Source organism: Brassica napus, chromosome C1 (assembly GCF_020379485.1).
Source record: "Brassica napus cultivar Da-Ae chromosome C1, Da-Ae, whole genome shotgun sequence".
In the NCBI taxonomy this organism is placed as follows: domain Eukaryota; kingdom Viridiplantae; phylum Streptophyta; class Magnoliopsida; order Brassicales; family Brassicaceae; genus Brassica; species Brassica napus.
In genome coordinates this window covers 36,917,078-36,988,842 of record NC_063444.1, presented here as the reverse complement: position 1 = coordinate 36,988,842, position 71,765 = coordinate 36,917,078, and the positions used below count along the sequence as shown (strand labels likewise).

At 35.8% G+C, this 71,765-nt stretch overlaps 6 protein-coding genes and 2 long non-coding RNA genes across 14 annotated transcripts in view; 3 read left to right on the top strand and 5 right to left on the bottom strand.

Annotated features, from left to right (window-relative positions):
- Nucleotides 1-414, bottom strand: part of LOC125580196 — an 18,748-nt gene extending 18,334 nt beyond the window's left edge. The window contains exon 1 of the long non-coding RNA XR_007317938.1: nt 332-414. This is a non-coding gene — a long non-coding RNA (uncharacterized LOC125580196). The remainder of the gene's footprint in view (nt 1-331) is intronic.
- Nucleotides 1-813, top strand: part of LOC125580195 (DNA repair protein XRCC4) — a 1,218-nt gene extending 405 nt beyond the window's left edge. Inside the window, exons 2-5 of one of the 2 annotated variants that reach the window (XM_048744377.1) lie at nt 1-79; nt 160-288; nt 381-503; nt 626-813. The exon at nt 1-79 is cut by the window's left edge and continues 64 nt beyond it. In XM_048744377.1, the coding sequence (XP_048600334.1) occupies nt 1-79; nt 160-288; nt 381-503; nt 626-712 (418 nt within the window). In that variant the 3' untranslated portion in view covers nt 713-813. Of the gene's footprint in view, nt 80-159; nt 289-380 lie in introns of both variants that reach the window. The other variant, XM_048744376.1, reaches the window with a different exon arrangement.
- LOC125580192 lies at nt 620-6,805 on the top strand. Its single transcript, XM_048744366.1, has 2 exons — nt 620-4,342; nt 4,431-6,805. The coding sequence occupies exon 2, from the start codon at nt 4,811-4,813 to the stop codon at nt 6,650-6,652; it is 1,842 nt and encodes a 613-aa protein (XP_048600323.1). The 5' UTR covers nt 620-4,342; nt 4,431-4,810; the 3' UTR covers nt 6,653-6,805.
- A 7,089-nt stretch (nt 6,806-13,894) lies between these two features.
- On the bottom strand, nt 13,895-17,556 carry LOC125580194. 4 transcript variants are annotated; one of them, XM_048744373.1, is made up of 9 exons: nt 17,539-17,556; nt 16,808-16,942; nt 16,642-16,710; nt 15,962-16,548; nt 15,450-15,878; nt 15,061-15,314; nt 14,892-14,973; nt 14,386-14,770; nt 13,895-14,289 (listed from the first exon to the last, which is right to left on the bottom strand). In XM_048744373.1, exons 5-9 carry the CDS (start codon nt 15,630-15,632, stop codon nt 14,024-14,026), a joined length of 1,170 nt encoding a protein of 389 aa, XP_048600330.1. In that variant the 5' UTR covers nt 15,633-15,878; nt 15,962-16,548; nt 16,642-16,710; nt 16,808-16,942; nt 17,539-17,556; the 3' UTR covers nt 13,895-14,023. The 4 variants fall into 4 exon arrangements, with proteins under 4 accessions (XP_048600330.1, XP_048600329.1, XP_048600328.1 ...); XM_048744372.1 differs by lacking the exon at nt 17,539-17,556 and adding an exon at nt 17,322-17,533 and having other exon boundaries at nt 16,808-17,230; XM_048744371.1 differs by lacking the exon at nt 17,539-17,556 and adding an exon at nt 17,315-17,446 and having other exon boundaries at nt 16,808-17,230.
- On the bottom strand, nt 17,545-23,254 carry LOC125580193. Of its 3 annotated transcripts, XM_048744367.1 has the most exons (5): nt 19,931-23,254; nt 19,773-19,840; nt 18,554-19,417; nt 18,064-18,465; nt 17,545-17,963 (listed from the first exon to the last, which is right to left on the bottom strand). In XM_048744367.1, the coding sequence occupies exons 3-5, from the start codon at nt 19,403-19,405 to the stop codon at nt 17,850-17,852; spliced, it is 1,368 nt and encodes a 455-aa protein (XP_048600324.1). In that variant the 5' UTR covers nt 19,406-19,417; nt 19,773-19,840; nt 19,931-23,254; the 3' UTR covers nt 17,545-17,849. The 3 variants fall into 3 exon arrangements, with proteins under 3 accessions (XP_048600324.1, XP_048600326.1, XP_048600325.1); XM_048744369.1 differs by lacking the exon at nt 19,931-23,254 and having other exon boundaries at nt 19,773-19,858; XM_048744368.1 differs by lacking the exon at nt 19,931-23,254 and having other exon boundaries at nt 18,554-19,869.
- Nucleotides 23,255-37,091: 13,837 nt separating this feature from the next.
- LOC111212529 (putative F-box protein At3g23260) lies at nt 37,092-41,090 on the bottom strand. The gene has a single exon (XM_048744365.1). It carries the CDS (start codon nt 39,831-39,833, stop codon nt 38,712-38,714), a length of 1,122 nt encoding a protein of 373 aa, XP_048600322.1. The 5' UTR covers nt 39,834-41,090; the 3' UTR covers nt 37,092-38,711.
- Nucleotides 41,091-42,938: 1,848 nt separating this feature from the next.
- LOC111212530 lies at nt 42,939-44,636 on the bottom strand. Its single transcript, XM_022714088.2, has 4 exons — nt 44,489-44,636; nt 43,580-43,623; nt 43,412-43,489; nt 42,939-43,330 (listed from the first exon to the last, which is right to left on the bottom strand). Exons 1-4 carry the CDS (start codon nt 44,580-44,582, stop codon nt 43,064-43,066), a joined length of 483 nt encoding a protein of 160 aa, XP_022569809.2. The 5' UTR covers nt 44,583-44,636; the 3' UTR covers nt 42,939-43,063.
- An 8,134-nt stretch (nt 44,637-52,770) lies between these two features.
- On the top strand, nt 52,771-53,976 carry LOC106378710. Its single transcript, XR_007317937.1, has 3 exons — nt 52,771-53,257; nt 53,354-53,535; nt 53,703-53,976. It is a non-coding gene; the product is annotated as an uncharacterized LOC106378710 (long non-coding RNA).
- The last annotated feature ends 17,789 nt before the right edge of the window (nt 53,977-71,765 follow it).

Genomic DNA, 71,765 nt, shown 5'->3' with positions numbered 1-71,765 from the left:
GCTCGCCGAGCAGTACTTAGGGTTTCAGCAGCCTAACTCGATCTACACCTTCTCCGACGCTCTTGAAGGATCTAAACGGGTTAGTTCGATATGCTCTCTAGTGATGCAATGTTGTGGATATGATAATGATTTTGCTGAAGGAATGGTCTCTGGTTACAGCTGTCTTGGACGTTTGAGAAGGAAGGGACTAAACTGGAGTGGAGGTGGAAATGTAAACCATCACATGAGAACAAGAAGATCACTGTTGGGATCTTGGATTTTCTTATGGAGGCTAACATAAGGCTAAGTGTACGTTCTTGACTTTCTTGGGAATGAATATTATGAATTGGACCTTAATTCCTTTGATATATGTTTATTCTGATTGATAAAATACTCCACAGGAAGAAGTTGTGAACAAGACAAGGTCCTTTGAGAAGATGAAAAGTGAAGCTGAGAAATGCCTAACCCAAGGTGAAAGACTGTGCAGTGAAAAAATGGAGTTTGAGGATGCAACTTACGCAAAGGCATGTCTACTATCCTGGATCACCTTTTCTAATTGCTTCTTCTTTTGGGATAGACTAGTCTTTTGTGGAAAGGATGTTGTCGTGTTTTAGCACTGAACTTAAGTCTTTTTTTGTCGAGGTAGTTCATTTCTGTGTTAAATGCAAAGAAGGCAAAACTCAGAGCACTAAGGGATAAAGAAGTTTCAGGGAAAGAAGTTGCAGAAATCTAGAAAAATCATGTTTTAGTGTTTTGCATCAAATCCCAATTATAGCCATCAGTCCATGTGATGTATCTTTGATTGAGTATATTTATATATGGTTATTCGAAAGATTTGAATGTTACTATACAGCATATGACATACAATATAAACTAGGTGAGGATATAAACATTTACAAAATAATAAAATCATTATAATTGATTACCTTTTTATTTCTAATTATTGATAAGTTTAAATTATTTTTTAGTTTGTATATTAGAAAGACAAATATAACAATGTTTTTCATTATAATTGATTAACTTTTTATTTCTAATTATTGATAAGTTTAAATTATTTTTTAGTTTGTATATTAGAAAGACAAATATAACAATGTTTTAAACTACGTTACTACATTATCTTAATTAACTATATATATGATTTTGTGTATAATAATTTGGATCGATTAAGTTATTTTTGGTATGTTGAGTTGTATATTTTTTTCAGTTGAATTTTAATGATACTAAATCAGATTATTTACAATTTAATTTAGTTTCTAAGATTTGTAAATATGTATTTTTAAATTGATATATTTTGTTTTGACTTAAATTTATGAAAAAAAGTTTAAGTGTTGATCAGAAGTTTAAGAGAATCAAAATTGATATCTTTTAAAAGCACGTGGATCATTAGAGTTTTACAACGTAATAATAACCTAATTAATTTTATCAAATACTACATTCATAGGAAAACAATTTTCTAATGGAAATGGATTTGAGATAATTATTTGTTTATTTTTATAGATATTGAAACATTCACATAGTATTAACCTTGAGAATCTGTAATTATGAAAAGAAAAATTATACGAAATTGTAAGAGAATTTGTTTAACATAAGAGATTGAATAATTATCCAAAAAGTAAATATTATTTTAGAAAATTTATAATTAAGAAAAAATAATTGTCTTTAGTGTATTAAAAGTAAATACTGATTTGGTAACTAAATTGATATTTTCTTATGAAAAATATTTATTATGTTTAAAATGAAAAATATTTAACTAACATTATTAACAATCGTAGAAAAACGTTATTAAACAAAAACTATCAAGAAAGTTTTATGAAAGTGAGATTTATAAAGGAAACTAATTTTTTAAAAATCACATGTTTTAAATATCAAAATTCTCTATATTTTTGTTTTAAGATATTATTCCTGATACTAATTAAATTCCTTCACGATATTGATATGATTTTATAGAAAGAAATATTACGAAAAACGAAAATATAAATAGATATATTAGTAATGGAAATTAGTAAATAGTTTATGAAATTGGGATTTATATAAAAGGAAATTTCTTATTGTCAAATTACATGTTTTAAATATAACAAACTGCTATGTATTTTTACTTTTAAGATATTTCCTTTTTGATACTAAACTTCTTTATGATATTGATATGATTATATATATGTACATACATATATATTAAAAACAAAAATAAAAATAGTTTATAAATATTTTTTTAAAAATATAGATATTTTTCTTTTTTTACATAAGAAAAAAATTGTTAATAAAAACTAAAATATAAATTTTGATAATGATAACTACAAAATAATATTAATTCATTAAGGTTAACAATGTAATAAACCATTGTGAGAATTAAAGTGAGCACGACACATAGGAAACTAACTATTTAAATAATGACAATATATAATACTATATCTTTACAATAATAACTATAATCTTAAATAATAACAATAATAACTATAATAAGGAAAGTTCACAAAATAATCTTGATTTTAAAGTAAAGAAATAATCTTTCCTTTTAAAAAATCATTTTAAACAACATAATATATATTTTAAAAGTATTAAGATTTTATTTAAATCAATATATTCTAAAATTATTACAAAACAATTTAAATAACATAAAATAAGATATCTTTAATGAATAAAATTTAATTTAGTCTTTCTTTTTATGTTCCCTTTTATATTTTTCAAATAACATAAATGATAAAGAAAATAATTATAAAACTTAAAACAAATTTTTTTTTATACATAATGTGATTTCATAAAAAGGAAAGCAAATCATCTTGATATTAAAGTAAAGATTTAATCTTCCTTTTTAGAATGTATATGTTATATTTTTATGCAATTTTGTATATATCATCACTTTATTTTTGAAAATTAACATATACCAAATTACTAAGTTCTATAAAATTAACATAGTCATGGGGCTATTTACAACTAGCTGATTCATAAATATATATATATATATATATACACATCTAAGATGAAAACCAAACTAATGTAATGAATACAATAAATATGATTTGGTTGAATTATATTAGAAATATTTATACTTTAATTTGATGGAATATATGTAACACAATATACCCTCAAATGAGTAACTAGACAAATCCAATTTTTTATACAAAGTCAAACAATGTATAAAAACTAAAATATAAATTTTGATAATGACAATTACAAAATAATATTAATTCATTAAGGTTAACAATGTAATAAACCATCGTGAGAATTAACGTGAACGCGACACATAGGAAATTGACTTCTTAAATAATGTTATAGAGATTCTATAAATTAATATTTAATAAATTTATACACAATAAATTAATAATTATTTCGGCCACGAGTTAGACCGGTTTAAAATATGACATAAATCGATAAGATAACAATATAATTAACTATTTTTTATATAAAAAATATATTTGTAAAAAAATGTAAAAAAAATTATAAATTAAAAAGTACCTTAGTACCAAGATTCTTAATTAATTTATAGAGTTTTTACTTTATGTTTCTTTTATTTTACGATTTTTTTTATTTGTAGAAGATTTGCAAATGAGAAAATGACACAAAGAACACCAAACAAAGTTTTCCTCCCCAAACTAGCACTCAGGATCAGAAATCACAAAAATAGGTTTCACTAAAGGGGTAATTTACCCTTATGCCCTCTTCTTTCAGTAATTAAAAAGAAAAATTTAAAATCAATTGTCGCCGTCCTCGTTTCATCGCTTCTTCTTCTCCTCATCGCTGTCTTTCGTCGTCGTCGTCTCTCCGTTGTCGTCATCGTCGTCGTCATCGTCGTCGTCTCTCCGTCGTCGTCATCGTCGTCGTCTCTCCGTCGTCGTCTTCGCCTCTCCGTTGATCCGTCGTCGTCTCTCCGTTTATTTATCGTCGTCGTCGTTGTTTCTCAATTGATCTGTCGTTTCTACGTCTATTCATCTCATTCTCTCTCTCGTGTGTCTGATTTGATTAAGGTTTGAATCATTTCATTTTGTTATACATTATTTAGTTTTTGTTATATATTATTCATTTGTTGATGAATTGAAGTTGATTTTGTAGAACAATGGAAGTTTTGTGCATCTGTGGACAATGGATCTCAAAAGAATATCTCGAGTGGGAGTTTCTTGTTGATTTGAAGAGGAATGCATCAATCATTTCCATAGAAGAAGATCTACTGTATGAAGATTTGATGAAGATTGTCTCTGAAGATTTTAGTGTTAAAGAGGAAGAAATCAGTTTGAGTTATGGTATTTCATTGGATATGAAATGTATTATTGAAAGTTTCCCCCCACTCTCGATAGGTAATACTCGTCAGCTCAGAACTTTCATTTCCAAGACTAGAGCATTTGATGGAACCTGTCGTTTGTGTGTTAAGGTTTGTATGATTTTTTTCTTCCTTAGACTTTTCAGGATATGCTTCCTAATCAAGTATTATGCCTTACAGAACTACTCGACTTTTGCAGGTTAGTACTGATCCAGCTAGCTGTAACACTCAAGCTTCTGATACATTTGCTTCTCCTGTTCCATTGAATGCCAATCCAATGATTCTTTCTACTGTGCAGAGAGAAAAACAGGTACATTGTCCCTAATTCCCTTTTTCTGTTTGTGTTTGCATGATATGCTTCATAATCAAGTATTATGCCTTACAGAACTACTCGACTTTTGCAGGTTAGTACTGATCCAGCTAGCTGTAACACTCAAGCTTCTGATACATTTGCTTCTCCTGTTCCATTGAATGCCAATCCAATGATTCTTTCTACTGTGCAGAGAGAAAAACAGGTACATTGTCCCTAATTCCCTTTTTCTGTTTGTGTTTGCATGATATGCTTCATAATCAAGTATTATGCCTTACAGAACTACTCGACTTTTGCAGAGTCTTCTATATGAAGGTGTTTCTGCAGTTCCTCTGAATGCTCTTCCGGATTTTAGCCCTGTCCATATTGGACTTTCACCAACCACGAGAGGAGCTGGCGATATTAAGGTGAATAGCTATTTTAAGACAAAGAGAGAGTTTATGTTGAGGATGAAGAAATGGGCTTTAGAGTGGAAGTTTGAGTACAAGACTGTCTCTTCTAACAAGTCAAGAGTGCTTTTGAGTTGTGTTGATGAAAATTGCACGTGGAGGATGCGTGCTATCAAGCTACCTCTTTCAGATTTTTTCGTTGTTAAAAAGTATGTTCATGAGCATACATGTGATACAACACACAGGAAAGCCAACCACAGACAAGCATCTGCAAAGTTGTTGGGTTCTTTGATTTGCAGCAATTATGGAGAAAAAAAGGAAGGTCTCAAACCGAAACAGATCATTGAACAGGTCAGGATGCTGCATGGTGTTCACATCAATTACAAACAAACTTGGAGAGTGAGAGAAGAAGCTCAGATTTTGGTTAGAGGGACTCCTGAAGACAGCTATTACAATTTGTCTAGGTGGTTGTATAAAATCACAGAAACAAACCCTGGTTCCTTGACTTATCAACATGTGGATGCTGCAGGAAAGTTCAAGTATGCATTTGTGGCTTTTGGTCCTTCGATAAGGGGATTCTCATTGATGAGGAGAGTTATTGCAGTAGATGGTACATTTCTGAAGGGAAAATTCAATGGGACTTTATTGGCAGCTTGTGCTCAAGATGGGAATTATCATCTATATCCTCTCGCCTTTGCAGTGGTTGACGCAGAAAATGGCGCCTCTTGGAAATGGTTCTTTAGAGGTTTGAGCCAGAAGATCCCGGACGCTTCGGATCTTGTTTTTGTATCAGACAGGGCTAACTCCATTTCTTCAGCGTTGGAGGATGTATATCCCTTATCTCACCATGGAATTTGCAGGATCCATCTGCTCCGCAACATCACTCCTACATATGCGAAGACTGGGTTGCTACCTCTGGTGGAAAGCGCTGCTGATGCCTATACGTGTCACGAGTTCTGGTTAATCTTCAATGACATAAAGGATAAATGTCCTGAATTGGCTAAGTATCTGGAAGATTCTGATTTTAGGAAGTGGGCACGAAGCTATGCGCCTGCGAACAGGTATAATATCATGACTACCAACATTGCAGAGTCTCTCAATTCTATGTTGAGGATGCCTCGTGAGTTGCCCATTATCTCTCTCCTTGAAACTATCAGATTGACGATGACCACTTGGTTTTTTGAGCGACGCGAAGCGGCTGTGAAACATAAGCACCTGGTTACTCCAAAAGTTGTGCAGAAATTGGTATCTAGGTTAGGGGCCGCAATGTTGTTGAATGTGTATCAAGTTGATCGAAGCGAGTTTGAGGTGAAGAATGAAACAATGAAGTTTGTTGTTGACTTGGAGAAGCGGCATTGCACATGTAATGTTTTCGACATTGACAAGATCCCCTGCATCCATGCCATCGCTGCTGCTAAGCATATCAAGAGAGATGAAAACCTTTTTGTTGATGCTTCTCACTTGACAGAAACGTGGGCTAAAGCTTATGCTGAAAGCATACATCCTGGTGGAGAGTTGTCAACGTCCACCTATCCAGAGAATATTGATGAACTGTCTTGCCCACCTCCAGCTACCAAAAAGAAAAGTGGACGCCCTCCTACAAAGAGAAAGAGATCCGTTGGCGAGTTTGGGGTTCCTGGATCTAAATCTCAGTCCCACAAGTGCAGCAGATGTGGCACAGGAGGGCACAACAAGAGCACATGCGAGAGGCCTATAGGATGAAGTTCTACATTTTTATTGATTATTATTTGGATGTTGGCTATTTGATGGTTACATGATATGCACCAGACCATATACATTTTTTCTTTTGGAACCCTATCCCGAATAAGTATGATTTCTTCCAAATTTTGTAATATACAACATTATCTTTTGATCTCATTTCAATTCTTAGTTTAAACTTCTTTGCTAGAAAAAAACACAGTAATATTCAACTATTCTGGAATCCCATCCAGAAATACCGAGTTCCTTTCCAAGGTTTATAATACAACATTTTCTGTTAAGAATATTTATGTGGAAAAGTGTAACAGATGATTCTCCTCGGTCTAGCGGCTAAAACACTTATCTGTCGAAATTGTAATGCTTGACTCGACCCGGGTTCGATGCCCATACTAATCAGAGTTTTTAAAAAAAATTTAAGTTGAATAAAAATAAAAGAAATATATTACTTTACTTACAACATGTAATGACTGAAATCAACTTGGCCTAGTGGCTACTACCCCTTAATTCCCTCTTTCTTCCTAGTCATCTCCGGGTTCGAATCCTAGTAGATGTGTATATAAATATTTTTTTCCTCCAAAATTTGCAAATCACATTATCAAATTTTCCAAATATGTAGATATTAATCCTTAGTTTTGATCTCATTTCATTTTTTTCTAGTTTAAGAAAGAAGCACACTAATATTCATGTATATTATTCATGCATACTCTGGAAGCCCATCCTGAACTATCAAAGATCTTTCCAATGTATTATACTATAAATTATATGGCTAAATTCAATTATGTGGAAGCAACTAACAGATGATTCTCCTCAGCCTAGCAGCTAAACCACCAAACCTATGATATCGAAACATTTGTTTGACCCGGGTTCGACTCTCCTACGAGTAATGGTTGATTTTTTTTTTTTGTTCAAGCATATATCTCAGGAATCGAAGAGTCTCTTCCAAACGACATCGAGTTGCTTGAAGATATTATCAAAGCTGATGGAAAATTTGATTTTTGTAATATACAACCTAGGTTTTAATGCATTACTCTCCAAAACTCCAAATCACAATTTGAAATTTCCTTATTTTTTGTACTATACAATCTTATCTTTTGATCTCATTTCAATTTTAGTTCAAATTTCTTTGCTAGAAAGAAACACAGTAATATTCAACTATTCTGGAATCCCATCCTGAAACTCAGAGTTTCTTTCCAAAGTTTATAATATAACGTTTGCGGTTAAATTCATCTATGTGGACACTTATAACAGATGATTCACCTCAGCCTAGCGGCTACACCACCTATCTTTCCAAATCTGAAACACTTGTCCCGACCTAGTTTCGATACCCCTTGGAATCAGATTTTTTTTTAAAAATTATAGTTGAATACAGATAAAAGAAATATATTCTGTTACTTACTTCACCTAACGATTGAAACACACTTAAATATGTTTATGTGGAAAAATATACCAGATGATTCTCCTCGGCCTAGCGGCTAGACCACCTATCTTTCAAAACTTATACACTTGTCTCGACCTGGGTTCGATTCCCCTTGGAATCAGATTTTTAATTTTAACGGTTCCTTTCTAAAACAGACATCATTTATCTCAGTAACCGTTCAATAATCGAAAGGTTGCTTTCTAAACCATTTTATAGTAATCGAAGGGTTACTTTTCGTTCTATATATACAAGGGAAGATATCAGATCTCTCTTTTACTGTATTTCATTTCTTCTGTGTTTATTCTTTTCTCATTCATCAAGTTTCAATGGAAGGGTCAAATAAGATGATGAAGCGTCCCATAAAGGAGGTTTACGGATCTGATGCTTCCGATGGTTTCAACAAAGGAAAGGCGGAAACTATGGAACGTTACAGGGCTCTTCTTCGTTTGTCCAACGAACACAGGCTATCTGAAATTGAATGGCATCAGGCAGCCAGCAAAGCAAATTCCATTGCTTCCCAAATCGAGTTGCTTGAAGAGATTATTAAGGTTAAAGGAAAATTTGACTTCACTGCTGAGTTGGAAAAACTCAAAGAAGAACTCATGGAAGCGGATGGAATGCTTGCTGATGTGAAGGTCAAAGTTCCTGATTGGTGTAAGCTTGAGGAAAAGTGGCTGTTGGATGAGTAATCTCATGTTATGATCTTCTCTTTTTTTATGTTTTAAAGCTTATGTTTTAAGAAACAAAATTATGATTTGTTTTAAGAAACCACATTATGATTTATTTTAAGAAACCACATTATGAGTAATCTCATGTTATCATCTTCTTTTGTGTTGTGTTTCAGTCAAAACAAAACAAAAACACTGATTAAAATGTAGAGGATTAGTGGTCTTATATCTGGCTAATCTCGGTTTCATATTCGTTTCTGGAAAGCCATCCTGAATTTGACATAAAATGCAGCAAGAGACAAACTTTTATTTTCTAAATTAGCTAAAATTCTTTTTTCAGGACGCATACTTTCACAATCCTATCCATAATCAATGTAACAATATAAATAAAACTGATTTTTCTACACTGAATGATAAAATTAATAAATCACAAAGAGTTTTTACCTGCTAGTTCTTGGATTTGATTAAGAGCACATCTGATATTTGCTTTTGGAAGACCACAATGGAAGAGTGTGATTGTGTTATCAATCAATTGTATCTCCACCCCAATATAGTGATAGCTCAACTTATCTTCAATGACACCATATATAACATCAACATCTTCCAGCCATACCTTCTTTGGATGTATTAAACCTTTCACAAGTTCGCCTACACAGCCCTCCAATAACGTTTGTTTTTTCTTATGTGGCTTCCTGACAGATTCATAAGCATACCCAACCACTTCTAAGAATCTGACTGGTACAAAGCATGCTGCTGGAAGATTGTTGTTGCGGAACCAAGCACCTTGCTCAACCCTCTTACAATTTAGCATTTCAAATGCAACATTTATGTGCTGCCAATGTAACAATATAGTTAGAAACTTCATATAGAACTGCTATAACATGGACATCTAACATAGCTCAACTCAACCTCTTCCTAAACATATGACACAATCAAATATCCACAAAGCATTATTACCACTCAATAAGAATCGAAACAGAGTTTGTAAATACAAAACTCAATCATATCCTTTTCCTAATCACATTGCATCATCCAGAACCACATTAATTATTAACATTAAATAAATAGAAGACAGAACAGAGTGTTGATTACCTCTTTGTTGAGATTCTTTTCTGCATCGTCCATTTTTTGAAAGAACTCTTTTTCAATTTCTCTTCCATTGATATAAAACGGTCTGTAGTTGATAAAATTAACTAGTATCAATCGAAACTTTTACAAAATAAATTAGGAATATTTATGCAAGGACAAAAAGTTGCTTACACACGATATATGCCCCGTAGATCCATCCAGTGTGCAAGCCTTGAAAACCGAGGAAATTCAGGTGTCACAAATGGATCAATTGGAAGGATTACCTCAGGTGTTACAGGCATAGGTGGGTTTCTAGGTCGTATTGGCCTCTTCTCTTCTCGCTGTAGAAAAGGAAGCAAATCTACTGGCTGAGCATTTGCTTTCTTCTTCTTCTTACAAGCGACAGCCTTCGCCTTCCCCTTTTTGAATGACAAAAATTCAGATACATTTATATCTTAATTCCTAGTATGATGTATAAATATTTCATACCCTTTTATCACCATCTCCTTCACTTGGATTCACACTCTGCGTCTGCTCTTCTTCTATCTGAAAAACAATACCGAGATATTAAACAAATGACATTATTTTTCAATTCAAGTTATCCAAGGCATTTGTTTTACCATTTCTGTCATCTTTCAAACACCATCTACCCATTTTCTTGGTTTTCGCATCTCAGGATGGTTGAAGTGAATTTGTTCAGTAGAATTGTTCAAAGAGACAAAACACGTGCCATCAAACAAAATGACTTTAACTTTTCCAGCGCACCAGGCACCATTGTCGAACACCTCTACGTCATCCATTAGCTCATAACTTTTCTTCGCTCCAGGTCTCTCAGGTGGTGGTTGAGGACGTATTCTGTCAATTGATACACGTGTCTCAACACTCCTTTTCCTCTTCTTTTCGTCCAGAGACGGTGCAGAGTACTCAACTTTCACCATCTCAACCCCATCAACCAAATATGTTGCCAACACATTTCCTGGATACCATTTATGACAAGTATTGTCATCTTGTGATGAAATCTCCACATTTGCTCCGATCTCAAAGGTATTTTGAACTCTGCTTTCTACATCCTGTGATGGTTTAGATTCAAGGATATCCAGTCATTTTGATAGTTGCTTTATATTTATTAAAGGTTTTAAAATAAAAGTAATACCTTATTTTGCTCGTGAGTCTCCTGAATGTTTGGTGAAATGTTCTCATTCATAAGCTCGTGAGTCTCCTGAATTCAGGAATGGTTTCATGAACACGTACAAGGGCTTCCAAAAATTACTTGAAAAGTCCATTTTTTTAAAGAATGTACCTGTTGCGTCTGAATTGGAGTAAGGACTGGAGTCTCAATATTCTGTTGAGCTATTGGAGAACCAGGTGTCTCTTTCGTGATCTCATTCATAGGCTCTCGTGTATCCTGAAGTCAGGAATGGGATTATGAACACGTACAAGAACTTCCAAAAATTAATTGAAGTACAACCAAATTCATAATTTTATAAATACCAACAGTTTTCAAAATTATACTTGCCTCATTGTTAAGTTGTTCATCTGCTTGATCTGTATTGGCTTCACCTTGTCTGGAAGCCGTCTCATGAAATGGAGTTGTGTCAGTCTGTGCAAGTACAACAAAAATTAGGAAGGCAATCCTAAATATGTATAACATCTTCCAAAATTACTTGACAACTCAAAAAAAAAACTGAATCAAGAACTAGATAAACATTAATTTTAATTTCCGAAAAAAAAGTTACCTCATTGTTTGGAGTTTCATATGAAGTAACTCTTTGTAGTTTCTCTAGTTTTGTCACACGTTCTTTAATCTGTTTCCTGTCTTTTTCAATCAAACACAAACGATCGTTCATGATCCTTAAATTATCTCCCACCATCTCGCTGATTCTGTTGATCTTTGATTCCAAAGACTCCTCCTGATACGAAGAAGAAGCTTGACTCATCCCTCCATTCCCAAACAGTAAAGATGCTCTTCTTATTTGTTCATTAGCACCGTATAGGTCTACTGACATGTTTCGCCAATCTCTAATTTTAAACTTATAACCTCTCTTGGATAAATCGGCCATGTCATCCAGATCTTTATTAGCTTCGTCTTCCATGCAAACATCAGCTTCTGGATCATTAGGAATAGGAGGTAGGATGCATATGACCTTAAGCTGAAACCATAAAAATAATTAGCTTTTAAATGGAGAATCATAAGGCAAAACAGAAACAAGAAAAAAATAATGTAAAAACTTACATGATCTTTGATTTCAATTAGGAGAACATCTATCAGCTGTGGAGAAGCTATTTGAAGGTACTTCTCACACAAAAATATTGGGGTAGACGGTTGAACGCTCAGAATAGGAACCACTTGACTGAATGCATACTGTAGCAAAGGTACTGACTCAAGTATCCATATAAGAAATGCCATAGGGAATCCTTGCAAATCATAATTGTTTTTGTCGAGGCTTTTGTCGACAGCTCTCTGAAGTGATTTTAACAGCAAATTATAAGCTGTTCTCCCCCATGGGTATGTCATCAAGACATCCATATCCTGCGCTATTTTCACATAATCCAAAGTAAAAGTTGTGCCACCGTCGAGAAGGCTCTTCTGTAGTAGTATGCTCTCAATCAGGAGGAGCATTGCAAGGCAGAATCTCTCATCAGAAGCATCTTCTCTTGTGTTTCTGAGCTGCTTCTCCACGTCCTTTACTGTATGAGTACGCCCTTTTAGGAAGTCCCACTTAAATCTCTCGGTTTCCTCTCGTGGTTCTCTTGCTTCACCACTACATTTCAAACCAGTCACCATGTGGAATTCTCTTATAGAGAACCTCATTGGCTGAGCACCAAAATGGAACCAGGATTCGTGTCTCTTCACTGTCTTGATGCTTTTGGTGAGAACTGCGTGCACTATCTTAGCTGATAATTTCAAAGACCTCTCTCCAAGCTTGATCACCGGTCCCAAAAACGTCCCTCTTATTCTGTTGAACTCATCATTTCCTAGAATTTCCTTAACAGTTTTGATATAAGCAACTATCGAGTGTTGGTTTATCGATATCGTCTTCTCTGGCTCTGATCCAATCGGATATCTCAGCTCAGGCAGTGCTAGTCTTAATGGTAATGGATCTCCCATCTTGTTTCAGGAAGGGTTTCCTGAAACAATACAAATCCTTCCTGAAGTCTATATACATGCTTTCACATGAACTAGAATTCTACCAATCATATTAGGTTAAAACGAGCAAGTCTATACACAAGCAAAAACCAGGAGACCAATCTCTCAGAAAGAAAACACACATAAGGTTGAATCTGCAGGAAGGGTTTCCTGAAACAATACAAATCCTTCCTGAAGTCTATACACATGCTTTCACATGAACTAGAATTCTACCAATCATATTAGGTTAAAACGAGCAAGTCTATACACAAGCAAAAACCAGGAGACCAATCTCTCAGAAAGAAAACACACATAAGGTTGAATCTGCAACATACCATAAAGAGATAGAGCTCTAGAAATGGTTTTTCTCGGAGAATAGAGAGAGCTCGCGTAAAAGATCAAGAGAGAGAGAGTTCTGGAGATGGGTTTTCGTCGGAGATCGAGAGATATGGAGATGAGAGAGAGATTCGAGAGGCGGAGACGAGTGAGATTCGAGAAGTTAGAAACGGCGAGAGTGTTGAGACGGCAAGAGTTTTGTCTTTTTCCAATCGAAATGTATTGGTTTTGGAAACCTATCCTATATTAATTGGTTTAAGTATGCTTATGTAATATTCTTTAACAGATGATTCACTTCAGACCAGCGGTTAAACCGAGGCATTTCATAACACAAAAGTCTCTCTATCCCCGGGTTCGATAAGTGGTGGATTCAAAATCAATTTTATTTTTTTTTTGTTATAGTTTAGAGTTAAATACAATTAAATGTAATCCATTAACAGATGATTCTTCTTTGCCTAGTGGCTAAAATCCCACACTATCCAAATACGCAAACTCTCTCCCTCTGTGTTCGATCCTTTTTGGATCTAAATTTTTTTTTTTTTTTTTTGTCTGTAAACATCACAATTTTAAGCTTACAATTTTTTCTGGAAACCCATCCAGAAACATTATTTAACCTTCCAAGATATATGACCCAAAAAAAATACTTGATATCCTTCCAATCTTTCTTATGTAACCAGACGCCAACAACATAACAAAATAAACAGTCATAACTAAAACCGAGTCTTAACTAAAACAAAAAATGTTTTGATGCATCATTCTCATTTCCCAAAGCTCTCATCCACAAATTGGTTGAAGATCTCACAAGACAAGGTTCTCCTTAGCTCCAATGCATTGTCATCATTAATCTTTGTCATGTCTCCTATCTTCAATGACTGGCACTCCAGAATCTTGACAAGAAATATCCCACAGTTGAAAGGATGTTTTGTCTTGGGTAAACCTTGTGCCTGCTCAACCTCAAATGGAATCATCTTCACTTTATCTACCTCATCACCAGAAGATTCCACCAGCAGATCAGAAATCAACACTGTCATATTTAAAAATCAATATCAAGATAGAATCAGTTGAATATTTCAAACCAAGAAACAGTTGAATACATCAAATACAAATTGTTTATATATACCTGCCAACTTTTTCACTTGAGGAATATCAATGCTGTTGCTTTCCTTTTGAAAACAATCATATACTGTGATTCTTTTCTTCTTCAAATGAATTTCCATCCCAATCCAGACATTGCTTTTTTTTCCAAGAGTAATCCCATACACAACATCAACATCTTCTCCCCATGTCTTCTCTGGATATACCTTCCCTCTTACAATATCTTTAAATAAATCGTTGAAAATCTTTTTACCTTTGACCTTTTCTTTCTTGTAAGCCAAATCATGAGAGAGCAAGCAATGCAAGAACTCCATAGGTAGGAAGCACGCCTTTGGAATCTTGTAGTTGTGGAACCAAGCAGCATTCTCATTTCTTCTGCAATTTAGCATTGCAAAGGCTCCATCAATGTGCTGCAAAAAAAAATGCAAACATTATCTATTTTGTTACTATCTAATTCCTGAAACTAAACAAATCCTTCCTGAATTTTTTTTTAAAAAAAGCTCAAGGCAAGAACATATGTAAAGAAATTACCTCTTTCTTAAGGTCCTTTTTTGCATTTTCCATGCTTTGAAAGAAAGATTTCCTTATCTTATTATCATTGATTGATAGGGACCTGTAGTCGATTGAAGATTCAAAGGAATTACTAAACCTTTTATACATAAATATAAGAATATATAGACAAGGACAGAAACATGCTTACGTTTCATGCATGCCGGGCTTTAATGTCATCCAATTTTGAAGCCTTGAAAGCTTATGTTCCGCAGGAGTTGAAAACGGATCAACTGCAGGTATAATCTCATGTATTACAGTTAAAGCCGGATTTCTTTCAGACTTGAATGGAGTTTTTGTGTCTCTAGATCGTTTAGGCACCCTCTCGCTCCTTCTTAGGAAAACATTATCCATTCCTGAATTTTGTGATGAGGCAGCAGCTTTCCTTTTCTTATCAGGCTTCACCTTTAATCAAACAATAGACACCAAGCAAAATATTATCAAATTTGTTGCAATCGGAATTTCTGGAAACCATTCCTGAAACTAAAATGTATGTATATCAAACAATTCACGTGAAGTATAATTCAAGTTATGATTTACCTTATCTGCCATCTTCCAGACTCCATCTTTCCATTCTCTATGAATTCGCAAATCTGAATGTTTGAATAGAATAGTTTCCATAGAAGTATAGAGACACACCGAGTATGTGTTATCACCAAGTACCATGCTAATTTGTCCGCTGCTCCAGCCATTGTTGTAAAAGACTTCTACCTTATCCATCATCTCAAAGGATTTTTGGTCACTAGTTGGTGTTGCAGGACGTATTTTGTCAGCCGTGATAGTATCCTGAAGTTTCTGAAGTCTATGTTGGTCTGCGAAGAGTGTCGTGTACTCAACTGTCAGCTCCTCTAGTCCTTCACACAGTTTAAGATCAACAACCTTTCCTGGATACCATATTTCGTCATCAGTAGACAAAATCTCAACCTCTGCGCCTATTTGAAAGTGAGCTAGAAGCCTGCTTACTTCAACCTATGAAAAATGAAGATTCAGTAACATCAGCGGTTTCAAATTGTTAGAATAATAATTAAAGATCAAATATACTCGATGCATACCTCGTTTGTTTCTGAAAAATCTATAGCACTTGTCTGAAGATGCTCTGTTTTCTGAGTAATAGGCGGTATCTTCAAAACATGCTCAGTAGTAGGTTCAGTAGTAGGCTCTGTGGAAACTAGCTCAGTAGTAGGTTCTGTAGTATCCTTGAGATTTTCTTCTGCTTGATTCTGCTCTGATGGTGTCTCATCGGATTGCTCTCCCTCACTTGTCTGAAGGTGCTGTGTTTGCTGAGTAAGAGGCTGTGTAAGAAGCTGTGTAAGAGGCTGTGTAAGAGGCTGTGTCTTCGAAACATCTGTGGAAACTAGCTCAGTTGTATGTTTTGTAGTATCCTTGAGATTTTCTTCTGCTTGATTCTTTCTGCTTGATTGTGTCTCCTCTCCCTCATTTAGAGAAAAATATTGGGTCACAGATTCTGTCTCACTCTATAAGACAAAAGTAAATGGTAAGAGTTAGTTGAATAGAAAAATATTACATAAACATTTTAAATATTTCTTCTTACCAAAGCATTCTTATTTTCTTCAATAACTAGTGCAATTAGTGAAGACAATGGAGAGGAAGGTGTGTGATGCACAACATGTGTATCCTCCTGTAATAACAATAAAATAAAAGAGGTAGTTATGAAGAAGTTTCTACAATTTAAAATTCAAGTTGTACTTATGAAAGACATTTCTATGCTTACCTTTTTATTGTTTGCTGAAATGATCTCAGTCAATGGTTGTGTAGCCTCATACGTTCCCTCTGTTACCGTCTGCAAAAAAAACAAAAAAAGTCAGGAAGGGGATCAAAAACACGTACAAAAGCTTCCAAACATTACTTGAAATCTCCAAGATTTTTTGAGCATTTACCTGCTGTTTCTGAATTGGAGTAAAAACTTGAGCCTCAATACTCTTTGGAGATATTGGAGAAGAAGGTGTCTCATTCATTTCCAGTGTTTCTTTTTGCAAAACTTGAGTCTGAGCAGCAGGTGACTCAATCACAATCTGCAAAAAATATCAGGAAAGGCCATCATGAATACATTCAATTATAATTTCTAGAGTAAATATTACCTCATCATTTGTTTTTCCTTCTTCTTGATTAGTTTTGGGTGGCGTCTCATCAGTAGAGGTTTGTGTTTCCCTCTGCCAAAAATTAGAAAGGTCTATATATGTAAATCACCCAAAACTAATTGTAAACTCCAACTGTCATTGAGCATATACCTCTTTTGTCAGATTAGGAGTGAAAATTTGACTATCAAGGGCAGGCGTGTCATCCGATGGCTCTCTCTCAATCTGTAAAAATTATCACGAAGGCAATCCAGAGTACGTTCTAAAGCTTCCAAACATTAACTTAAAAATCCAAGATTTTTTTTTGACCATGTACCTGCTGAGTCTGACTTGGAGTATAAACGGGAGTTTCAATACTCTTTGGAGCTATTGGAGAAGAAGGTGTCTCATTCATTTCCACTGTTTCTTTCTGCGAAACTTGACTCTGAGCAGCAGGTGACTCCTTTGTTAATTTCTCTCTCACAATCTGCAAAAAAATATCAGGAAAGACCATCATGAATACATTCAACTATAATTTCTAGAATAAATATTACCTCATCATCTGGTTTTCCATCTTGATTAGGATTGGATGGCCTCTCAGCAGGTGACTCACTTGTTTCTTTCTGTCAAAAATCAGAAAAGCCTTTATATGTAAAAAAAATCACCCAAAACTAATTTGTAAACTCCAACTGTGAAAACAATATCATTGAGCATATACCTCTTTTGTCAGATTAGGAGAGAATACTTGAGTATCAAGGGCAGGAGTGTCATCATCTGATTCATTCATTGTCTCCTGCAAAAATCAAGAATGCATTCAAGAATATGTACAAAAGTTTCCAAATATTACTTCAAAACTCAACAATATTTATTGGTTACATACCTCATGTGTCAAATTAGGCTGTTGAGACATTGGAGATAAAGGCGTCTCACTCGATGGTTGCGTGTGAGACATTGGAGATAAAGGTGTCCCACTGGATCGCTGTTTGTCAAATATTAGGAAGGCATTCAAGAATATGTACAAGATCTTCCAAAAAATACTTGAAAATGCAAATGTAAAAGAAGATGTTTTGAGAATTTACCTGTTGTGTCACGTTAGTGGGAAAAACATTGTTGTTTCCTTCCAACTCTGACACACGGGCTCTAAGATGCATGTTTTCTTCTTCCAGTAATGACATTCGATCCTTCATGCTCTTCAGATTCTCCTCCATTACCTCGATGATCCTGTTCACTTTTTCATTTACTGAATCCTCATCAATCGGAGTAGAAGCTTGGCCAGTCTCCTTATTTGCCATCATTTGAATAAGAGCATCCAATGTTTCAAATGTGTCTACACACCTATTTTCCCAGTCATCGGCTGTAAGCTTGTACCCTTTCTTTGTTACATCTTTCAGTGTTTCCAGCTCGTCACTATATTTGTCTTCAATGGAGATATCATCTTCTGGATCATGAGGAATAGAAGGTAGTATGCAATGGACCTTCAGCTGAGAGTATTTTAAAAAAGACCAATGAGAAACATATTAAAAAGAAGAAGCCAAATAAACTGAGAAACATATACTTGGAAAAGCTTACCTTTGTATCAGCTTCAACCTGTAAAACCCTATCAAGTGATGGATTCTCTACGTCAGTGTATTTTTCACACAAGTAAGTCGGCCCAGGAACCTCAACTGTTGGTACACACTTACTGAACTTATTCCTTAGCAAAGGAATCGACTCTAGTATCCAAAGAAGGAATACTAGAGGATAACCTTGCAACTCAAATTTGGATTTATTCTCCAAATGATTCGCGACAGCGTTTTGAATTGACTTCAGGAGCACAATGTAAGCCTCTTTCCCCCATGGATATGTCATATCCTGTGCATTTTTCGCATATTCCAAAGGAAAACTCCCTCCTTTGCTCTTCCGCAATAATATGCTCTCTACCAGGATGAGCATTGCGAGGCATACTCTCTCCTCAGAAGCATCTTCTCTTGTGTTTCTGAGCTGTTCCACCACGTCACTTAACTTATGACTACGCCCCTTTAGCAATTCCCAATTAAATCTATCGGTTTCCCTTCGTGGTCCTTCTAATGCACCACTACATTTCAAGCCTGTCATCATATGAAATTCTCTTATAGAGAACCTCATTGGCTGCGCACCGAAATGGAACCAGGCTTCATTCTCCTTGACAGAAACGATGCTTCTAGTGAGAATGGCGTAGACCATCTTTGCTGATAACTTCAATCCTCTCTCACTGAGCTTCATTATAGGTCCCAGAAATGATCCTCGGACTCTTATCATCTCATCTGGTTTTAGGATGCTGTCAACAATGGAGATATACTCTGAGCCGGAATATTGGTTGATTGCTGACTTTTGCTTTGGCTGTGAACCAATAGGATACTTCAGCTCTGGCAGTGCTAGTTTTAGAGGTACTGAATCTCCCATCTTGTTTCTATCCTGCGTAAACAAGGAAAAAAAATTTCAAACTTTTCTGGAAGGCTTTCCTGAAATAACACAACAAATGCTTCCTGAAATTATTATAAACACTAGACAGTTTCACAAGCAACAAAAGACTCATAAGCAAATTCAAGACCCTATCAAAAATATCAACATTCCTAATCAAAACAAGACTCCAAGCAAAAAAGTTTCAAAATGTGTTACCATACGAGTTTCAATATTCAACATTCAATAGATGCAGCAACAAATGCTTTCTGGAAATCTTCTAAAAACATTCAATAGATGCAGCAAGAGACAACAAACTTTTATTTTATAAATTTGTACAAACACACAGAAGGTTGAATCTGCAACATACCTCAAAGAGATGAATTATGCTCCAACAACTTTGTGTTCCCACAATTCAAAAGTCTTTCATTTGCTTCGCTGGTTAATAAGAAAGAGTAACAAACAAATCAAAATCAAAACGCAACCTTCACAAATTTTAATTCAAAAACCCTAATTTTAAAAAGTTACATAGTGATTTGTGTCCGATTTTGAGAGTAGAGAGTGTGACGCTGATGATTAGATAGCCGGAGAAGATGATTAGCGAGCCGGAGAAGATGATTAGCGAGCCGAATAAGATGACTAACGAGCCGGAGAAGATGATTCCCGAGCCGGAGACGATGATTCCCGAGCCGGAGACGATGATTCGCGAGCCGGAGACGATGATTCGCGAGCCGGAGACGACAGTGCCGGTGAGGGTTTGAAGATTCCCGAGCCGGAGACGACACTGTTCGAAAGTGAAGGAAATGAATTGTTTGTTTTTTTTATTCTTATAACACAAGGGTAGTAGTGACATTTTGCCCTTTAATGAATGTCATTTTTGTGACTTTCATTTCCTGGTGTCATTTTTGTGACATAAACTTGAAAGGTGTTCTTTTGGACAATTGCCCTTTGCAAATATGTTAGATTGTCTTTTTGACTCAAGTTTTGAAAATAGGAAACTTATATATAAATGTAAAATTAGGTCTATCTCGGTTGTAGCTTGCTTTCTCTCTCCATATCTCTCTCTCTCTTTTTTTTGTCACCTCTCTCCATCTTTCTTCGTTATATTATTAAGAGACTTTTGACTTGTAGAGTAGCCTTCCGGGGGATTTGGTAGAGGATATACTCTCTAGGGTTTTGGCTATACCTTTGGTACGACTCCGAGAAACATCGAAACAATGGAACGCTAAATTGAAAAGTGGGAGCTTCGCTAAGATGCACGCTGCTCATGCACCAAAGGAGGAGTCTCTGATGATCACATTGATTAATCATAAGGTTTGCTTAGTAAAGATCAACCTTCATGCTCCATCTGTTAAGGTTGCACCTCATGCATTATACCTGTAAGATCCTCTTTCTGATTCTCCAAAGAAGTCGACATACGTAACGTTTTTCACTGCGATGGCTTATTGTTATGCACCACAAAGGACAAGAGACTCGTGGTTTGGAATCCATGTTCAGGGGAAACCAAGTGGGTTAAACCTAGAGACACCTACTATTGAATCACAAACACAGTTTAACAAGAAGTCCTTCTCTTATTAATCAATCAAACTCACAAGTTTCAAATCACAAAATCACTCTCTCAACTCACACGAGATGCAACAACATAAGCATCTCTATTTATAAGACTAGATAACTCTTAATCCTATTAGTATAACAATCTTTCCTTATTTCCTAATCCTATTACAAAACCATATCTCACTAGGATTAGGATAGCTTGTGTCTTAAGCTATTGTCAAGCTTATTCCAACATTCTCCCCCTTAAGCTTGATTCCATCTTCACTCACACTATGAACTCTAATAAGACTTCTGATTTCCTTGAATCGAATTCTACTTAGAGCCTTTGTAAGTATCAGCTCTTTGTTCACTCCCCGGAACATGTTCAACTTCAACTTGCTCATTCTCTACGCATTCTCTAATGAAATGGAATCTCCGATGAATATGCTTTCTGCGACCATGGAACACTGGGTTCTTTGTGTGTGACATGGCAGACTTGTTGTCAACCTTCACGGTCACCTTGTTGCATACATCACCCACGACCTCACTCATGAGTTCCTGAAGCCAAATCGCTTGCTTGGCGGCCTCCGTTGCGGCCATAAATTCAGCCTCGCATGAAGATAGTGCCACGATTTCTTGCTTCTGTGAGCTCCAAGTAATTGGATTTTTATCTAGATAGAAAACATGTCCAGCTGTGCTCTTGTCATCATCCTCATCCACATTGTGCGAGCTATCGCTATAACCAATCAGTTCCCATGCAATAGAATGCTTGTACCGTAAACCAAGTGTTGTTGTACCACGCAGGTACCGAAGCACTTGTTTCAAAGCCACACCGTGAGAGACTTTAGGCTCTTGCATATATCTACTTAGCACGCCTACACTGAAAGAGAGATCAGGCCGAGTATGTAATAAATATCAAAGGCATCCTATGGTTCTTCTATACTCTCTCTCGTAAATGCCCTTCTCAAGAACTGACTTAGAAAGTCGAGTATTCACTTCCATGGGCACATGAGCAAGATTGCAGCTATTCATACCAGCATCCTCCAAGATCTTACGAGCATACCTATCCTGAGACAACACCACGCCACCATCATACTGTAGTACTTCTATGCCTAGATAGTAAGTCAATCTCCCTAAGTCGCTCATCTCGAACTTGCTTGCCATCTCTCGTTTGAACTCAACCGTTGACTGCAAGGAAGAACCAGTCACAAGCAAGTCATCAACATACATACATACCAGCAATAAGCCCTTTGTATCTTTTCTTCTGTATACTGAAGGTTCCTTAGAGCATCGAGTGAAGCCGAAATCTAGTAGAATCCGGTTTAGTTTGATGTTCCATGCTCCAGGAGCCAGCCATAAGCTGTAAAGAGCTTTATTAAGCTTATACACCTTATCTTCTTTGCCTTTGATCTCAAAGCCCTCAGGTTGACTAACATAGACTTCTTCCTTCAAATCTCCATGTAAGAAAGCCGTTTTTACATCTAAATGATGTATCTCCCACCCGTGTGAAGCTACAAGTGTGATCACTAGTCTGATGGTTTCAATCCGAGCTACTGGAGCAAAGACCTCGTCATAATCAATGCCGTGTCTCTGAACATATCATTTTGCTACCAACCTCGCTTTGTACTTGCTGATACTTCCATCTGCATTCCTCTTTATCTTGAACACCCATTTTAAACCAATAGGTTTGAAACCCTTTGGTAAGTCGACAAGTATCCATGTGTTGTTCTTCTCAATGGAGAATATCTCATCTTTACAAGCATCAACCCAAACGTCGAGCTCTTTAGCCTCATTAAAATCCCATGGTTCGTTGTTTATAATCATCAATAGCTTCTCGCACTCTGCTTCGGCTAGGAGTATATAATCTTTTAGGTATGATGGTGTAGTTGTTTCTCTACTCGATCGTCTCAATTCTGGCTGTGTGATAACATCTTCCTCTTCGTGCTCCTCACACTCGTCTTCCTCATTCATGTCACCATCATCATCAGCTTCGCTCATCACCTCAGTTACTCGTTGATCGCTGTCATCTTTTAACGGTAAGAGATCAAATTCAAGCACACTCGATTCCGTTGATTTCTCTGTCTCATCCTTGCTCCACTTCCATTGTTTATCTTCATCAAAATATACGTCGCGACTGACTACTATCTTCTGGCTTGAAGGGTTGAGTAGCCGGTAAGCCTTCGAGCCAGGCTCGGTTCCTAGATGTACCAATGCTTTAGACCTATCATCGAGTTTCTTCCTTCCCGCAATCTCTGTTCGTGCATAGCATACACAACCAAAAACCTTAAGATGACTAAGATTTGGTCGCTTACTCCGCAAGGCTTCGTATAGAGTTTGTCCCGCAAGAGATCTTGTTGCAATCCTATTGATTAGATAGGTTGCATGCCTTACAGTTTCTCCCCATGAATAATTTGGTAAGCTCATGTGTTTAAGTAAGCTTCTAGTCATCTCAAACAGTGTACGGTTTTGACGTTCGACAACCCCATTTTGTTGAGGTGAGTATGGGGCTGTCGTGTGCCTGTTGATATCATTTTTCTCGCAGTAAGCCATAAACTCATGTGACATGAACTCGCCTCCTCTATCTGTACGGAATGTTCTTACCGACCCTTTTGTTTCCTTTTCCGCAAGTCCCTTGAACACTTTGAAATTCTCAAATGCTTCACTCTTTTCCTTGAGTAGTATAGTCCACATGTAGCGGGTACAATCATCAATTAGGACAAACACATAGCATTTCTTACTTGGCGTGGGAGGTGATATAGGTCCGCATAACTCTCCATGCACGAGCTCAAGAGGAAGCGACGCTCTAAACGTAGTTGCTTGCGAGAAAGGTTGTCTCATTTGCTTTCCAAAGTAGGCAAGAAACACATGTATCTTTCTCGATAGTTATATGAGGAATGCCCACGACCAATTCTTTGTTTATCATCATCTTCATTGTGTCGATCGCGACATGTCCTAACCGTGCGTGCCACTTCGATGACTCCGTAGCTCCAGAGGTAAGTAGGCATTGGATAGTATCCGTTTGCAAAGATACTTTATACAAGCGGTTCTTTGACCGTGTGGTCTTTATCATTAGAACTCCGGCCTTGTCATAGAGAATTAGAACATTGTTTTTCATTCTTACTTCACAACCTACTTCGGTGGCTTGACCTAAGCTCATAATATTGCTCCTTAGGCCCGGTATATAGTAGACGTTTTTTAGTATTCTCTTCTCACCTCCTTTGAGAACAAAGCGGATTGATCCCTTGCCTTTTATGTCGATACGTGAGTTGTCCCCGAATTGAACCTTTCCTGTGACTCCCTTGTCAAGTTTGATGAAGAACGATCGGTTCCCACTCATGTGATTGCTTGCCCCATTATCAAGATACCATAAGTTTTCCATCCCTCGTTCAACTTCAAAGATACTTGGCTTCACTTTCTCCTCATTGAGATACACTACTTCATGCATCATAAGTTCATCAGCCTCTTGTGTATCTCCTTCCTTTTTTCAGTAGTTTCTTGCAGTTTAAGTAGCTTGTCCGGACAGTTACTTGCATAATGTCCTTATTTGTCGCAAGCAAAACACGTTATATGACTTGTATCTCGGTTTTGACTTTGTTTATACGCCTCTCTCTGAGCGTAGAAACCACCATTGCGTCCTCGACCTCGTCCTCTCCAGTTACCTCGTCCACCTCTTCCTCGTCCTCCTCGTCCATAACCATCTTGACGAGATTCACTGTTGTTGGCGTATAATAACTTTCCATGATCGTCTTCATGTTCTTCTTCTTCTTCAAATCTACGCTCTTCATAAGCTTTTAGTCGACCTACAATATCCTCAAAGCTAGTCGTGTTTAGATCAAGCACCTGCATCAAGTGATGCGACAATATGAATGTATTTTCTCTTTGGTAGACTTTTCAAGAACTTCTTGACGATCTTCGGCTCTTCAATAATTTCACCTAATGAGGTAGATTTCGACGTGATTTCAGATAGTTTTCCTACAAAGGAATCAATGGTGTCTTCTTCCTTCATCTTGAGTCTGTCGAATTCAGCCATTAGGGTTTGTAAAGGAGCTTCTTGTACTCTTTCAGCCCCGGCATGTCTTGCTTTGATAGCCTCCCATACTCCTTTGGCTGTATCGAGATAACCAACTTGTAGTGTCAGAGCCTCAGGAATGGATTGAAAGAGTAAAGCTACAGCCTTGTTGTTCTTTTCTTCATGTTTACTTCCTGGATCAATCGTCTCCCATACTTTATTAACTTTGAGCGCAATCTTCATTCGCATAGCCCAGAGAGTGTAATTGGTAGAGGTTAGCATCGGAAACTTAATGGACGAAGGTCTCGTTCCTTTGACATTCGTCTCAGCTTCTTCTTTTACGTCGGCCATGGTCGTATTCTTCACACGATCTCTTATTCTAGGCTTGTATCAATGTGTATGGCTCTGATACCAATTATTGAATCACAAACACAGTTTAACAAGAAGTCCTTCTCTTACACTACAAGAAAACGTAAGCTTAACGAGGACAATTAACGAGGAATATTTTTCCTCGTAAATTTACGTCGATTTTACGAGGAAATTACGCAGAAAAATAAAAACAGCGTTATTTCCTCGTAAAGTAACGACGAAACAGTTTCGTCGTAAAGTCGATGTAAAGTCACGTGGCTTTTACGAGGAAATCGTATTTCCTCATACATTTCACGTAAACTTAGCGTGGTCTTTATGAGGAAACAATTTATGTCTACTTAGCGACGAAATTTTGAATCCACCAACTTTGTTTGTCACACGTTTTTTTTTCGGCCACCTAACTAATTTTCGTCGTAAATTCGTAGGAAAATTACAACTACCAGATTCAAAAATTTTCTATAAATAGAGATGTTTGAACATCATTTTAAACACATCAACAAAAAAAACGTGAAAGAAAAAAAAATGGCTGGCTCCGGGAATATTTTCGAGTTGCGGAAGTGGATGTATATACATAGAGATGCTAACGGGAGAGTGACGAAAGAATACCTTGCGGGGATGGAGACATTTATGCATCAAGGAGATTCAACACCGCTCGCCCAAGAAAGTGGTAAGATGTTCTGTCCTTGTCGGAAATGCAACAATTCGAAACTGGCATACCGTGAAAATGTTTGGAAGCATTTAATAAATAGAGGTTTCACGCCAAATTACTATATCTAGTTTCAACATGGAGAAGGTTTTAATTATGATCATAATGAAGCTAGTAGTAGTAATAGCAATTTTCAGAAAAAAGAACCGGTTGATCATCATTTGCATAATTAACATAGTTACCATCAGGAGGAGATGGTAGATTATGATAGGGTTCATGATATGGTAGCTGATGCATTCGTAGCTCATGATGAAGATGAAGAACCTAATATAGATGCAAAAAAGTTTTACGAAATGTTAAACGCGGCGAATCAACCACTTTACAGTGGTTGTAGAGAAGGTCTCTCTAAATTGTCGTTGGCTGCTAGAATGATGAATATTAAAACTGATCACAATCTACCTGAAAGTTGCATGAACAAATGGGCAGACTTGTTTAAAGAGTATTTGCCGGAAGACAATGTGTCTGCTGATTCTTATTATGAGATTCAGAAACTGGTTTTTAGTCTTGGGTTGCCTTCGGAGATAATAGATGTTTGCATCAACAACTGCATGATCTATTGGGGAGATGATGAGAAGATAGAAGAATGTTGATTCTGCAAGAAGCCACGATTCAAGCCGCAAGGACGGGGACGTAATAGGGTACCGTACCAAAGGATGTGGTACCTACCAATTACAGACAGATTGAAAAGATTGTATCAATCAGAGCAGACTGCTGGAAAGATGAGATGGCATGCCGAGCATACTCAGTCGGATGGTGAGATGACTCATCCATCAGATGCAAGAGCCTGGAAATATTTCAACAAAGTACATCCGGATTTTGCTAGCAATAGCCGGAATGTGTATCTCGGACTATGCACAGATGAATTTAGTCCGTTCGGATTGTCAGGGAGACAATATTCATTGTGGCCAGTCTTTCTTACACCATACAACCTGCCACCGGAGATGTGCATGCAACGGGAGTTGCTATTCTTGACCATTTTAATACCTGGTCCGAACCATCCAAAAAGGTCCCTGGATGTTTTCCTACAACCACTGATAAAAGAGTTGAAGGATTTGTGGTCAACAGGGGTGAGGACGTATGACTGTTCAACGAAGACGAATTTTACGATGCGAGCGATGCTTTTGTGGACCATAAGTGATTTTCCTGCCTATGGGATGTTGTCTGGATGGACTACACACGGGAGATTAGCTTGTCCATATTGTAATGGAACGACAGATGCATTTCAACTGAAGAATGGTAGGAAGACAAGTAGTTTTGATTGTCACCGTCGATTTCTTCCCATTGGCCATCTTTACCGAAGAAACAAGAATTTGTTTAGGCACAAACGGGTTGTGAGAGACACTCCTCCATATCTAACTGGAGAACAAATTGAAGTGCAAATCGACTACTACGGAGCTAACGAAACAGTTCGTTGGGGTGGTAATTGGCATGTCCCTCGTAATATGCCTGATTCTTACGGTGTTCATCACAACTGGCACAAGAAGAGTATATTTTGGGAGTTGCCATATTGGAAGGATCTTCTTCTGCGCCACAACCTCGATGTGATGCATATAGAGAAGAATTTCTTTGAGAACATCATGAATACAATATTGAATGTCCCAGGGAAGACAAAAGACAACATAAAATCGAGGTTGGACTTGCCGGATATTTGCTCAAGAAGCGAGTTACATATTAAAAGCAATGGACAAGTTCCCGTTCCGATATTCAGATTGTGTTCAGAAAAAAAGTCGGTGTTGTTCAACTGGATGGCATCAGAAGTGAAGTTCCCCGATGGGTATGTTTCGAATCTCTCTAGATGTGTTGAAAAGGGTCAAAAGTTCTCCGAGATGAAGAGTCATGATTGTCATGTCTTTATGCAATGACTACTGCCCTTTGCATTTGCGGAGCTACTTCCAACAAACGTACATGAAGCACTTGCAGGTACGTAGTGTATTATATCACAATAATTTTATAACGGTCTAATTTACAAAATAATATATGACTAACAATGTGTTTAATTGTTTTTGGAATATAAAAGGCATTGGAGCATTTTTCAGGGATTTGAGCACACACACTCTTAAAGAAGAAGTTGTGGAACAGCTTCAGGAGAACATTCCCATCTTATTGTGCAACTTGGAGAAGATATTGTCTCCCGGATTTTTTGACGTCATGGAGCATCTAGCTGTCCACCTCCCATATGAGGCATTGCTTCGTGGACCTGTACATTACGGATGGATGTATCAGTATGAGCGAGCCATGAAAAATTTGAAGGGAAAAGCAAAGAACCTCGCCAAAGTTGAAGGTTCTATAATTGCTGGAAGTTTGACGGAAGAAGTTTCTCACTTCACATCGTACTACTTTGCGTCAAAAGTACGTACCCGGAGAAGAGCTCCAAGAAGATATGATGATGGTGGTGTTGCGCCAACATATGCAGTTGCTGGTGTTCCAGACATCTTTAGCCAGATTGGGCGGCTCGGTGGGAAGTCTAAAGAGATTTGGTGGTCGAGTGAACAAGACGCTCATAGTGCACACACCTATATTCTACTCAATTGCGAGGATTCATTGATGTTTTATTTTGAAAGATAACATATATGGACACTTCGAAACACATATAAGTATAATTAATTATATAATTGCGAGAGATTCATTCCTATAAAATGTGATTTTGCAGCCTATTTGTTTCTCAAGTCGAAGAAACATTTCCTGGTATATCCACAAGTGACGTAGACAAAAGGAAAGATCAACACTTCATTAAGTGGTTGCGGAATCAGGTATTAACTCAAACTCTTTTTTCTTACATGATCTGTATTTCATTAACATTCTCTTTATTTTGCAGGTTGATTATGACGACGATGCAGATTATCCTAAGTGGTTACACGAAGTAATTCAATCTCCACTTGTAAAGGTCACCACATCACAGATGTATTTCATACGAGACTATACTTTTCACACATATGAGTATGGTAGACAGCGGGCGACCAGTAACTATGGAATATGTGTGAAAGGGGAAACAGATTTCAACGGGATCTTGACGGAGATTATTGAAGTCGAATTTCCAGGGTTACTGAAGCTGAAATGCGCCTTCTTCAAATATGAATGGTTCGACCCCGTTGTCAACAGAGGTGTTCGTTCTAACAAATTCGGTGTAGTTGATGTCAACGGTGGACGAAGGTACAACAAATTTGAGCCTTTCATCTTAGCTTCACAAGCAGACCAAGTTAGCTTCCTTCCATACCCTCGGATGAGAGATTCAGGTATAAATTGGTTAGCAGTGATCAAAGTTACACCTCGAGGACGAATCATCAGTGGAGAAGAACCACCATTGCAAGAAGAACAGATAAATGAAGTCGAGGAACCTGAACAAGAAATTGATGACATCCTTCTCATTGATCCGCATAATCACGAGTACGAAGATCTTACCAATGATGCCACAGACGAAGCTGTTGAAGACGAGTTTAATGAAAATGATGATGTTTCTAGTGATGACGAGAATGTCAATGTATCTGATTGATGTATTTGATTTTGTGTAGGGTGTTTTATGAATAAGATGTGGGAGTTTGTTTTATTAATAAGGTAATGTGGGGTTTGTTTTATGAATAAGGTAATGTAGGAGTTTGTTTTATGAATAAGCAAATGTAGGAATTGTGGTTTGGAATGGAAATAAAGATGGGGTTTGGAATATATGAAGTAGAAAATAAGGAATATGGGGTTTGGGGTTTCGGATTTTAGGGATTTAAACATAACACTCGTTAATTCCACGTAAGTAAAAATCGTCGTAAAGGACTCGTAAGCCAACAAGGAAATAACGACGAAATATAGAAATAAAGAACGCGGGGCTCGTTAATTCCATGTAAGCGCAAATCATCGTAAATACTGCGTAGGATAAAATCGTCGTAAATACCACGTAGGACGAAATCATCGTAAACACCACGTAAGCTAACGAGGAAATAACGATAAAATGTAAAAATAAAGATGGGGTTTGGAATATATGAAGTAGAAAATAAGGAATATGGGGTTTGGGGTTTCGGATTTTAGGGATTTAAACATAACACTCGTTAATTCCACGTAAGTAGAAATCGTCGTAAACACCACGTAATAGGATTCGTCGTAAACACCACGTAACCTAAATCGTCGTAAACACCACGTAAGGGGAATCGTCGTAAATAACTCGTAATGTAAAAACTAGAAAAAAAAAAAGAAAAAGGAGAAAGATACCAGATTCACATGTGGCAAGACTTCCAGCAATTATAATATGTAAGTCTTGCCCACATGAATTCTAATATCTTCTTCTTTTCCGTTTTTTTTCAAATATTTATAATTTGAATAGGATTTTGCTGAGGAGTGTGATTTGAGATATGGTGTGATTTGGGATTTTGTGTGTGGTTTGAGAATGAGAGTTGTGGGTATATTTATTGGAAAGCACGGCTCGTCAATTCCACGTAAACAAAATCGTCGTTAATACCCCGTATATAAAAACACGGGCCTTTGTAATTCCTCGCTATTTCCTCGTACAATAAAACACGGACCTTTGTAACTGCTCGCTATTTCGTCGTAACCTTACGAGGAATTTACGACGATATGTAATCTTATATATAAAGAGCGCTCACTCTTTCTTTCCTCTCTACTTCCTCTCCACTTCCTCTCCATTTCGTAGCAATGGTAAGCCTCTCTAATTCCTCTCTAATTTGGTTAGTTTAGGATATATTAGGTGGTTAGTATAGGGAATTTAGATAGGTTTACGGATTTTATGTTATTTAGTGTTGATTAGGTGGATAATGTTGGGAAATATACTGTTGATGTTAATTCTAAAAATTAATTTTTTTTCCCAGGTTCGAAGAGGAAGACTTACTGTCCATTACCGTGAGATGTTCGGTGAGCCGGGTAGTCGTTTAGACCCGTCTCCTTCAGCTCCCGGTTCTTCGGGTCAGGAGACTGTCCCCGAGACTCAGTACACTCAGAGAGTCTCTGGGTCTCCTTCTTCTAGTGCACCATCGGCTCCTCATGTGCCTTCCTCGATGGCTCATCCGACGATGTCTCCTCCTGTGCCTCCTCCGATGGCACCTCCGATGCCCGCCGAGATTCATCCCGATTTGATGGTGCCTCTGAGTGCTCCTTACTCGCAGTACACTGTAGAGGACATTCTCCGTCTGCCAGGCAGAGAAGGTTTACCAGTCATCGATCCCGACCGACCGGACGGAACTTTGTGGTATGTTACATTAATTTTTTTTTAATTCGTTTAAATTTATAACATTAAAAAAATAATTTCTATTTTAAATTTGGTTTTTTTCCTGGTTTGGATTGACGGATGTCTTGCATCGGACGTAACCGACACGATCAAAGGTTACTTCTCCATAGCACATCCGAACTGGCGTAAGACGCCTCACTACGTCAGAAAGACCTAGTTCAAAATTTACACTGTAAGTTTCTATTAATTAATTCTATATACTTTAATTTTTCATGATTTATATATATTTCTTTTAAAAAAACTAATTATTTATTTAATTTTTTCCACAGCAAAAATATAATTGGGCCTTGGGGTCACTGAGAGGGTGAGGAAATCGTTTAACGTGAAGGCAAAAGTTCGCTTGTTGGACACGGTCTCAAACTGGAAGGGTGACTGGATCGTGAAGGGGTATGAGCGTGGCAAACCCGCTGAGCTCACCACGGATGTATGGGATGGCCTCATCCGTTATTGGCGTCTTCCTGATTCCATTAGAATTGCCCAGTCTTGCTCTAACTCCCGTAAGTCGATGAGCACGGGAACGGACCGATGCTTCACACTACGGGCCAAAAATCCCACGCCGGTGTCCGTATGGAAATGGTAATTAAATATTTTATTAAATAATTTTTTTAATATATATATATATTTAGTTTTATTCTAACTTCTTTAAATGTTTTTTAGGCCAAAGAGACGGGACAGCTCCCGTCTCTTATGGAACTTTACGAGAGGACCCACAAGAACAAGGCGGGTGTATTTGTAGATGGCAAGTCCGAGCAAATCTACAACGACGTGGTTGCTTGGGTTGAAGACCGCCTGACCCAGCTGACCCAGCAGTCTACCGACGGATTATCCGTCACCTTATCCACACTTGAAGTGGATAAGATTTACGAGGAGGTAAATTTTCTAAAGTTTTAATTTTTTTATTATTCATTTAATTTAACTTTAAAATTTTACTAATAATATATATTTTTTGTTTTTAAGGTTGTCCCTAAAAAAAAGGGACGGACGTTGGGGATTGGTTCCGTCAATGATGTTCCGAGAGCGACATCGTCTTATGGTCAGCGACGGGATGATGAAGTCTTTCAGCTGCGTAGAGAGTCCGATGAGCTGCGTAGAGAGTTGATCTCGACGCGATCTGCGTTCACAGCTCGTGTGGGTGGACTCGAGGGCTTCTTGGATGTTGTAGCGGCCACAAATCCGGAATGAGAGACCTTGTTGAGGACCATGCGACAACGAAATCCTATTCCAGGCGAGTCATCATCCGACACACATGCCGAGACGGATGTAGCGGCGAGGAGTAATGAATTCTACCAAGCGATGAACGACTCTTAGTTCTTTTTTATTCGGTTCTTGTATTATAAATTCAAACTTATTTATATATATAAATTTTTTTGGTTTTTGATCTTTTTAGAATTTTTATTTTATTAAAAAATTAAATTTTTTAAATTATTTTTTAATAATATTTTTATATTTCTGTAAAATAATGAAACGAAGTAAATTCGTAGCTAATGTTGCGACTTCTTTACGTGGAAGTTTAACGAGTTCTTTACGAGGAATAATTTACAAGGAAATGACGTGGAAACGTATAAGTGTGGAAAACTCTCAAGGTATTTACGTGAAATTTACGAGGATATATTTTCGAGTTTTTAACGTGTGTTTTATGAGTAACTCGTTTCGAGGTATTTACGAGGAAACTTAGCGGCGTCCTTACGTGGAAGCTTTACGTGTTCTTTATGACGAAAAGCTTTGCTTCGTTTTTACGACGAAATCATTTTCTCGCTATGTTACGATGAATAAGCGAGGATATATGCGTTACGACAAACGTTTAACGACGAAACGTTATTAATCAATCAAACTCACAAGTTTCAATCACAAAATCACTCTCTCAACTCACACGAGATGCAACAACATAAGCATCTCTACTTATAAGGCTAGATAACTCCTAATCCTATTAATTAGTATAACAATTTTTCCTTATTTTCTAATCCTATTACAAAACCATATCTCAATAGGATTAGGATAGCTTGTGTCTTAAGCTATTGTTAAGCTTATTCCAACACCTACAAGAAAAGCGACTACTATGCTCTTGGTTACGACAACAAATCCTCCAGCAAGCAATACAAAATTTTGAGAATGGATCGCACAGATCTCCCCCTCAACAACGTGTACGAGGTTTGTGACTTCACCACTAATTCGTGGCGTGTTCTTGGTGTGGCAACTGATTGTTTTTAGCAAAATATCGTCATGGCATATCTGTGAAGGGAAATACTTATTGGGTTGCTACTCAAGCAGTAGAAAAGCCAAACCATGATTTCATACTTAGCTTTGATTTTTCAACAGAGATGTTTCAAAGTCTGTCTCTTCCTTATCCTCTTCGGTATGGTATATCGGCTTTATCAGTGGTGAGAGAAGAGCAACTTTGTCTCTTAGGTGCTGACCTTGACATATATTTTTGGGATGGGGGCATACCTTTATCATGTTTACAAGTATGGGTGATAACTAGTAGTGGATCATGGAACAAGTCCCAAGCACTAGTGTATAACACAAGGAGATATTCGTCTTCTAAAGGGATGAGTTTTTTAGCAGATGAGCAGAACAAAGTTGTAGTGTTTTTAAACACCAACAACATGTTACACGTTATGCGACAAAACAAAAACATCTTAGCGAATCATCTTGGTGGAAATTCCTCACTTCTTCTGAATTATGTACAAAGTTTGACACACATCCAACATGCTACACTTCCTGGAGGACGCAAAAGGAAAGCACCAAGTACCTGACTTGTACTTGTCTCACTAATATATCCAGTTGTGTATCTTTTCCTTGTGTATTTAAAAAAAAAGTGAATTTAAGGTTTAAGATAACAGTGCAACTGACATAATGATTATTATGTTGAGATATTAACATCTTTGACTAAGATGACTCTTTATACTACTAAGATGACACTAATCTATCCAGTTTAGATGTTTTTCTCTCTTGTTGGGTCTTTTCATGCATGACAAGATGACTCTTTATACTAGGTCTTGCTTATCTTTTTTTTTTTTGAAACACAGGTCTTGCTTATCTAGTTTTTCCGATATACAAGAAAATGTTAAAAAAGAAAAAAAACTGTTTTAATACGCGATGTTATGTAAGCATATGTAGTTTTAGTCGGGCAGAAAGAAAAATATAATACATTTCTTCCAGAATTGAATAAAGATGTCAATCCTAAGAAATATATCTCAAAGATGTAAGTTCTGATTCATATGATTCATCATATTCATTTCTAAAACATAGCCTTTTTCATTTTTTTTTTCCCAAACCTCCTGTTTGATTCAGGGTTTTAAAACAGAGACTCTGTTTCTCCCCTGTTTATCTCCTCTGTATCTTACAAAAAATGCAATAATGCGTCTATAATACTAAATCACAAACATATACACATACTTATTCGGCGATACCTGGACTGATGGCTATAAATGGGATCTAATGTATAACATGATTTTCTAGATTTTGTTAAAGACTGATAACTAAGAAACATAGACAGTCAACATCAGGCCCGTCCCTTGCATAAGACCATGATTAACATGGGGTTTTTATAGTGGAGTTCTTATCAGAAGTTAAGAAACTGTTTCTTAACTTTTAACTAAAAAAGCTAATAACCGGTTCTTAAAGTCCTTATTTAAGAACCGGTTCTTAGTTTTTTTAGTTAAAAGTTAAAAAACAGTTTCTTAACTTCCGCTAAGAATCTCACTCTAAGAACTCCGGGTTAATCATGCTCTAAGGCTCATCAAGCATATGCTTTAGACCACAATCAAATAAATAGTTTTAGAGGCCACGCTTTAGTGATCTTTTAGTGTAGTGGTTTCATATTGTTTGCTAATAATACTCGTGACATACGAGAGTTCAACTCCTATCATGCACTTTTTTAAAAACACATACGCATCTTTTCACTACTTTTTCTGTCAGTTGTCATATAATATACTAGGTGTGCAGTAAAGAATTTTTTAAATCTAACTTATATTTAAAAATAAATTTTATTAAATATTATAGATTTTACTATTTTCTTACTAATATTTGATATATATTTGATATATATTAAATCAATTTGTATAAAACTAATAAAAATGATAAAAAAATTTGAAAGCTTTAGTAATACAAATTGTATAATTATACAAAAATAATAATATTTCAAAATTTAAAATGTTATATATGAATATATTTATTTTATAGATGATGTATGAACTATTACCAAATTTTTAAAAAAAGATTACCAAAAAGAAATATCAATATTAAATATAATATATGAATTATTATCATATTCTAATAAGTTTGCCAAAAATATAAATCAACATTAAATGAAATTATCCATGTCATATTTTTCCGGAAGCCATGTCATATTTGTTTTGTGAAATTGATTGTAGAGAGAACATGTGGCAAAATCACTTCGCAAATATAGTCTGGGGGATTTTTGAAAGCTTTAGTAATACAAATTGTATAATTATACAAAATAATAATATTTCAAAATTTGAAATGTTATATATGAATATATTTATTTTATAGATGATGTATGAGCTATTACCATATTTAAAAAAAAATTACCAAAAAGAAATATCAATATTAAATGTAATATATGAATTATTACCATATTCTAATAAGTTTGCCAAAAACATAAATCAACATTAAATGAAATTATCCATGTCATATTTTTCTGGAAGTCATGTCATCAATTTCAGTAGGCATGTCATATTTGTTTTGTGAAATTAATTGTAAATAGGACATGTGGCAAAATCACTTCGCAAATATAGTCTAGGGGATTGCTTAACAAAATTATTATGTTGTTGACAAAAAAAACAGTATGACTCTCTTAGATTATTTTCATTCCTTAATAATTTTATATATCATATGTTTCATTTATTTTAAATTAAATTCTTAATCTTTTTTTATTATACTACTGCTTAAATTACTATAGCTTTATAACTTTAACTGCCATAATTATATTTTTCCTACTATATTTAAATTAAAATATTATTATCTTGCTAAATATTGATTCATCGTTGAAAACATATTTTAAATATTACATAATATATAGCTCTAATACTATTCAGTTACAAAAAAAAAATCATTCTGATATATAATTATTTGTTACTAAAATTTTTAAGGCCACGTTATGTTAATTTGCTTTAAGCCACCAAATTAATAGGGACGGCACTGGTCAACATAAACCATATAACAAAATGCATTGTTTGTTTCTTTGTAATGGTATATTTGTCGTGACTAGAAGAGCCACAATAATGAACTGGATAGTGTTTGGACGTGTCTTCACAGTTCACTTCATATAAACTAATGTAGTTCATGGCAAAATTATGTTGAAACAAACCTAACAACATCATAGGTGCATGTTTATATTGTTCACGTCAAGTATTAGTCTTTGTACTTTTCATATTATGTGGGTTTTTTTGTAAGAAACATTGCTGGTTTTTTAAGTTGTCATGGTATCACCATTTTGTTATATGGTTTATGTTGACTATGTTAGTTGAAATGGTTGAGCATTTTTGGGTCTTTTCATGCATGACAAGATGACTCTTTATACTAGATATTTTCTCTCTTTTTGGGTCTTTTCATGCATGACAAGATAACTCTTTATACTATTACTACGTCTTGCTTATGTAGTTTTTTTTCGATATACAAGAACATGTTTTAAAACGTGATGTTATGTAAGCATATATAATTTTAGTTAGACAGAAAGAAAAGTATAATACATTTCTTCCAGAATTGAATAAAGATGTCAATCCTAAGAAACATATCTCAAAGATATAAGTTCTGATTAATCATATCCATTGCCAAAACATAGCCTTTTTCTTTTTTCCTAAACCTCCTGTTTGATTCAGGGTTTTTAAAACAGAGACTCTGTTTTCTTCTCTGTTTCTCCCGTGTTTATCTCCTCTGTATCTTACAAAAACCAACAATGCATCTATAATACTAAATCACAAACATATATACATACTCATTCGGAGATACATGGACTGATGGTTATAAATGTTATTTAATGTAAAACATGATTTTCAAGATTTTGTTAGACTGATAACTAAGAAACATAGACAGTCAGCATAAACCATATAACACAATGCATTCTTTGTTTTTGTAATGGTATCTTTGTCGTCACTAGAAGCAGGAGAAGACCCACAATAATGAAATGGATAGTGATTGGACGTGTCTTCGCATAAACAAATGTAGTTCATGGCAAATTATGTCGAAACAAACCTAAACACATCATGGGTGCACGTTTATCTTGTTCACGTCAAGTATTAGTCTTTGTAGTTTCATATTTTATTTTTGTTGGTTTTTTCTAAGAAACATTGCCGGTTTTATAAGTTGTCATGGTATCACCATTTTGTTATATGGTTTATGTTGACTATGTTTCTTGGAACGGAGGTTATATTTCTCTTTAAAAATATAATTGGTCAAAATGAAACCCTTCTGGTTCAAATGAGAGACAGGAAATTACTACTATCAGTTAAAAGTATCCATCAATTTTCTCCTCTAAGATATGATACTTGGATGAACTATACTTCCATCTGTGTATTCATGAGTCAAGTAATTAATACTTAAATTGATTATGTGCGTATATTTTCATTTATAAATTTGATTAAGTATTGTTTGGGAATTAGAAGAAGATGCAGAGTCTCTGTTTATGGAAAGAAATAGAGGAGACAACTAGAGGAGAAACAGAAAACAAAACAGTTGCAGAGTCTCTGTTTGAAGATCCTGAGTGAAACATAAGGCTTAGGGAAATTTTGTAGAACAATTTGTCATGAGTGACTTTTGTAAAGCCAAAACTCTTGTGGAAAAATAAAATCGGCCAAAATGTTAAGACTTACTATTGCAGCGTGCTATACAAGTTACCATAAGAATTCTGCTTGACAAATGGTAAATAGGCTCGTATTAGAGAAGCCAACAACAAGACTCTTGTAAAACTTATGAATTGATGATTTTCATTAAACGTATACAAGAGTTTACATATGCATTACAAGAGAACTTTGGAAAAGATCGTATAACTCAAGATAACCATAAATATGTACGAATGATTTTCTTTAACACTGGATCACTCTTATCTATAAATATATGTCTATCCAATATTACCCCTAAAAATGGACGTGTTTTTAGTCAGGCGAATCTTCATCTCCTGCCAACTTTTATATAAGTAAATAGATTTATATTTGATTGGATCAATCCGGTTTACATCATCTGCAGGTTTTGCCCGGTCTCTCTTCGTTATTGATGTTTTTGTTCACTATAACTTGGTTAACGGTCTTGAAATCATCGTTTTCTTTCTTTAACTCGTGGCATTGTACCTCTATCTCTTAAAAGAAACTTACTAATTACAAAGTCTACGCAAAAGCTTTTATATAATGTTAGTTGCAATATTGCTCTTAATCTTAAACCTTAAATTCATTTAGAAAAACACACACACAAGGAAAAAAAAGACAATTGGATAGATTCGTGTCACAAATACCCTTCACGTGCTTGGTGCTTTCCTTTTGCGTCCTCCAGGAAGTGTAGCTTCTTGAATTTGAGCCAAACTTGGTACATAATTCAGAAGAACAGAGGATTTTCCACCAAGATGTTTCTCTAGTGAGTGTTTATTTTGTCGCATAACGTGTAAAATGTTTTTGGTGTTTAAAAACACTACAACTTGGTTCTGCTCGTCTGCCAAAAAACTCATCCCCTTAGAAAACGTATCACTAGTTGTATTATACAATGCTAGGAACTTGTTCCATGATCCAGTACTAGTTATCACCCATACTTGTAAATCTGAAAAACTTGCACCATCATCCATATAAAGCATGTGACGTTTAGCACCTAAGAGACAAAGTTGCTCTTCTCTCACCACTGATAAAGACGATATACCATACGGAAAAGGATGAGGAAGAGACAGATTTTGGAACATCTCGGTTGAAAAATCAAAGCTTAGTATGAAATCATGGTATGGCTTCTCTGCTGCTTGAGTAGCAACCCAATAAGTATTTCCCTTCACAGATATGCCACGACGATATTTTGCTAAAAACCAATCAGTAGCCACACCAAGAACACGCCACGAATTAGAGTTGAAGTCATAAATCTCGTACACGTTCTTATTTGGTCTATCTTGACGATCCAACCTCAAGATTTTGTATTGCTTGCTGGAGGATTTGTTGTCGTAACCGAGAGCACAGTAGTCGGTTTTCTTGTAGCTGTCTCTAGGTTTAACCCACTTGGTTTCCCCTGAACATGGATTCCAAACCACGAGTCTCTTGTCCTTTGTGGTGCATAACAATAAGCCATCGCAGTGAAAAACGTTACGTATGTCGACTTCTTTGGAAGAATCAGAAAGAGGATCTTTCAGGTATAATGCATGAGGTGCAACCTTAACAGATGGATCATGGAGGTTGATCTTTACTAAGCAAACCCTATGATCAATCAACGTGATCATCAGAGACTCCTCCTTTGGTGCATGAGCAGCGTGCATCTTAGCGAAGCTCCCACTTTTCAATTTAGCGTTCCATTGTTTCGATGTTTCTCGGAGTCGTACCAAAGGTATAGCAGAAACCCTAGAGAGTATATCCTCTACCAAATCCCCCGGAAGGCTTCTCCAATGCATAGCTACTTGTGATTAATTAACTCTACAAATCAAAAATCTCTTAATAGTATAAGAAGGGAGGTGGAGCGAGAAAGCAAGCTACAACCGAGAAAGACCTAATTTTTCCTTCTATGTATATCGGTTTCCTATTTTCAAAACTTGTGTAAAAAAGACAATATAACATATTTGCACCAAGAAGTACTCTACAAATCAAAAATAAAAATTAAATAAAGAATAATATATCATAGTAAATATAATCATATACTAAGTTTTCGAATAATCATATATAAATATATGCACTGATACACATACACAGAAAACATGTTAATGTTTATTTTTGTTCGAAAAAAGGTGGTTTCAGCTTTTGCCTAGAACCCAAACATTGTAAATAGTCTTTGCCAGCGTGAATTTAATCCAGGTGACGGTAGTTACAGCCGTACATAAGCAACAACCAGACGGATCTTTGTCTTAACTAGAAGCCACAATAATGAACTGGATATAGCAGCCACAACAGGTATCGACCTAATGTGTCTTGTGGACTGGTGATCGGACATGTCTTCACAGTTAACCTCATACAAACAAACGTAGTTCATGGCAAAATTATGTCGAAACAAAACTAAAAACAAGATAGGCGTCATATTTTGTACTCTGCTAACTAGTTCACGTCAAGATTAGTCTTTGTAGTTTCCTATTTTGAGGGTTTTTTCTACGAAACATTGTCGATTGTATAAGTTGTAATGGTATCACCATTGTGTTTTATGATTTTTGTTGACTATGTTTCTTAGTTCTTCAAATTTTTTATTTTGAAAATAATGTCATTAAATCGCATAATAAGCAATTTAAGAAAAGTTTCTAGTTCTGACATATATATGTGTCATATATTAATTGGTTCTATTCTATAAAGAAAAATAAAAAATAAATACATTTATATAATATTAATTTTTTCTTTTTTTAAGATCATCTGACATGTTTGGAGGGGGGTTTAGGAGTTTCTTAAGGGGGGACCCACAAATTGTTAAAAACCAGTTTCAGAAATCGTCGGATAAGAGCCGATTTTGCTTGGGTTGTTGTACTGTTTGCGGGCTCCATTGACACGTGGCGGACCGCGATTGATTTGTTTTTAATTTTTTTTTTTTTAAATCAGACAAAAAAAAAAAAAAAAAATTCCAAATGGGGTTCTAGTGTTAATCATGCTCTTAGTAAAAGCTGTGGCAGGGCAATTGGTCAAATGATCAAGATTTTTTGTTGTTTTAATTATTATTATTTTTGTTATGACCTGCATGTTTAAGTAAGTAATAGGCATGGGCATTCGGGGTCCCAATCGGGTTTCGGTTTTATCCATTCGGGTTTTGGTTTTCCGGGTTTATCAAAATCAACCCCATTCGGGTTATATAAAAGTTCGGTTCGGGACCGGTTCGGGTTCTATCGGGTTCGGATCGGGTTAGTAAATCTTCAAAAAACCGGTATAACCCATTGTACTTTCGGGTTCGGGTCCCAATCGGTTCTTCGATTTAAAAATACATGATTTGAACCTATTTTGTAACTAAAACATAAATGAAATCGGTTCTTCGGATTTAAAATACATGATTTGTACATATTTTAATAGCCAAAACATAACTAAAATCGATTCAAAAAAAAGAAAAAAACATCAAACGTGATCATTCAAAATCAAGCGAAAGATAAACATAGTTAGTGATAGAAAAAAAACCAGATAAAAGAAATCATAAAACAAAAACTAAGTTCTCATGAAATGAGAAACATTATTCAATGAAAACAAAACCAAAATCTAAAAACTTCAGGCTTCAACCGCCACATTCCACCATCAACCTTCGTGTAACAGATAATTATTTTAGAAGTTCAATAATATCTTAAAGTATTTTGGATACATATTAAGAATTAAGATCATATTTGGTAGAAGTTCTTTTTATGATTTTAAATGTTTCGGGTTCTATCGGATATCCATTTAGGTCCGGGTTCGGTTCGGATAATACCCATAACCCAAAATACCAAAAAACATGATCCATTCGGTATTTATGTCGGGTTCGGATTCAGTTTTATCGGATCGGGTTCGGTTCGGATTTTCGGGTTCGGTTTATTTGCCCAGCCCTAGTAAGTAACTACGTTTTTGGACAGGTGTTGAAGTACGTGGTGCTTCTAAAAAATCTGTATGTACTTATAAGAATATTAATATCAAGTCTATATATAAGAGATTAATCAAGGATCATAACGGTTAGTCTGATCTGGAAAGGCATCTGATAATCTGCTCTGAAAAAGTATGCAACTTTGTCCATTTTATATGATGACTGATGAGTCTTGCTGGAGCCAAATCGGCATCACTCTTGGTTTTGCATCTTTACAAGCTTGATGACGCGAGGAAGAAGGTTGTTATATGTAGAGTGAAACAGCTTTGTCCTTTCCCATATGATATCACTCAATATGAGCTCAAGAGACATAGAAGTAAGCATTTAGGTTTGGTTTGGCATACAACAATCTGGTATCTTCTTTTTCCCTAACATCTCTTGGGGTTTCAATTTGTTTTTGCTTTTGATATGAAAAGATGCGGAGATAGTGTGGTTCTAAGGAAGAGGCGATGAACTTTGTCAAGAGTCAACTAAATATCTCCAAGGCTATGAAAAACAATACGAAACTTAGCCAAGAAAGATATAGACATTAAATTCTTTTCTTATGAATTGGACAAACTACTTAGCAAATGTTAATATCGAATATAAGCGACATATGTAAAGGAAATCAGCAGAGAAGGAAGAAACATTTAAGTCCAATATACTGAAACATGAATTAGAAAAAAGGCAAATCTCCAAAATAGCACATTTCTAAGTTTATATCACAAAAATAGCACTCAAAAACTAAAATGACCAAAATAGCACATTTCTAAGTTTATCCTTTGAAAATTTTAATTTTTTTATTTTTCAAAATTTGAAATCTAATCCCCAAAACCTCATTTCTCAACTCTAAACCCTAAACCCTAAACTCTAAACCCTAAACCCTAAACCATAAACCCTAAACCCTAAAATCTAAACCCTAAATCCTAAATTCTAAACCCTAAACCCTAAACCCTAAATTCTAAACCCCACCCTTTAACTCTAAACCCTAAGTTTGTGACTTTTGATAAAACATTAAGTGCTATTTTCGTGACTTTTGACCTTGAGTGCTAGTTTGGGAACATAAACTTGATTTAGTGCTATTTTTGTCTTTTTCTCTTAGAAAAACTGAATTGAAGTTGCTCTCTTCTTCTACTCGAAGTAGATGTGGGTTGGTGTCTTCTTCTTCTTCTTCTTCTTCTTGATATTGTTAACTTCGATGTGATGGACAATACTCTCAGAAGCAGCCTTCTCCCTCTCCCACTTGCGTACATTGAAGAAGGATGTGGGTTTGCCTTTCCTGTCTGTGTTTAGCTGGATTGAGATTGTCAATCTCTCAATCCTCTTCTTTTTCTTGAGATAGGTTGAGAGTAGTTGTTTCCTTTCAGTTGTCATTTCTGTTTTCCTGAGATTACTCACCTGAATGTTGCAACATAAGAAGATTGTAATAAGTAAAAGTTCAATATTTAGTTTCACTAAACAAATCAGGAGCACACGTACCATTTTGACATGTCTCTTTCTCTCAATCAATTCCTCCTCACTGAGATTCTTCTTTCTAATCCTTCCTCCTCTTCTTCTCTTTTAACATATACAAAAACAAATGCTATATGATATTGTAGAAACAAAAAAAAAGATCTCAAAACAAGTAAGTGCGTCTGTATATCATACCATAGTGTTACTGCTACTCGCTTGATGATTAGTGATCGCAGCCACTAAAACAATAAAATAATGCACAATTAGACTAATTAAACAAACGTTCATAAGAAATAACCCAATCACAAACCATAAGATATATTCGAACAAAACGCCAGAAGAAACACATAAACAAGCGACTTTAAATTGAAGATCTTAGGAACATACAGGCAAATTTTAAATCGATTTCAGAGTAACAAAGTCTAGATCTGATCTGTAAGACTACACAGGCGAAATTGAGCATCATTATAACTACACATTCCAAACTTAAGCATGAAGTTTCGAAAGAAACGTCAGAATAAACTTGAAGAAGCGACGGTAAACCGAAGATCCTTAAGAACATCATGCGAAATAGGAAAGCGTTTCAGAGTAACATTCTAGAGTATGATCCGTAAGACCTGTAGATACTAAAATCAAGCAGAGAATCCATCCCATACATAAACATAGACTTAAACGAAACATTCAGGAGAAATTTTAACATCACAAGAAAGTATAAATCGATTTCAGATAAACGACCACGATCTGATCCGTAACTAACAAATTCAGCAGGAACGACGTCTAGATACCACAATCAAGCAGAGATCTCATGCCAAACATAAACATAACGATTGGAATGAAGCATTCAGGAGAAACTTCGATGAAGCAAGCGAGCAGAAATGGAAGATCCTAAGAACAGAGGCGAAATATGAAGGTGTGAATCGTTTGCGGAGTAGAGATTCTAGATCTGATCACAGTACACTCAGTAGGAACGGAGTCTAGATACTGAAACGAGCAGATACTCCATCTCAAACATAAACATGAATATTTGTACGAAACGTTTAGAAGAAGCGAGTATGAACATCACATCACAACTACATTGAGAGAGTGAATCGTTTTCATGCTCACAGTTGTTAGGCGTTTCAATCACACCATCATTGATTTCTCCTCCTGCAACGAGCTGCATGTTCGCTTCTTCCGCTCTGTTAAACGGAAGATTCATCGGAGAAGAAAAATCAAATGAGAAGAGAGATTCAGCATTTCAGATACATAAAGAGAAAGCTATAGAGAGAGAGAGAGAGATCACTTACTCGTTAACCATTTCTCTGAGCTTCAAACGGGAGAGAGTGGGAGAGAGACTATGATTTATACCGGCGGGAGTCGGAACTGACCCGCACTCTATATTCTTATTTTAATATTTTTGAAATCCGTAACAGAATTTGCTTTTGGTCACTAGTTTCTTAAGTTGAACGGGTACGATGACGCCACGTCATAATTACTATTCATCGACGGTCAGGGAGTAACTTGTTTGAAAAAATATCTACGGCGTACATTATACAATTATTTACTGCAGACTAAACTAAACCGAATCGTCGAAACATTTAAACGAGTCCACTCCAAGCCCAAGTCTAAGCACTTTTTTTTCTGGGCCTCTTAGATTTTCTTTATAATTGGGTCATAAATCAGGGAATTCAAGTTAAATATATTTTCTCCTGATAGTATTTTTTTTTTTATATCTTTGACAAACTTGAGATTCATATATTCCAAAACTAAAGTGAAACTGTTCATTTTCAGGTTTTACTAGGGTTCTATATTTTATATATATATATATTTTTTTTTTTTGTTAACCGAGGGTCTCAGGCCGGGGCCCAGACATCCCTCGAGGCCCGCATCAGCCACGTCATTTCCATCCCAGGAAGTAGCAGGGTGGGCCCGGATGGCCCGGCGTAGGGGTATATCTGAGGAGGACGTTCGAACTCACGGCCCTTAAGACCATTGCGAGCCGCCTCACGCCACTCGACCACCAACGTCGGGTTAACTATATTTTATAGTTTAGAGGAAAAATATTATTGGTCCATCATATACATTGCTTTGGTCAAAATTGATCTATATCTCTATATGTATGCATGAATATTACTATGGTTATATCTTCTTGTGCCTCATATTTCGTATATGATTTTGTATTACATTACCGTGGGACTAGAATGAACAAAACAATGCAGACAGCGTCTCTGTTTCCGAAAGAAGCAGAGACCGAAACAGATGCAGAGTCTCTGTTTCAAAGATATTGAGTTAGGACACAAGGTTTGGGGGAAAAATCACTACCATTAACATGCCATATATTCTTTATATATTAATTAAAAATTATTTAAAAAGATGTAACCTGTTTTGTATTAAAAATCACTACCATTAAACTCAATTTTGTATTAATTATATTTTAGATTTCTTTAGGTGTCATCTTCTTAAAGTCTTTATGTTGTCATGTGGCAGTTTCAAAATCATTCTTAATCAAAATACAACTTTGACATACATCCCTAGAATAATTAATTATATATTTGCCATTGATTATCCCATATTGTCACCTACTTTTTTTTTATATTTTTTTATAACCATGGAGATCCGGCGACCGAGGTCAACCGACTAGTCCCACGAGGCCAACGTCACTCCATGTATTCCTGCGATTTAACGATAGCCTGGATAGCCACAAAGGGTTTCGAAGCCGAGTCTATATTGGGGATGTTGCTCCCTCAAGACCACTAGCCCACCACCGCGTGGTTACATTTTTCATACGTGTTTATGGACCCACGTTGAATAACTACATAAGCTTATACATGAAAGTTTATACTTTGTGTGTAAAGCACCAAGACAATTGTTTTACAACTCCACGAGTGCTATCGTATCTGCCTCTCTTTTACATTCTCTTTTGCATTCACAACTTAAACTGACATTAGCTGCATGTAAGCACTGACGATCAGACCTCCCTTCTAATCATCCTCTACGTAGAATGCATATAAAAATTAATGTTAGTGCTTTTAAATCTCATGGTTTATAGATAGTATAATCATTGTCTCATTGTTGTTGTACATAATAATATAAGAGATTCGATACTAACCTCAGTATGTGTTTATTTTTATCAAAATTGTATGTCTATTATAAATCAATTGGTGGATGTCCATAACCGGCCCGGTCCTTAACCGGCCCAACACCTAGAGGGAGTGTCGGCCAACCCTAGAGAGAGAGACGGCCGCGTGAAGAAAAGAGGAGAGAGAGACGGTTTAGGAGAAAAGGAAACTCTTTTTCTTTTCCTTGTATTTGTACACTTTCCATATTATGTCTTTCCTTTTATCTATCTTGTAACCCCTATATAAAGGGAACACTTATGATTAATGAAATACACAGAAACTTATAGTTCTAAATCCTAAGTTTTACAACACGTTATCAGCACGACAGCCTCTAACACCCTGAGCCAAAAACCAAATCGCTAAAACCCTAAAACCCTAAACGAAGAGGAATCTACCTCAGAACTTCAAAGAGGCCGTTCTCCCAAACCGCGAGGACCCAGAAAACGATCAAGATATCAAATCGAAGCCCTTGCCGAGACAAATCAGTCAGTACAAAACCGCTTGTCGATCTGATCACCGACGCGCCCTCACGCACAGATACAGTGCGCGCCGATTTGCTTTGGAACCCTAATCCGAACCCGACGAACCTTAATCTGTCCACGCGTCTGTTCCAGCTCGTATCCATCTGATCAGCTCCAGCCCCAAGGCGTTCGTGATCCTAGACAAACTCAGCTCCGTCTTGATCTAGGACAGCTCGCGTTCAAGACAGCAAAGCTTCCCGTTCGCATCAGAACCGCTCGCAATCCCGACTGCAACAGCTCCCGTTCGACGATCAGCTGCTCGCATCTCCAACCTCAATCCGTTCGCGTCCAGGACAGCTCGTGTCCAACTCGCATTCCTGCCCAGCTCAAGGTTCATTCTCTTGGTGGTCCGGTTTCAACAATCTACAAACCTAAAGGTATTTCGAATTCTAAGAACATATAATCGAATTTGGATTGGTTGTAAAGAAAGAAACCCTAAGCCCTAATATCTAAGTAAAAGCCATAGGATAATAGATCAAATCCTAGATGAGTAAATCGAAGCTCTATAAGTTCAATCCCCAAACCTAAAACGAGATTGATCCATTGATCAATTAAAATCAAAGCCTTAATGGTTTTGAATCTCAAATCAAATTCCTTTGATCTAAGATCAAATTTTCGAAAATCCTAAAACCCTAATTCGAAAACTATTGATAGATTGCTTGCTTGATATAATCCGAATTTGATTGATTGATCTGATTAGGATTGTTGCTAGAATTGATTAATTGCTTACTGTTTTAAAATCCGAACCTGATCATGATTGTTTAATTAATTAAACCCGAATCTGATTGTTTGTGATTGAATTGTTTCTGAATATGAATCACCTAGAAACCGATTGCTAGGATAACATACTGAAATTTGATTGTTTGAATTAAATTAATTGTTTGAGATTTCATGCTTTCATAATCACTTAGAAACCTGATTGCTAAGGTGTTTAAAACTGGTTGCATTATGATCATATAGAAACCGATTAAGATTGTTCATGCCATTAGCTGTGTGATTTGTCTTGCATCCATGATGATCACTTAGAAAATTGTTAGGATTGATTTTATTGCTTATAATCATCCTGTAGCCGTGTGGCTTGCATCAATATTACTAGGATAAGTAAATCATCTCGTTTGGTCGTGAGACCAATAATGCATTATAACCTGATCATTTTGTTTGCATATGATACTTCTTAGAATTTTTTTTTCTGGTCCGTGTGACATAAACTATTATTATAAAGCTATAAAAATTTTCTAAGAGTATTAATAATTGTTTTCAGATGTCGAAAATCAACAACTTGGATTTTGTTGCCCTAAATCTCTCACGAGATAATTACTTGCAATGGGTGCTTGATACTAAGTTTGTATTGAAATCCAAGGGCCTCGGTGAATGTATTGCCAAAGACAATAATGCAAGTAAGAAAAATCGATACAAGGCAATATTAATTAAATTCGCCAACATCTTATAGAGAGTCTCAAAGATCAGTACATAACTATTGAGAATCCTCTAAACCTTTGGAACAAGTTAAAACAAAGATATGATCACCAAAGGTTTGTGTTATTGCCAAAGGCTAGATATGATTGGATGAGTCTCAGGATCCAAGACTTCAAGTTGGTGGATGAATATAACTCAGAAATGTTCAAAAAATTTTCTACATTGAAGCTGTGTGGTAAGGAGATCACGGATGAGGATATGTTGGAAAAGACATTGTCCACCTTCCACACAAATAATATGGTGTTAGGAAACCAGTACCGTGAAAAAGGCTTCAAGAGTTATGAAGATCTGATTCCATGTTTGTTGCGTGCTGAGCAAAACAATGAGTTACTGATGAGAAACAGTGAGATGAGACCTCCAGGATCCACACCATTACCTGAAGCACATGCAGCCGAAGAAGCTATGAATGAATCTAACCATGTACATCATGATAAACCACACGGCCATTGCCGTGGTGGATGGAGAGGACATGGTCGCGGCCAATACAACTTACATGGCCGCGGGAATAGCTATGGAAGAGGTCGTGGATATCAATTTCATTCAGGCCGTGGTCGAGGCAGAATCTGTGGTGTTTCTAAACCACAACACTTGACCAGATCAGTGTGCCATAAGTGTGGAATAAGTAATCATTGGGCTAAGAATTATAGGACTCCCAAGCATCTAGTTGATGTGTACCAAGAGAATTTTGAAAGGGAAGAATCCTGAAGCCCACAAGATCTTATGGAATATGAGACTTCTAATTGTCTAAAAGAATAAGTTGATTTCGATGTCTTGTTTTGATTTTATGATTTCTTTGTCTTTATGACTTATTTGAATTTATTATATGAATGAACGTTTTTATTTTAAAAGTCCTATCTCTGAAAATCTGAAATCAGTATAATAAAATCTATAATAATAAATCACCTAAAATTTCTTCATTCTTAAATAATGGATAAATGGTTTCAAAATTGAAACCATGGGCATAGGGAATAAAGAATTCCTTTACATCGCCCAAAGAGATAAGAAATATAGTTGCGGGTATAGCCATTCCCATGAAAGGCTACTGTCAGACTAAAGAGATCTAATGATTTATACTCACCCATAGAAGCCCATTGAGTTTAAAAGACATAAGAATGGTTTCCATATTGAAATAATGGGCAAAGGAAATAAAGATTTCCTTTTAGAATTCACTCAAGATCATAGAAAAAATGGCCGAGACTATACATGCATTCTCTACTGGTCTATACTATGCAAAGGTCAGTATGATAGAGGCAAATGCCTGCGAACTTTTCACTCTATGGCATAACCGGATTAGCCATCCTGGTTCAAACATGATGCAAAATGGGCACACATTGAAAGAAAGAAAGAGTTATCCCATAGAATCTCACAAGGGAAACTCATTAGGTAATAATTATAGTATGTCCATGAGGGGGCAGTGTGTGACAAATCCGTGGCACATGTCCATACTATAAACGGCTTGGCCGAATCCTTTTATAAACCGCATAGGCCATTACTTATAAGGTCAAAACTCCAAATCTAAAGCTTGGGGACATACGAATTTTACATGAATCTAAGTTAAAAGCATCAGGCCATTTAGTGGTCATAGATATTCCCCATATCGATTAGATAACGGGTCAAGAGCCAGACATATTCCATCATTAAAGACATTTAGATGTGTCCATTGCTCCACCACAGAAAACTAAGATGGTACCTCAAAAGGAGGATGGGGATATATGTTGGATATGAATCTCCCATGATAATGAAGTACCTTGAGCCAAATATGGGTGATCTATTTAGTGGCCAAGAGCACGAATTGCAAGTTTAATGAATCCGACTATCCAACATTAGGGGGAGAAAATAATAAGCTGGTAAAAGAAACAAAATGGCATCGACCATCATTGTCTTGGCAAGATCCTCGGACTAAAGAATGTGAAATAGACGTCCAAAGATTATACATTTACAAAGCTAACTAATCAAATGCCAGACACATTTGCTGACCTGGAGAAATGACTAAGTCATATATAAACCAGCTTGTAAAGCACCAACGAAAATGATGTCCAAGAGAGACACAGTCAAGTTGCTACAGAGTTTATACAAGATAGACCAATAAGTTCCAAAAAAATTTAGAATCCTCGGAAACAAAAGAAAGGTGTAGATAATGATAAACAGATCCAAATCCGAGGTTACTAAGGAAACCATCCTAGACATAGAGATAAGACCGGCCGGCTAAACATTTAAGGAACCAAACAATGTAGCTTGTGACGCCAAGATGCAAGGTAATAAAGGTCCTTGATAATAATAAAATCTGAATCGATTATATCATGTCTGGAACATTATGGAATACATAAAGAATGTCGACATAAGATGATTTTAGTAGCACTTGAAATTATGAATATAAACGAGGATCATGAACCCACGTCCATACATGAATGCACTCAACAAATCAAATAAAAAGAAAAGGGGACGTGGAATTAATTAAGAAAAGAGAGGTTTTGGTCCCACATTTCGGACACCTCTAGATGTAAAACCAGTTGGACAAATGAGTCTTTGTAAAAGAAATGAAATATGGCGAGATAGCAAGATATAAGGCATGGCCATATGCACAAGGATTCACACAAAGACCAGGAATCAATTATGAAGAGATATACTCCCCTGTGGTGGATATAACAAACATTTAGATTCCTAATAAGTCTGGTCATGAGAAAGGAAAATAGATTTGCGGTTAAAAGATGTAGAAACCGCCTACTTATATGGTCCACTGGATAATGAATATATATATAAATCCCAGAAGATATTGAGTTGTCAAATACAACAGGTTCTCGAGAACTAAAATATATATGTGTATGTTAATATCCTCTAGAGAGATTTCCCAAACGATTATCTAAAAAAAGAGATTGAAATGAGAATTTGGGACAAACAAGGTTTTGTTTGGGAATAAAATTAAAACATCTTAAAAGATGGAATCTTTTTGCATCAAAGGGCTTATAGTAAGGTATTCAACCAAATTTTAAACATGGACTAAATGCTCGCCCATTGTGTTGTCCCATAAGGTACTTTGGTCCGGACACAAACGTATTGCAAGTCTCAAGAAGGACATGGTCGTGAGGATTTTTTGAATTAGACACGGATCCTTTGATCCTAAGAAGGACAAGGGATATGTCCTTGGTCCGGAAAAGTTCTTAACCCAAGTACCATTGGCGCCTTGATGTAATAGGCAAGCTATACTAGGCTGGACATGTGTTTTTGCCATGAATCTCTTGTATATGTTTAGATCATGTCTGATCATGAGGTTATCTATCAGATCCACATCAAGCTCGATCACAGACATGATATGTCTTTACACATGGAGGTACGGCCATATCATGGCATTCCATGAAACAAACCATCGCGGCCACATCATCTAATCATTCGGAAATATTGGCCATACATGAGGCCAGCCGCGAGTGTGTTTGGTTGAGGTCGATGACCCAACACGTCCGAGCTGATTGCGGGATGGCCGAGAACAAAGAGCGAACCGTGATGTATGAGGATAATGTTGTGTGCATTGCTCAGCTCAAGGATGATTACATAAAAGGTGATAGGACGAAGCACATATTGCCTAAGTTCTTCTTCACTCACGAGCTTTAGATAGCCGGTTAGGTCCAGGTCGTTCAAGTACGATTCAGTGACAATTCAGCAGACCTATTCACCAAAGCACTTCCTACCTGCACGTTCAGGAAGCTCACGCATCAGATTGGGATGCGTAGGCTGAAGGACTTCCCCTGAGGTTCACATCAGGGGGAGTGGTGCGTGTTGTACTCTTTTTCCTTCATCATGGTTTTGTCCCACTCGGTTTTACTGATAAGGTTTTAATGAGGCAACATTAAGCGTATTTTAATCCCTGTATGGTTATTGCATCCAAGAGGGAGTGTTATAAATCAATTGGTGGATGCCCATAACCGGCCCAACACCTAGAGATAGTGTACCCTAGAGAGAGAGACGGCCGCGTGAACAGAAGATGAGAGAGATAGACGAGTTAGGAGAAAAGGAAACCCTTTTTTTCTTTTCCTTGTATTTGTATATTTTTCATATTATGTCTTTTCTTTTATCTATCTTGTAACCCCTATATAACGAGAACACTTATGGTTAATGAAATACACAGAAACTTACAGTTCTAAATTCTAAGTTTTACAACAATGTCTTCATTTTTATCAAACCAATTTTTTTTCTAGATACTATTATTAATTTAAAAACAAATTTTAAGTGATCGATAAGTATTTCCTTTAATTATTTGGCATATATAAGCTTTCCGAAGTCGACGTAAATAAAATATATTCTAAATCTTATACATCTTCAAAAATGTATTAAAGAACTATATATATTGTGACTTCCTTCCAGACAATAGCGAAATTATTCAAAATAACTCTAATTAATCATGAAATGACTAAAATAACTCATATAATTTTGAAATAACTAGAATAACTCTTGAAACATGTAAATTTACGATTTTACCATTACTAATAATTAAACCATAATTTTTTTAAAAAGAAATACACTTTAATTTTAAGAAATGAAAAAAGAGAAACACTTTACTTTTGTAGGGTTTCTCCACCAAACGCCCTCCTCCTCGTGTCCTTCACCTCCATCTTCGACGGTCATTTCTCCGTCACAATCGGCTTCGTCTCCATCACCCTACCATAACTCGACTCTGTCTCCTACATCCTCCACTTGAACTCACCTTTTGTCTCTCTGTTTCTCGACAAACCCGAATCGATTTCACTTCACTCACTTCTGGCTTCAGTTGCAACGTACTCTAATCTGTGAGTCTTTAATCTATGTTGTTGTTATTGTAGATTAGTTGATTGCATGTAGAAATTTTAATTTCATCTAACCTTCGACTTCAAATCTGTTGAAAGAGAATGAGAGGCGTTAGAAGATATTTCTTGAAGCTGGGTGGACCAAAGGTTTCAGCTTGAGAAGACAATGAAGATTCTTCCTGGTGGTGGAGCTGATGAAAGCAAAATAAGCGTTGAACAAGTCAAATGAACTCTGACTCAATACGTATTCCTTTATCAAAGTTTCGATATCTGACCCTGATGTGAGTTGATATTTTTCTGTAAAGTTTTGATTTTTTCGTACGTTTATATTGGAACTTTAGTTTAAGTTGTTGTTGTGCTCTTGCTCTAGATGGAGAATATAGTTCACTTTCTTGCTGATATTGGGGATGGTGCACTTATATCTTTTATTCTGTGTTTGTGTTGATAGGGAATGCTCAAAGCTTCTAGCTTTACATCACTGAGCTGCGGAGAGAGAGCTGTGTACAAGAAATACTCTTAAGATCGAGAACGGCGTAGGTGTTGCTTTAGTTTCATCAGCCAAGTCTCTCTTGAGTGCTGCTCCTCTTTCTTTATGCTCAAGTGATTTGACGGGAAAAGAGTCGTTCCTCATATTTGAAAACTTTTGTTATAAGTTCGTAATGAATTCTTTTTTGTATTGGTTCAACTTTTCTATGATTAATAAATAAGCTTTATGATTGCCTGATTGTTTTGCTTGCTTCGTGCTGTGTAATATGTTGTCAAAACATTTTTAATGATCTCATTTTTTTTTCTGTCAAAAAAAAAAAATGATTTCATTTAGTATGAGCTTAAACAAATATTAATCATCTTTGTGGGGAAAGGTAAAGATGACCAGAACATTATATTTGATCTGAGTTCTCAAGTTTGAGTCTTATTCTTGTGAAGCCAAATTGTGTATTTGTGTGTGAACCGGCCAGGTGATGTGTCCAACATGACTCTTGAAATAATGTGTAATTTATTGATTTCTATATTTTATAACGTCGAAGCTTTTTTCTATATCATATGTGATATAACTTCCTTTTTCTCAAAGAGATATTCGACAAAGAGGCACTTACGACTTGGCATTGAACTTATTTTGATTACGAGGATTTCAACAAGTGGTTAAACCACCATGAAATGAAACAACTTGATAATAAATAAAAAATGGATGAAAAAGATGACGGAAATTACCAACACCTTATCTAATTCTGATCTTAATTAATCTAACAATAAACCAGTTTTGAAATTAATATAAACCGGATCGAAACTGAACATTAAATTAAGTTTGGTTTATATAAACCTAGATTTCCCTCAGTAAATCTACCACAACATAAATTTTAAAAGTCTGTCACCGTTTAAACAAAAAGTCTACCAACAATTTTAAGTCAGATATATAACTCTGCCGTAAGAAAATAAGTCGAACACAATAAAATAAATCTGTGCATAAGCAAATAAGTTGAACACAAAAATTTACCATTTTTAATAAATCTGCTACCTCATTCGACAGATATATTTCTAAAAATATGTTTTCTATTCAAATCGAACTATTAACTCTGCCGTGGAAACAAATCTGACGTTTCGAAGAAAGTCTGGTACCACTTTAATGATAGATTTTTTTCTATACAGATTTTATAAACAGACTTGTTATTCGAGAGATATATTTTTTTGAAAATAAATCTGCGGACGATCAAATGTTAAGGGTATTTTGGTAATATTTTTTTGTGTTATAACTATGGACAAAGACAATTTCGACCACAAAAATATTCTAATAAATCTTTAAAAAATATGAGTCATTCTAGTAATAATACAGTTAATTTGTGTCATTTTAGTAAACTTCCCCAAACAATATGGTTAATAAATGTAAATCAATCAGTAATAACTTTAGAATATGTAAAAACTATCAGCATGTCTACATTTTAGGAAATCGCATTTTAGTGTTTAGGTAAACTATTTAATATTTATTGCTATATTATGTTTTTCGCGGCCCTAAATATACAAAAAAAATTAAGGTTTAAATTTTTTGTATATCTTGAATATACAAAAACAAAAAAAATTTAAACATAAAATTTAAACCTTTTCCCGATACAAAAAAAAAAGTTATTTAACCCTAGGCAAGACTACCTAGTAAAATTGTTATTTGTCGAAATATTTGTGTACAATGCTTACGAGTTACTTTGTAAAGCCAAATATCTTGTCGAAGAATCTTTTGAACAACAAAGTCCTTACTAAAAAAATGAATATTCCAATATTCTTATTCTTATTCTGTTGTACTTAGTCAATGTAGTTACGATAATATAGGGAAATCAATATCTCGTGTAATAACCTCATGTATATATCTCTTGTAAGTAAGCTTAATGAGATCAAGGATTTACATTCAAACTTTCATGGTATCAGAATAGGTTTCATCTTGAACCTTCTCTACGCCAACTTTTAACATGCCATATATAAAAGTGTTATTTGTCGAAACATTTGTGTACAATGATTATGAGTTACTTTGTAAAGCCAAATCTCTTGTTGAAGAATCTTTTGAACAACAAAGTCCACACTTACTGTTGCAGCTTGCTATACAAGTTACCATAATATTCTTTCTGCTTAACGAACTGTATGAAGAGGGACCTAGTTTTACTGTCATAAACGCAAAAGAGAAACTCTATAAACACTTTGTGAGCATTTGACGCTTGATACGGAGGGTATTTCTCTATAAAACGACTAAACCTAATACTGAATCATTAGGGGATTCTTTGTTCCATATCTTGGCTATGACCTCTTCTATAATTGGTTTAATAACATAGTTGTTCGGGAGGGCTGGATTTACATCCTCCCTCGAGGCCCATTAAGACAATGAATTAGGCTCATTTTGTTAGGAAACTCTAGACATATTTTTCTATAAATAAAGAGATACATCTCTTTATCATGGGATCTTCTCTTCTCCATTTTATACCTAGAACATTTCCTACAGAGGGTTTATGGATTATTTGATCAATAAATTTTTTTTGATGTTCATTTTTCATTTGATTCTTTCAAGATTTTTCCTAAGGCTCAAAAATCTAATCATTATCCTTAAATTCTTTATTGTATGATTCCAACAAACATCACAAGCATAAACACCATTTTCGGATCAAACAGTTGGCCCTAGAAGGAAGGGGACAAGGATAACTATCTTTGAAGCATATCAAACTTGGGAGAATCTAGATCTACGAAGACTTAAGTTGGTTATCCGGCGAACCATGGTGGTCTCTATTTTAAAGGAATCAGCTTTCTCATCATCATCTTCGCCTAATTGACCAACCGAGTTCATCGTCTTCGTCGTCCGTGTCCCTGCAATGCATCGCCGAGAGCTTCTAACATCAATCTCGGCGTACACCGTTTTCTTGCGAGTCCACCAGGACCATGGACCGAGTTGACTCAAAAGTAAGCCCACTTGACATTTTTGTTGTGTGTTGGGCCCAATATGGATCTACATATTTCGAGATCAGATCCAAATTGGTCCTCGGCGTATTTCGGCGAAGCCACGACTGGTCACTTCTGGCAAACGAAGAAAACAAAGCCTTGAACTCCATGAACTCGGCGATACGACTCGATCTCGATCTCGGCTACCATGATTCAGCCTCGATACATTCAGTTTGATTTCCGCAAGAGCGGCGATGATGAGTCAATCACCGGTGTCTGTGTCTCGATTCATCGCCATCCGTGGAGACCAGAGATCGACAACGTGTAAACCGCAACTGCGTTGGTTGTGTCTCAGCTTGGACGCCATTGATAGACATGTCAAAAGCTCAAATGTTCCTCAAAAGCTTCTCAACGTGTTGGACGGGATGAAGAGAGGCCTCGTTCGTTTTCAGAGCAAAGAACATAAAGGAGATACCACGATAGTTCTTGATCTCGAATCTCCTCACGTCTTGTTCGACAAATTGATTCAAAGAACTTCTAATTGCGTTGTTTTATTCCGCCACGGCTTCAAGTCTAAGGAGATGTCACACGCTATGATACGTCTGCGACCAAGGTCAAGTCTCCGCTCGGTTTGTTAGCTCTTGACAAGCCTCAGAAAGCCGCAACTTCTCTGATACAGAACGTTGAGAAGAACGATCAAAACCGCTTGGACGCCATTGATAGACTTGTCAACAGCTCTGAGATTCCTCAGGAGCTTCTGAACGTGTTGAAGGAGATGAAGAGAGACGCCGCGAGAGTTCTCAGTTTGCCACATGAAACAGAGACCAAGGTCAAGTCTTCTCTATTTGTTAGCTCCTCGCAAGCCTCATGTTGCGGATTCAACACTTAAGGCTAAGAAACGGATCAAATCCTAAAATGGACCACAAGGGGTCAAAAAAATCTAAAATGACCCACAATTGGACATTAATATGATACGGACCAAAAGCCTAAAAAATAATCTATTACCTCCTATTTTAATCTATATGGACCACATCATTCACTTTGACTCTCTCCATTGATGCGTTTTGTTTATTCCTTAACGGTTATCGAATTTTCGACTATTGGCTCCAGTAATGTAACTACTTCTCCGGTGGCATGAGATGCACGTCCGGTGGTGCATGTTGGTGGTCGGCAGTGAAAGCTCTGGTTTGTACTTCTCTCCACGTTAAAACTGCTCGACTTCATTGTATATCATTCACAAAGGAGAGCATTAATGATGACTTCAGATGGCACAACTCCTCCGAGGCTCCAACGGTTACCGTCAAAACTTCTCTTCATTGTATATCACCAGCAAGAGCATCAATGATGGCTTCCGATGGCACGACTCCTCCTACGGTGATGTATGACAACTCCAGTCCGGTTTGATGGCATGGCTCTCCGATACTGAAGAACAGTGACCGTGGTGATAAGATGCGGCAGCTCCAAGTCGGCTCTTCCTCCATGTACTAACATATTATAATTATGTAAGAAGAAGAAAAAAGGAGAAACAAAAGAAAATAAAAAAATGTGATCAAGAAGAAAGAGAGGAAGGAAGAGAAGTACAACAACAAAACCATTCTAGTCACCCTTGACCAAAGTGGTGCGGCTAGGTTAGCGTAGTGAGAGAGATGCATACTTTATATATATAAATGTCGCACGGTTTGACCAAAAGAAAAGAAGATGGTTTTAGTTAATTGTAGTTAAACAAATTGGTACAACTCAAAAACTAGTATAACTATGCAGGTTCTCAAAACTTGTGTGCATGCAATTGTTGCCATCATTAAGCGTGGAGAAATTGCTGAACATTATTGTTCTAAGTATTATTGAATAGATCAACGGACTTTGACATATTAAATGTCAATATATCCAGTGCTTCATCATTCATCATGGAAAAACTATATATCACACAATATATGTTCGACTGGTATAAATGGTACAACTATTTCTTATTTACCAGACTAGTGATACTGATATAACTAGTACAACTATTCAGGTTCTAGAATTTAAATATTCCTTCGAGTGTGTCATATGAAAAAAATCAATAAAGTGGCTAAATTGTAAAGTATTTATAAAGGTTCCTTATGATATTTCATGGGGTTTTTTTTTTTGCAAATCTAACACAATCACATAAGTTTGCATGATCTACCTTATACTTTTAAGGTTTGTTAACTTCTTTATCCACATAATTTTTGGAAAACATACATGAAATGTATTTTAACAAAATTTATGATTTCATTTTATTGGGGCAAAGACATGTACACATAAAGAAGTGGTACAACTGAGGTAAGTTCAAATTTTATGTCGTACAACTAATTTTTTCGATTTCACTGTCAAAATATAACTATGTACAAACTGGTACAACTCAAAAACTAGTACAACTATGTACAAACCGGTACAACTCGAATACTGGTACAACTATGTTATTTCATTTTATTTTGTGCATCACGTTTTAAACGTATATCATGTTTTAAACATTATGGTTGAATATTAAATCAAGTAGTTGTATTATTCCTAAATATTTTTGTGTAGTTTAACCTATTATCTATTTCTTTGGTTGAAATACATTAAATCAAAGTCTATAAAATTAAGAGAAAAATTTGTTAGGTACGTAAATACAAAATGTAAAACTAAATAATATTTATAAAAAAATTAGATATTAAAAAGAAACTGATGGTATTGGGATTATAAATTTCATAATTTTTAAAAAATTTCATAAATTTTTGAAGATTTGTTTTTTTGGTAGGAAAATTTTTAAATTATAAAATAGAATTAAATAATAAACTGAGTGAAATGTACTAATTTGCAAACATAAGAATCAAAAACTATTTGAAATCAAATTTGTAGATACAACAAACATATGTATATCATATTTTATATCAAAATATGCAAGTTTCACCATGTTCTTCTTGTGTATGTGATTACAATTGCTCTATTTCTTATAATATTTTCATGTCCATATAAAAAAAAATGAACTTTGAGGCGAGAAACCTACTAACCAGCATTTGAAAAACACAAATCAAGTGTTGCCACAATTAAACTAGTAATAGTACTACTGTAGTTAAACCGGGTAAACTATTATTGTTGTAGTCCAAATACCAAATATTAATGTTTGTGCATTTTTTTCAAACTCGTGATGGCTTATGCATTATCTTTTGGACTATACTCTTCCAGATCTTAAACTGCAATCTTTTCTCGCTCAGCAGTTGTCTTATTCGGCTTCGGGAGCAAAAACGTAAAGATGTTTTTTTCCATATATAATACAACTGGTACAACTAGTACAAATGGTAAAACAAATCATTATCAAAACAAATATTATATAAACAAACTATTAACATATTTTGACACATCCATTAAGATTAAACCAATATTTTCATTGGTGATACATCATCATCCCTTTCTAAAATATCATTCATACGTTGAAAACAAAAATTAAATATAATCATATTAATTGTAAAATTGTAGTAATTATACATGTTTTAGACTTCTAGTTTTTCTAATTATACATGTATTTTGACAGATGCAAGCGGGAAAGATTAGACTAATATGTATTATTTGTTCAACGTCATCTTTTTAATATCATTCATACGCTGAAAAAAAGAGATGATGTATTCATGTATTTTGACAGATGCAAGCGGGAAAGATTAAACTAGTACAACTATGTACAAACGGTACAACTCAAATACTAGTACAACTATGTTATTTCATCACGATTAAAACAATTATTTGCAAAAAAAACACAAAAATCATACATCAAACTCAATTTTTTTCTTCTTTCCGGTGACTTGCGTTTTTAGAGCAATGTTTGAAGAATTTTCTGGCTCTGCATCTAGCTTTTTGGCCTCAAGACCCAAAAGATGAAGATAATTTTTTTTTGAAAATTGTACAACTAGTATAACTAGGACAACTTGTAAACGTATCAATTTCAAATCAAATATTATTAAAAATATACTATTCATATATTTGACACATGCATGCGGGGTAGATTAGACCAATATGTCTTATTGGTTCTACATCATTCTCTTTTCTAGCATCTTCATATGCGGAAAACAATAACTAGATGAAATTATTATACATCTCATAATTAAGTGATGTCATTTCATAATTTCTCAAAGCCATGTCATCTTTTTTGTGAGAATGAACATGGTGATGATACATAAGAAAATCAATTTTCAAATAATATATAGGAGATACTCAATATGTACTAGTTGTACTAATTCGAGTTGTACTAGTTGTACTAGTAATACTTTGCGTTCTTCATTATCTTGGATATCGGATGGAAAAGATGAAAATTTCACTCTGGATAAGATATAATTGATTAAACATGACTATGGGTTGATCGATTTGAGATAAGAAAGAGAAAATTAGTGGATGGTTGAAGAAAAATTTTGATTTTGTATTATGGTGGAAGAACTATGAATGGGGAAGAAATGGGGAAGAAGAAGGAGATTGGGTCGGATTTCTGGTCCGGATCTGGGTCGGATATTGGGTTGGATAGTAATGGCATATGTTAGTAAATACGTTTAACTCCTTAAGTTTTTCAGTTATTTAACATAGATTTCTATTTAAATTTAAATGCAAAATAAATAAATAAAGTGATGGGTCCAATTGAGATTTTTTGGAGACCAAGTAGTCCATCTCAGCATTTGATCCCTCATAATTTCTATTTATTTTACATTAAAATTTAAATATAAAATAAAAGTAAATAACTGAAAACATTAACTTATTTACAACCCGTGTCACTATTATCCTACCCAAAATCCGACCCATTTTCTGACCCAGATTCCGACCCAATTGTAACCCTACATCCCCAAATCAAAACACAATCTCTTTCACCTCCCACAATCCAATTTTGTTGTTCTTGTTTTTAATCCAGATTTATATTATTGTTTCCTTGTTCTTATCCCAAATCGATCGACCTATTATCATCCTTAATTGATTTACTCTTATCTGATTCGAATTTCATCTTCGTTGTAAAAAATTCGCGTCAAAGAAGAACACATAGTATTAATAGTATAACTAGTACAACTCAAACTAGTATAACTAGTACAACTCAAACCAGTACATCTAGTATAACTAGGGTGAGTATAACCACTATAACTAGTATAACTAGAACACATATAACTAGTATAACTTTGCAATTAGTATAGTGATATTTGGTTTTTGTTTTCAGCTTATTAATAATGTTATAGAAGATGATGATGCAGAACCAATGAAAAATTGGTATAATCCTCCCACCTAGATGTGTTAAAATATCTTAATAGTTTGTATTCTATAATATTTAATTTAGATAATGAATTTGTTTTACTAGTTGTACTATTTACGAAAAAATCATCTTCATTCTTTTTTTCTCTCGAAGCCGAAGAAGGTAGTTGCAAAGCCAGAAAAATAATATTAGGTTAAGTTGTGTTTTGTAATACCCTATAATACAGCTAGAAGGAGTATAACATGTATATTAGTAAAACTGAAACGTGTATAACCAGTACAACTCTCCAACTAATATGGTTATATTTTGTTTTTTTCAGCGTATGAATAATGCGAGAAAAGAGAATTATGTATAAAAAATGAGACATGTTGTTCTAATCTTTTCTCACATGTATGAGTCAAAATACATGAATATTTTGTTTTACATAATATTTATTAAGATAATGATTTTTTTAATTGGTTGTGCTAGTTGTAGTGTGGAGCCTCAAAAGTTGCGGTATGAGAAGATTTAAAAGAGTTTAATGCAAAGATGATGTAGAAGCCCTCACGGGTTTGAAAATGATGGATAGGCTTCATGTTTGGTGTTTGTACTATGACAATAGTAGTCCAACTTGTGTACCTGGTTTATATATGGTAGACCGGTAGTAGTACCAATGTTTTGATATTAAAAATGACATACCAATGTTAGTTGTATTTTTGTATTTGATTTCAAATAACTTTTTATTCTTATGTTTTACAAATTATATGATGATATTAAGCTGTACCATTTAAACCAATATTACATATCTTGTATATGGGCTATATGTTTAGTTTTATTAGATTACCAGTTGTACCATCTTCTATAACTCACTACCTTAGCAATTTCATGATTTAACTTATATTACCATCATATTAAACTTTTAAAAACATTCATTACACTAACATTAATTTAAAACGTGATGCACATTTAAAGCAATACTAAATAAAATAACAATATAGTTGTACTAGTTTTTTTAGTTGTAAAATAATAACGGCTGCTCCGGATTAGAAATCTCCAAGTTTCACTATTCTCTGCATGCATATCTCCAAGAGCCTTTCAACCTACTCCGAACCTGAAAATGACTCAAAAAAAACTAGAGAGACTCGATAAAAACTTGAAAACAATTTAGAAAACATATATACAATCTGTATGAAAACACAATATATCACAAAACGGCCTCGTAACATTGACATAACTTAAACTAACAATTTCTGAAAGTTAGATTATGTTTTTTTTCCAAATAACATGGTTAATCAAGTAAACAAACAGTTAAAGTATACGGTAAATCATGTAAACTTATGTGATGGTGTAATAATTGTCAAAAAAAATTTCATAATTTTTTTTAGGAAAGTTACAACTACTTCATTTAATATTAAACCATAATGTATAAAACATGATACACGTTTTAAACGTGATGCACAATACAAAATGAAATAACATAGTTGTACTAGTATATTTGAGTTGTACCGATTTGTGCCTAGTTGCACTAGTTTTCTAGTTGTACTGGTTTATACATAGTTGTACTTTGGCAGTGAAATCGAAAAAACTAGTTGTACCACATAAGATTTAAACTTACTTCAGTTGTACCACTTCTTTATGTGTACATGCATTTGCCCCAATAAAATGAAATCATCAATTTTGTTAAAATACATTTCATGTATGTTTTCCAAAAATTATGTGTACAAATAAATTAACAAACCTTAAAAGTATAAGGTAGATCATGCAAACTTATGTGATGGTGTAAGAACTACAAAAAACAAAAAATATTAAAATAATAAGGAAACTATCTAAATATTTACCAAACTGGTCATTTGATTGTTTTTTCATATGGAATACCCAATGAAATATATAAATTTCAGAAAATGAATAGTTGTACTATTTATACCAATATTACTTGTATGATAAATAAAGCATAGATGTACCAGTTATACTTATACCAGTATAACAGTATGGTTTGATATATAGTTCGACCAGTTATACCAGTTGTATCAGACTGGTTTACATTTTACACTAATTACAGAAGTTATACTAGTAATATTGGTTGACATATGATTATACCATTTGTTTATGTGTCCAGACTATGTTTAACATATTATAGAATCATAAATTTTGTAAAAATATAATCAGTGTATGTTTTTCCAAAATAATGTGACTAAACAAATAAATATACTTTGTAAAAGTATGGACAATGTATGTTTTTCAAAAATTAAATGGCTAAGCTAATAAACAAACCTTAACAATATAAAGTAGATCTCGTAAATTTATTGGATGAAGTAATAATTATAAAAAAATATTAAATAAATTGTGAATTTAGTTGTATCAAACTAAGACAAAGCAAAAATTGTAACTTGAACAAGAGGAACAACCACCTTGAAGGCAACCACATGTAAACTTCTTATTTATCTTAAGTAAAGTCTTAAAGAATGGAACTTTTTTTGCAACACCTTGACAAAATCATGCATGCTTTGTACTTCCAACATAACATTCTTTCCACTATCTCTGCAAACATTAGGTTGAAAATTTCCTGACATTTTCATCTTCATCCCCTGTAACCAATGCTTCAACACCGTACCTAGCATTCAAAAACTCCACCACCGCAAGAGTAAGCACCAGCTTATTGGAATTCAAAACAACAAACACATTCAAACTCCTCTACGTCAACTTCCTTAGCATTCCTATATTCCTATTCCTATATTCCTGCTCGACTTTGCCACGTTCTCCTCCACGTCAACCATCAAAAATATTGTTTTCCCCTTCGGATCCAACCCCCATCTCTTCATCGCATCCAAAAACTTGTTCTTCCTCGGCTTCTCGAACCTACCAATGAACTCCTTCACCACAATCGTGCCTCCCGACGCCGCTGCACTCGCTATCACCGTCGATATCGCCAGCCTCTTCTCCATCGCGTCCATGGTAGCAACCCTTCTAATTATCTCATACGAGAGAGAGAGAGAAGATCGGCGAGACGTACCTCGACCTCAGAACCACATCGGAGGAAATCATGCGCTCCGTTTTCCACCACACCATCGTGACAGACTTGCAAAACAAGCGGCAAGGGACGGCGTCAACATTGACTTGCGGTGAAGTACGCGGCGGCAGAATCAAGCCTCGTGGAAGATATATGAAGGTCACAACAGAATTTGATCCCCTCATGGAGGAGATATGAGGGCACGGCGACTGACGGAGAGAACATGCTGCGATGATAAATCATAGTTCAGTGGAGGCGCAATGGTTCAATGAAGAATTCGAGTTTCAGTCATGAGAGAGAGAATACCACGCTGGAAGAAGCGCCGATGCAGATGTCATGTAATCGACATCACACCGCAAATCTAAGCAGTTGGGACCGGAGACGCCGTGTGTTTCTGTGGAGGTTTACGATCTGCCGCGAAGAAGAAGACCTAGAAGAAAAGAAAGGAGACGAGCCGTAGAGATTTTGTTATAAATTTTGTTTAATTTGTTAATTTCATTAAGGGTATACAAGTAATTTACATATTATAGGTTCAAACAGATTTTTTTAGTAGGCTATAGATTTTTTTTTGGACAATTGGTCTATTATAGATTTTTGTCCCTAAGAAACTCACTGGCCACGATGGAGAGAAGGTGAGTCTCATTAAGCTTGCTACTTGGATTGAAGTACCTGCCAGAGACAACAGATCTCATGTGTTTGCAAGAAGGCCATCTCATCATAAACGAAAATTGAAGATGAGCACTTTAGCTTCCCGTTCAGTCAACTCATCAGCTTGACTTGAGATCGCCAAGACTGGAAATAAGAAGAGTTTGATTCATTATTTCCTTCTCTCGGCAACCACTCCCCGAGGAGCCACCTTGGACGTTTGTTTCATCTCCATCGCAAAGATAAGTTATTTTATCAAATTATCACATGCTTTAATGACTTTTAAATTACACACATGTGTCATGGTAGACATTATAGATGTGGTTTGAATTATTAAAAAAGTCTAAGCTGCTCATTCTCGTATAAGGCCTATGAGATGACTCATGTTATTGATAATTATTAATGTCATCATGTGCAACTCATGAGCATTAAGCATCAACACGATGGCTTGCTTATTAATTATGTAACTTGGTTATTTCTTTTGGTTAACCTTATCTGATCATCATAATGTTTTTGTGAGACAGAGTCAACAGCCATTGTTGAACCAAAAGAAAAATCAGAACCGGGAGTAATGTGGAGTCCTCAAGCCACCTCGTCACAAGAGACGTCCGGAGGCTCGAGACAAATCTATCTCGGCATGATAAGTCTTAAGGTCGAAATGACCTTGCCTTCTTCTACACAGTTCGCCAAGACAAGCTTGCTGCAACCGATATGAGCTTCTCCGAAGTACTACCGTGTCGTCAACCGAAGCTCCGAGATCAGGCTCTTTGCATACATGCATATACGTGCTCGACGAACACACCAACAATGGTCGAGACTTTGGTTACTCGGCTCATGTCGCTCTCTCGCGGTCACTCGAATTGCTCGCATGACGTGATACCGTGAAGACATGTCCACCGTGATAATTTGATTGTGACGGTTCGTACATGGTGGTACGTTCATGATGATGTCTATGGTGACTTGTTCTTGGCAGTTAGTCGACTGACGCTTCATTCACGACAACAACTTACTCTGGTGGTTCAGAACACTGTCTCCACATATCGTTCGCGCAACCATCCCGGAGTAAGAAGTCTGATCGGAATCAGAAGTATGTTGATGATAGCTCGCCCAAAACGGTCCGTCTATGACACTTCATTTATGGCAACCTAACCATGACGGCCCGTTCATGACAATCATCTGCGACATGGGTACGTGCCTAGTTCATTGTCTCATAAACCCTATTCGTAAAATTCGCAGAGATCGATTTCGTCTTTCTCTCTCTAAGAACTTAGGGGGGGGGGACTTACTGTTGGAGGGGGGGGGTGGATTTACATCCTCCCTCAAGGCCCATTAAAACAATGAATTATGCTCATTTTGTTAGGAAACCCTAAACACATTTTTCTATAAATAAAGAGATATCTCTCTTTATCAAGGTATCTTCTCTTCTCCATTTTAGACCTAGAACACTTTTTACAAAGAGTTTATGGATTCTTAGATTTACTTTACACTAGAAACCATTCTTGTAATACAATCTTTGATAAATAAACTCTTTTTGATGTTCATTTCTCATTTGATTCTTTCAAGATTTCTCCTAAACCTCAAGAATCTAATCATTATCCTTAGATTCTTTATTGTATGATTCCAACAAACATCACCGGCATAAATACCGTTTTTGGATCGAACAATAGTCAGCATGTACAATGTGTTGCCATATGTTTGGCCTTTGAGCGCTTCTCAAACATACTTTCTTTTGGGAAAACATGTTTTCCGTTCTATGTAAAGATATCTCATTACTTAGTCTACCGGTAAATTTATTGTGGCTTACCACAAGTTCAAAACTTAAACCTGCAGATTTTTACTACATTGCTACCTCAATTTCTTCAAAGAAACCAACTAATGATAAAAGCTTTCATATCTCAACACAATAAAAAAGTCGTTCACTGTCATATGTATATACTATTACTCGTATATTATAAAACATGTTTTTAAAATATGAAATGTTGATACAACACGGACTCCACTAGAACAACTTAATATATATGCTAAATGTTGTGATCAAATAATGAATCTAAAAATATTGTAGATATATAGAACCAGAAAGGATGTGAATGTTCCTAAATAAACACAAGGAAAAGAGACAATTGAATAGATTAGTGTCACAATTTCTCTTCATGTTCTTTCCTTTTGCGTCCTACAGGGAGAAAACCTTGTTGAATTTGAGCTAAACCTGGAACATAATTCAGAAGAACTGAGCTAAGTTTACAAGTCAAGTGACGTGCTCGGTGCTTTTCCTTTTGCCTACTCCAAGATGAGTCTCCATAGAGCTTAGACTATTTCTTCTCAGAACGTTCAAACACACAAATATTTTGTTCTTCTTGTCTGCGAAGAAGTATTCATATGCATTACAAGAGATCTTTAGAAAACATCGTATAACTCAAGATAACCATAAATCTACACGAATGACTATCCTTACCACTAGATCTGTGACAACCCACCCCGTGGGCCCCAGGCTCACAGCGCTGCAGCGCACCGACCCCAACCCCTCCATTATGAATTCTCTCTAACTCCATAATTAGGTTGCTGGTAAGCCTCGAACCCAGGACCTCACCCTTTAACAGCATTCCCACAGGACAAACTGTCACCAATTGAACTAACGCCTCGACCGCCCACAGCTAATGGGCCACCCACGCCCGCTCTCTCGGCCCGTAGGTCTCATCCCGTTCCAGCGATCGGTCCGTTAATTTTCCAAGGCTCGAAATCATTGTTTACTGACCCTGAAATCACCACCCGACCTTTCTCCATGATTTGGCCTCACTCGCAAGCTATCGCGAATCACTTCCCGATAGGTCACCCATCGTTCCACTACTCCAGCCCAAACACGCTTAACTCTGGAGTTCTAAACGTATGTGTTACGGAAAAGGTAAGTCAACTTTGGTGACATAGGTAGCCAAATCAATTCTCTTAAGTCTTTCTATATATGAGAACTCGGGATGTTACAAGATCATTATCTGTAATTATATATGTATATCCAACATGCACCAAAATGAACGTATTTCAGTCAGTCCAATCTTTATCGTTAAGGTATGAACCGGGATTGCAGAAGAGGCTTAGTGAAAGCGTCATCAAGTTGATCAACTGAGCTGATGTGAGATACTCGTAGCTGTTTTGCTTGAACAAGTTCTCGAACAAAATGTTAATAAATTGCTCATAAGAGAGTGAAACACGGGGTTAGCACTTAAAATATATATGTTGCTCCTACATTGTTTGTTGGGATCGGTATATGAAGTTCTCAGTGAGTAAGAAGGCAATCCTTTTGAATTCTAAAGTAGCATCCTTCAGGCTTATAGACTAAGAGTACGGTTGAACAAGGCTAAGAGTACAACTCCTGTCGTGGCTAAGACGGGCATTGCATTTGCCTCTCTCTTTTTCTGAACAGTGTTGTGATGTACTTGGTTTGTGTGAGCAAAAGTCCCAATGAGTTGCGGTAGCTTCCGTTCCAAGAATATACAAAAGTGCACCAAAATCCTTGAGAGAAAATATGTTGGCAAGAACCTTGATGAACCGAAAATTGTATCATTTTATTGTTTGTGATGATGATATTATCTACAGAGATGATATTACTATATACATAAAGAAGATAACTTGCACAGAAGACAAATAAAAATGCATCCGCAAGAAGGGTTAACGAAACCAGCATGAATGAAGAAGTTGCGCAGGTCATACCTTTTTTCAACAAAAGAAAAATAACTTCATTCAGAAATATGATTTACAAAGAATTGTTTTTAGTGTTCGGTAAAGTTCAATCGTATGACTCATTCTACTTCTTTTCCCCATCCCACTCTCCACTATTATTTGTCTTTAATTATTCCAGTTTCTTTAGTTGCTAGACAAATGCTAATAGTTTCTTAGAAATATTATGAACTCCTAGATTATCAAAAAGTTTTACAAAAAGCAAACATGAAGATATAATGTCAAAAAGGGAGATTCGGTTCTCTTCATTTATAAAGATCTGGTTTTATTTAGTAACTTGTTTAAGATCTATAAAATACAAAATCCCTCAGTAATAGTCCAGATATCCGAGAATTAAGAGTATTTATACGCATATATCTGAATTTTTTTTCCTTCTGTTTTGGTTATGGAACCAGCTTGTTACTCGATTATTCTTCTTTTTTTCCTTTGTTACTCGATTATTCGTGTAAGCTCTATTCGGTTCCATTCGACCATTATTTGCTGGTACGGCCTTTCTAATTTCTATAGTTCTATCACTACAAGAAAACAGCGACATACTGAGGGAAAAAATCATCGGTATGTCGTCGGAATAACGTTATTCCGACGACATACCGACGAAATAAGTCCTCGAAAATAACTCCTCGGAAATTCATTTTTCCTCGGAATTTCCTCGGAAATTTCCGACAGAATTCCGAGGAAACAAATTTCCGAGGAAACTCCGAGGACCACCAGTTCGTCGAAAAGCTCCTCGGAATATACCGAGGGAGAACTTCCTCGGGATATTTCGATGGATTTTCCGATGGTACAATCCTCGGAAATCGGAAAATCCATCGAAATATCCCGACGAAATGTTCCTCGGAATTGTCATCGGGAATTTCCGAGGAACTGAGCCCTCGGAAAATTCCGAGGAACTGAGCCCTCGGAAAATTCCGAGGAACGAGTCCCTCGGAAAATTTAGAGGAACGAGTCCCTCGGAATATTCCGAGGAACGAGTCCCTCGGTATATTCCGAGGAACATGTCCATCGATATATTCCGAGAGTTCATTTCCTCGGAATTTAAAAAAAAAAAGAAAAAAATTAAAAAAATAAAATTTTTGAAATTTAAATTTGAAAATATAAAATTAAAATTAAAATTGAAAACATATTAGATAATATTCAAAGTTGTACAAATAAAAATAAAACATTCCGAGTTTTTGAAAAAAAAAAACTACGGGTCTGGCACATTCGGGAACACCTCGTTCGGGTACATCCTCTGCATCATCTCCATCATTTGCTGGTTCAGCCTCCTCTGTGCCTCATAGCCCGCCTGTTGAGCCGCCATCTGGGTCTCCAACAAAGATATGCGATCATCCTTGTCTTTCAACTGAGCCGTACGTACTTCTGGATCAACAAAGGGCGGTGGTGCAGAAGAAGGAGGAACCGACCGAGTGCGACGACCCAAACCGACCAAACGTCCCTTCTTCTTTAGAACCGACTGAAATAGGAAATAGCCAAATTTAAATCAAGAAATAAATGAATTGAACTTTAAAAAAAAAAGAACTTACGGATACAACAATTTCGTTGATTCGAAACCGGGACAAGTTGGTTGAAGCCGTCGAAGCGTCATCCTCGGTTTGAAGTTGAGACACTTCGTCTTGCACCTGAGTTTGGACCAGGGTGACCACTTCCCTCACAAGACCGTCATCAATCTGGCCGGTCTTCTTGTTGGTATACGCCCTCTTCATAAGGGCGAGATCATCAACTGGCTCGCCTTCATTTTCTTCCGCCTTGAAAAAAACATAAATTAAACAAACATTAGAAATTAGAAGAAATGCAAAAAAAATAAAATTTCAAAACTTAAATAATTGAAGAAAAAGCGGCTGAACTTACCATGAGATCCCCCAGAGTGGCAATAGATTGAGCACCCAAGTTATGCCTGAAGATGCCCTTCTCTTTACGGTCGCTCATGCGGTTGGTGGAGTTGGTGGAAGAAGTTTCTTTCGTCTCTTCCTTATCCCAATGTGCACACAACTCCGTCCAGACCGTGTTGTTTATCGACTTTGGGACCTTTTAATAAAAAAAAAATAGTTTAATAAATTAAAAAATAGTTTAATGAATTAAAAAATTGTTTAATGAATTAAAAAATTGTTTAATAAATTAAAAACAACCTTGTTGATCTCCCACTTCTTCTTCCACTTGTGGATTTGCTTCCCATAGTTGTCCATAACTTTATGGACGAAGTGGTGATAGATAAAGAGCGTCTCATCGGAATTCCAGTTGAATTCTTGCTGAAATAAAACAGAATTAGTATAAAATTTATATTAAAGATTAAAAATATAAGTAAAAAATGAGAATAGTTACCGCAAACTGACGAAACCACAGATGCTGCTTCTCGAAAGAGAAGTCAGTGAAAGTAGGATGTCCCTTGTCGAGGGCCGAGTACATCATACGGTTGATCCATGAGCTGATCCCGTTCCCGGATCGGTTGAACCTAATAAAAAGAACAAACGGTTAATAATGAATCAAATTTTAATGAAAAAAAATATGTTTAATTACCATGTTTG

Bases quoted from the DNA above. Each gene is read 5' to 3' on its own strand.
- LOC125580192 (XM_048744366.1), top strand. From the start codon at position 4,811: ATGCCTTACAGAACTACTCGACTTTTGCAGAGTCTTCTATATGAAGGT.
- LOC125580193 (XM_048744367.1), bottom strand. From the start codon at position 19,405: ATGGGAGATTCAGTACCTCTAAAACTAGCACTGCCAGAGCTGAAGTAT. The intron at 18,466-18,553 runs GTAAGCTTTTCC...AAATACTCTCAG, and splicing joins AGGTTGAAGCTGATACAAAG to CTGAAGGTCCATTGCATACT. The intron at 17,964-18,063 runs GTAAATTCTCAA...TTTGACAAACAG, and splicing joins CCACTAACGTGACACAACAG to CGATCCAGTGGGACACCTTT.
- LOC111212530 (XM_022714088.2), bottom strand. From the start codon at position 44,582: ATGAATCTTCCGTTTAACAGAGCGGAAGAAGCGAACATGCAGCTCGTT. The intron at 43,490-43,579 runs GTATGATATACA...ATATGTTAAAAG, and splicing joins CGAGTAGCAGTAACACTATG to AGAAGAAGAGGAGGAAGGAT. The intron at 43,331-43,411 runs GTACGTGTGCTC...TGCAACATTCAG, and splicing joins GAAAGAGACATGTCAAAATG to GTGAGTAATCTCAGGAAAAC.
- LOC111212529 (XM_048744365.1), bottom strand. From the start codon at position 39,833: ATGCATTGGAGAAGCCTTCCGGGGGATTTGGTAGAGGATATACTCTCT.
- LOC125580194 (XM_048744373.1), bottom strand. From the start codon at position 15,632: ATGATGGATAAGGTAGAAGTCTTTTACAACAATGGCTGGAGCAGCGGA. The intron at 14,771-14,891 runs GTAATTTCTTTA...TTTTTTTTGCAG, and splicing joins AAAAGGACCTTAAGAAAGAG to CACATTGATGGAGCCTTTGC. The intron at 14,290-14,385 runs GTATATATAAAC...TAAATATGACAG, and splicing joins TCAAGTGAAAAAGTTGGCAG to TGTTGATTTCTGATCTGCTG.